Source organism: Notechis scutatus, chromosome Z (genome assembly GCF_049901735.1).
Source record: "Notechis scutatus isolate UNSWTSFEM ecotype Mainland chromosome Z, rNotScu1.2, whole genome shotgun sequence".
Lineage (NCBI taxonomy): Eukaryota > Metazoa > Chordata > Lepidosauria > Squamata > Elapidae > Notechis > Notechis scutatus.
In genome coordinates, this window is record NC_142025.1 from 100,776,666 (window position 1) to 100,848,754 (window position 72,089).

General features: G+C 39.7%; 1 protein-coding gene and 1 pseudogene across 1 annotated transcript; one reads left to right on the forward strand and one right to left on the reverse strand.

Annotated features, from left to right (window-relative positions):
- Window positions 1-480: 480 nt before the first annotated feature.
- DLX3 (distal-less homeobox 3) lies at window positions 481-12,709 on the reverse strand. Its single transcript, XM_026669525.2, has 3 exons — window positions 12,187-12,709; window positions 9,612-9,802; window positions 481-1,743 (listed from the first exon to the last, which is right to left on the reverse strand). Exons 1-3 carry the CDS (start codon window positions 12,515-12,517, stop codon window positions 1,396-1,398), a joined length of 870 nt encoding a protein of 289 aa, XP_026525310.1. The 5' UTR covers window positions 12,518-12,709; the 3' UTR covers window positions 481-1,395.
- Window positions 12,710-37,024: 24,315 nt separating this feature from the next.
- Window positions 37,025-37,405, forward strand: LOC148129028 (cAMP-responsive element-binding protein-like 2 pseudogene; annotated as a pseudogene).
- Window positions 37,406-72,089: the final 34,684 nt, after the last annotated feature.

Below are 72,089 nucleotides of genomic sequence, written 5' to 3' on the forward strand. Positions count from 1 at the left end.
GCCATATTCATCTTACACCTGTTTTAGTTGTTACTAACTTAACAAGTGCAGTAATTCACTTAACAAGTGTGGGAAGAAAGGTCTTAAAATGAGGCAAAACTCACTTAAAAACTGTCACTTTGCTATATTTTAGGCTCTGGTTTAGCATGTTAAATGAAGCCAGGAATTCTGGTTTGTTAACCATGAGTTGTGATTTAATGTTAAGTAAATCAGGCTACTAGAGTTTATTTTTAAAAAATTGTCAAAAACCCTTGGTTTAACAGTATGTGCTGAGAATTATAAAGGAGATCAGTTTGTTTTTTTGTTCCCTTGTGTATTGGAATTCTTCATTTATTTTTATGGTGTGAAATATCTACCTAAAAACTCAAGACAAGACTATTAACCGGAGGTAGTATAGAACTGAGAACACTTTTTTCTTTTCCATCACCAGATGAAAAACCAGTACAAAAGTTTACTTTTTCTTTTTTTTTTTTCTTTTTTAATCGGCAATAAAGAGTGCATTCAGTATAAATTCAGAATAAACATGGGTAAGGTCAGTATTGTTTTTTTCCGGGTTCCCACAGCCTTTTTCTGTGCTAGCCAGTAGCACTACTGTATACTGACCACTTTGATACAACATCTACCTGACTATGAAGTGAATTTAATCCTAAAGAGATTACAAAATCTATCACATTAATAGTTGTTGACGTCTATCTCTCCCTTTCATTGTGTAGAACATTGCTATAATTTTCAGTAGGACAGTATTTCCCAGATGGTGTGTAAAATGAGGAAGAGTTGGATAGCTTACATTGTTCCCATTCCCAACTGCATGGCTAAGTAACAGTTCAAGGCTATTCCTGTCTTAGGCATCAATAACTGATTGTTATTTGCAGCCAATCAGAAGACAATCTTTCAGAAGACACATGAAGTTGATACCTCTCAAAACCACTCTGCTTGGGGAGGTCACCAACAAATAGAACAAAGCAAAACCAAAATACATAAAAGGAAAAAAGGATATTTTCCCCTCCTTTTCTCCTTTTCCATGCAGCTCTTCTTTAACCATGCTGAGAGCCACCCAGATGATAGTGGAGATTGGGAACAATTAACCCAGAGAGAAATCATCCAAGAAGTGGGTAACAGAGTTCTCTTGATGAAATCAATTTGATTGAAACACAACATGGGCTGCAAGTAGTTTCTCTCCCTTTCACATTTCTTTAAACCCCCTCCCCCAAGGGTCTCCCCTAATGTCTTAGCCCTGTTGCAATTCACTTGTTCCTGAGATGAGATGGAATGTGTACATGTCCTGTGAAACATATCAAAGGGTTTTAACTTGTTGCCTTCTGTTTGATTCTCTCTCTCTGTCTCCCTCATTCCATTTTTCCTGCTCCACTGGTTTCATTGAGGAGGGAAAGGAGGTTAATAAACTGCTCCAGGATTGGGAGGAGGCCCTGGAGATGGGTGATGCATAGAGCCAGAAGTGGGCGGAGGTCCCTGTTGTTGTAAGTGAGGCCCGTTCAGATTTTGATGCTGGAACCAAGAATTATGATCTTCCAGGTAGCTTGGGGTAGAGTTATAAGAGAGTGGCTGGGGGATTTGGCTCCTGCTGGCTGGGTTATTATGAGTATTACTGTCCCAGAGGGCAGGAGATGGTGGAGAATTACAAGCCATGGAGTCACTGTTATTTGGGCTGTGTTCCAAGGGGACCTCTCCATTTTTGTACAATTTCTTAAACTTTGATCTACGATTCTGGAACCAAATTTTCACCTGCAAGAAAAAGAGAACATTATTTAATTTGCAGAATAGGCTGTGGTCTATTCTATTCTATTCTATTCTATTCTAAGCCAGTCCTTTCCCCACCAAAAATAGAGCTCCGCATTTCCTCCATCAACACAAGGAAAAGTATTATTTGTCCAGTTCAAGGAGAGGTCTGTGGCTCAGTGGATTCAAGACTTTTCATGCAACAGATAATGGGCTCAAATCCTGGCATTTTCAGATATTTTCTTGGAAAGGCTGGATTAGATAGTTCAAAGATCTGATATGGATTCACATATTGTATTAAACCATGAACTACAACTATGCCTGACTGTAGAGAGGCAAGGCAACATTTTGTTTTGTTTAGTTTTGGCTTAGCATAAACAGTGAATCTAATTACTATTCCTCAATCTAACTCTAAAATGCAGAAAGTTTGTGAGAGTAAATCACAGGGGTAATAGCAATCTCTGCTTTAAACTCTTTCTAGGAATGTGTAGAAGAAAATAAGCATATCCCCCTTTCCTTTTGAAAAGTGGGACTACAAGTCAGTTTCTAAAAATGGTCTATCAATCATTGTATTAATAGAAGCAGGGAACTGTGGCTCATTGCAAAAAATGTCAGGTGACAAAAGCTTGCTCAAAAGGTTTTACAAGTCTTTCAAGGATGCTAAACATTGGGATTGGGAAGACTGTCATGATGAAATTTAGGGCAGGGCTGGAATACTGGCCTAGCTGGCTGGAAATCTTTCCAATACTACTGTAGAGTTGTGTGACTCCATCTACATCCCACTCTAGAGAAAGAGTATCAGTAAAACAAAAGAAAGTGGGTGGCAGGTAGGAAGAAAGAATAAAGGATCAAACATAGTAGAGACAGAAACTCTTCCTAATCAAAACAAGGAAGCAGGAAGACTTGGGGACATCTGTTTTGTTTAATTGAGAAACATCCATTTTTCTTCTGTGGGCAGGAGAAATCTCTCTGCTGTTAGTAATCAATGGAAGAGCCATGGTGGCACAGTGCTATGAATGTAGTATTGCAGGCTAATTCTGCTGACTGCCGACTGCCAGCAATTCAGCAGTTTGATTCTCACTGGTTCAAGGTTGACTTAGCCTTGAGGTTGGTAAAATGAGGACCCAGACTGTTGGGCACAATATCCTGATTCCGTAAAACAGCCCAGAGAGGGTTGCAAAGCACTGTGAAGCAGTATATAAGTCTAAGTGCTATTGCTATTGTTTTGGAATTGGCATTTTTTTATTCTGAGCAATCAATTAAAATGCAGCTATCTTGACTGGCTAATAATTCTTTAACCTGCAATAGGATAGGATTGTGAACTCACAAGAACAGACCATATGATTTAATCTGAAATAATCCAAAATCATTACAAATTGTTGATAACAGAGGAACAATCTCCAGTGTCATACTTTTTATATGTCTGGACTTCAACTATCAAAACCCCAAACAAAAGGGAAAAGGTGTTTCTGGACCTTTTTAATTCTAGTAAAGTGCATCAAATCTATTTCTGCTCAAGGTGGAAAAGTACAATGTGTCAGAATATTTTTTAGTAAAGGAACTGCAATTAATAGATGATTCTTCCATTAGTATTCCATTTTAGAGGGTGATAAAATATACAAAGGCAGCAACTATGGTGAACATATGCAAGTATGTATGAATGTCAGATAGTAAAAAAAGAAAAGAAAAAACAGAAGGGAAAATGCTAAAGAAGAAGTGGAAGGACAACTGATAAGACTCAAGGATATCATTCAAATCTACAAGATTAAAGAAAGAGCTCCCCCTCATGTCCAAAGAAAACTACATTCTCGGTATTTCTTTCATTTTCTAAAATCTGACCTTAGAAAAATTCCTACCAAACTAGGATGGAAGTGATGAGACTTCCATAGTATATAGTGATGTATTTTAATTAAGACACATCAGAAATTCGAAGCCTGTGCATCTTGGTGATACTTTCCAAAAAACACCACCGTGTATGAAGGTGTGAAGTATTTGTTGCTAGCAAAAAGCTCTGACCAGTGAAGTTTGGGGAATTCTTCGGTGCCTTTCCAAAAGTCAGCTGGACTTTCTTAGTTTATTCACTTCTCATCCAGAACTGAAGAAGCTTCTTGGATGAGAAGCAAACCATTTTCAAGGAATAAACCAAAAAAGTCCAGTTATACCAAAGTGAAAGATTATATCTCATTTGTTATAGATGGCTGTAAGTATATTCTAATACCTCGGGAATTATGGGTTGGGTTATGAAATTCACACTAGACAATGTATTTAGGCAAATAGTAGATACCATACATTTAATGCAACATTGTGTAAAATGATTCAAGCAAGCTAAGCGTGGAAAAAAATGCAATTTGTCTCTGGTGGTCACCCAGGGAAGGGAGGAAATTCTTGCTTTGACAATCATATGGCTACCTCATACTCAACATGAACAAAACCCATCCTGTATGGGAAAAACTTCAGATGATTCAGACATATGAGCAAAGCATCAGGCCACCTCCTACCACCACCACCCTTGAAAAAAAAAGTCTAACGAAAAAAACTTGGGTCAGTGACCATGGTGACCCTAGGGGAAAATTCCTTCCTGACTGTCATGGGGCAGTCTGTGTTTGTAGGAACAAAAACTCATCTGTACACCCCGAGAGCATTTTGTTGGGTGCAATTTTCGATGTGTCAGGTTGCCACCACTATGCTATGCTCTTGACCTATCAGAATCCGGAAGCACGCCAACTTGCTCCCTTAATTTAGATCAAAGCAATTAAGCAGCCTTGTTTTCCTCAGGGTGCTTGGCTGGCTCCGCATTCCAGTCCAGCTTCTTTACCAGCCCCTCGTGACCTGCTTAAGGAGGGAAGGCTTGTGGGAGAGGATGACACACAAGATAGCTTCATGTCTGAATGTGGGAGCTGAAACAGAGGAAGCTAACTTGGTTGGGTGTGTGTGTGTGTGTGTATCACCAATCACACATGATGTTTTGGAATATCGCATTGAGCAGTGTGAGTGAGCATTTGGCAAAAGGCCAGAATATTTTAATAGGAGTCCAAAGAGTATAGTTTTCCTCACATTTATTAAGTTGTAACATCTCTACAGAATTGAAGCTCGGTTTGCTTAAAATCTAAGCTTATGATAAAAGATACCTTTCTACTTTGGGAACCATCCTAATATGCCCCTTTTTCTGAATTATGATTGAGAAAAGAAAAAGTCATTCTCATAGCCTAAGTATGTTATGGCCTTTGAATTAATCTGCAAATGTCAGCCACTGCCAAATTAAACTATACGAGCAAGAACTAAGGAAAAATATTTTTATATTTATATTTTGGGAAGCTTCTGCAGGAGAGAAGATTCCTTCAGTTTATACAAGGATTATTCAGGAGGTTTTGTTTTTTTCTTTTTGGGGACATACCTACCAATTTATCAATACCCTATATTAAAATGATACCTTGAGAATTTCTTATGTTGTTCTATGATTCCAACCAATCCTGATGTTGACCATGGTGGCTACTACTAATGAGAAAAAGTCAAATGAGTAGCCCAAAAACCTTGATCTCTGATCTAGAAGGAACTTTCCAAGATTTAAAATAAAATTGTTCTCACTGTTAGGAAGTTTCAAACAGATAATCAGAGTTGGAAGGGACCTTGTAGGTCATCTAGTCCAGGGATCCCCAACCTTTTCGACGCCGCGGCCCGGTTCCGGCGTCAGCTGGGCGCCGCGGCCCGGTTCCGGCGTCAGCTGGGCGCCGCCATCTTTTTGACGAAAAATCACTTTCGGTGACGTCACGGAAGTGATTTTTCATCAAAATGGCGGCGCTCAGCGCTCGGTGAGCTTTTTCGGGTAGAAATGGCTTTCCCGGAAAAGCTCACCGGAAGCGCTGGCGCCGCCATCTTTTTGATTTGAAAAATTGCTTTTTTACCAAAAAGATGGCGGCGCCCAGCAACCAGCGGCCCGGTAAGGCTTGTTCCGCGGCCCGGTACCGGTCCGCGGACCGGCGGTTGGGGACCCCTGATCTAGTCCAACCCCCTGCCCAAGCAGGAGACCCTACACCATTTCTGAAAAATGGCAGTCCAATCTCTTCTTGAAAGTCTCAAGTGACCTTATCTCCTAATCCTCTAAATTTGTGTTCTTTAACTTGGCAACTTTTAAGATGTGTAGACTTTGCTGGTTAGGGGGTTCTGCTTTGCTGGAGACCATGCTGGCTGGGGAATCCTGGGAGCTGAAGTTGAAGTCTACACATCTGAAAGTTGCCAAGATTGAGAAACACTGGCTCAACAGAAGAGTGCTTTGGACATTTCTAAAATGATGGAAATATATTGTGGGTACATACCCCAAAGGGGAAGTTGCAATCTTAAAGTTTGAAAAACATTGATTTAAAGGAAGGCTATGGTCCTCTTCATACTTACTTGGGAACAAGGTCACTAAACATAGGGAATGAGATCCAGATCAGATCATGTTTAGAGTAGATCCCATTGCAATAAATGGAACTCCAATAAGCTGTGATTAAACCTAAGTCTTATTCCTTTCAAAAGGTCTGTTGGCCATGACTATGTCCAGATCCAGCTAATGATTATATCAATCCAATAATGCAGTGCAAAGTACATTATCTAAAATAATTTCAAACAAACATATCCAGAACTCAGAATGGGCCAAAAATCTAATATTTTACTTTGAGGATCTTTGCTAGATAACTATTGAACTAAAGAAACACATATTACTCATATGGATTTTTTATAGAAATGTGTTAAATATTTAAAACCTAAGATGACCATTTAGTTCAAGTTATCTGAGAAGAATCCGCAAAAAATGAATGGTGAAAAAGGCATCCTTGTTATAGGTGATACTTTTCATATAATTTTGTAGATTCTAAGATTGAAGAATCTAGTAAGGATAGATCAGATTAGGTTTTTTTTAAAAAACAAATTTTTAAAATTGTATTATAACTTTTACATTATTGTTTTATGGCATTCTGATTAAAAGTTAAGCCCTGACAATAAAAAGTATATTTTACCCTGATTTCATCCCTGTCTAAGAAGTTACTTTTTGGCAATCCAGCCTTGTTTATTAGTTTTCTTTTTCTTTTATGTAAACATATCTAGGCTGCATTGATCTGGATGACTACTAGATGGCAGTAAGCTTTCTTGTATCTCTTTGCTGCCCTCTCATGGTTGCCTGAATTTTTGGAGGCAAGATATGATATGTCTCTAGCCTCATATATATTTATTCATTTATTAAAGGGAATTTTCAGATCCATTTAGTTTTAGCCTTTTTACTAAACTCCTAAACTTGCACTCCTATTTCACTCTAGGGCCATACAACCTCACATACAGCATCAAGGGCTACTGGTGAAAATATAAGAGTTTGTTTGGGGATAGTGTATGCTGTTGTTCCTTTTGTTCTTCCCGTTTTCTTTTGGCTTCATTTTGAATTAGTCGACTGAACATTAGGATAAATGAAAGGAAACATTTTGATAAAAGGATAGTAGCCTAATGTTGAATCCAAAACCTTCCCAACAAATCTAAGCTGTCTAGTCTGCCTTAGATATTTGATGGGTTGTCTAAATCTTTGTTTCCCATTGCTATCTTTAGATAAACCATTAATTTTCTCTGGATTACAAATTGGCTATATAGCCAAGACAAATAGCTTGAGCTCTTACAACACGTCAAGCTAAAATAAAATTGACAATGTAGTCATGTAAACTTAATCAGTACAAACCATTTATAGTTCAGTGTATCCTTGAATAAAGCCAATGGGAACAGTGAAAGATGCATCTTGCTTTATTACTCCACTGGATGTTGCAAGAAGGTATTTATGTATTTTAAAAACATTTATAATTATAGTGAAAACTTGGGTGCCTAGTGGCTACGTTTATGCATAGTGCTTCGGTATTCAATTAATCCATTTTCTGAGTTCTCACAATATACTAACATATAAATTAACCAAATGAATACACAGCTAAGTCACCAATTGAAACTTTTTTTAAAAAAAAAAAAATCCCACCCTCAGGTTAAAGGCAGCGTTTGCTTCCATGTATATATTACCTCATTGCTTTAGCTCTTATCAAACAAAATGAAGAACTTTAGAAATATTTTCAGTCTAACAGATCTTATCCATGGTTGTTTGGAAATACATCCCACTAACTTTGAGTAGCTAGGCTCCAAGGTAAGTGTACTAAAACTGCAGACTCATGTATCCATTCATGATTTCCCAGAACTCTTCTGCATCTTAATTGGTCCCAAATCATTTTGCAAAAGATTGTAACTTTGCTCTGAGGCAATAAAAAAAAAAAGATGAAATACCACTCAAATCAGTAAATTTAATTCATGGTGTAATAGCTCTATGGCTTCTATTTTTATTTTAAAAAAAAGAAGGCGGGGGCAATGTCTGTACCAATAAGACCTGCTAGAGAAACTAGAAACTGAAGTCCAGAAGATCTGGGGGGTTCCTGAGCTGAGAAAAGGGAGATTTGAACAAGAATCTTTTTTGAACAAGAATCCCTTTTCTCAGCTTGACCTGCACTTTGGTGAGTTGTTTCCCAGGCAGAGAGGAGGCAGTGAAGAAGAACGTGTCTTCTCACCATTCACAGCTAAGCAAGGAGATGGAAATTCAGCAAGTGGAGCTTGCATAGAAATGAGGACTTCCTAAAATTCCCTCTTCAGCACAGCTCTGAAAAGTGAAGTCATCTTTTTCTGCATCTTAACTGTCTTTCAACCATAGTTCCTACTTTGCAAAATGTGAGTTTGAGACCCCTTTTCAGAGGACTTGTTTTTTTTTTTAAAGAAACGTGTATCTATAGTAAATAAAAACATAGTACATGGAATATTGTTCCTTCTGTCAAATGGCAACTAGCAACCTTTAGACTCAGCAAGGCCCACAATAACCAGTTGGCCCACTGATGTTCGTCTAAAGACTAACAATGAATTCTTTTTCCACTCAAGCCAACTTCCTTCTTGGAGTCATCAATTCTCTTGGCCTAAGCTCAGTTAGCTTCAGGAGGAAAAAAGGGGGAACCTGCCAAAACACATACTGGAGGTTGCCTTGCCCCACCCACATGTTTCCTGCAGCAATGCTCCTCCGCCTCTCTGGCTAGTCAGCATACCATTCTGGATCTTTGGGTCTCATCCAGATACAAGTAGGCTACAGGACTAAAAGGACAGAGAAAAATGACTTCACTCCTTCCCATCTTTGTTCTGTCCCAGCTTGCTTACTGTGGTTCTATTATTACATTTTGTGTCGATGGCATCTCATGCTTTCTCTAATTAGAACTGTCATCATATGACAACAGAGGAACTCACCACCTCATTTCTGTGATCCTCTTCATCCTAAGTCAATACTGTGTTTAGGCAGAATCCACACATTTTTAACTTCTCAGCATGCAAAAAGCTATCTACCATAAATGGTTAACAGTCCTGAAAAACAGTAGACTCTCTTGTTTTTTTAACCCATATGTACACACATATAAAGTGACCTATTTAAAGAAGTGAGAAAACAAATATGGAAAAATCATTTACAAAATATAATGAAAAGAGAAGAATGGATAGATTGGAGGAATTTTAATAACTAGACACTAGTGAACTGATTTTAATTCAACCAATCTGTAAACCCCAAATGATTATGAAATAATTTTTTAAAAATAACAAGGTTAGACAGAGCATTAATTGTCAACCTTGGAGGTTTTTTTTTTATTTAATTTGATCTTTTCCTTTTTCAAAACACACTGTGGATTTTTACTAATTTTCAAGGTCTAAAGTATTGCATTTTGAAATTTTGTTGGCATTGCAATGATGTACATTTCTTTACCCTCACGTTCAAAGGTGAAAGGCTAAACAAAACTGCACACATACTTTTTCTGTCTTGTGATCAGCCTTCCTTCCAGTTTCTAAAGTTTTACCTGTGTCTGTGTTAGTCCAAGTTGTGCAGCCAACTCTGCCCTCTCTGGCAATGCCAGGTACTGTGCCTTTTGGAATCGCCTTTGCAAAGCTGCCAGCTGGTAGCTAGAGTAAATTGTGCGAGGCTTTCGGATTTTTTTGGGTTTTCCATTGACCATTCGCACTTCAGGTTCAGGTTCTTCCTTCACTGAAGCTGCAAAAGTGAGACAAAAGAAATACTCTAGGAGAGAGAATCCAAATAGCAGAAGAAAGTATTGTAGTGACACTGAAAAAGAAAGTACTGCTGGTTTCTAAACCTTTGATAAAATATGTATTCCAGCTGTAGAATCCATGCTTTGTTCCAGCAGAGGAATACTAATTCTCAGCCACTAATCTGCTGGATAGGTCAAGGATAATTTGATTTATATGACAAAAGAACAAACCCTATATTAAAAATAATTTACTATAATTCTCCTGGAATTGTAACTTTTGCTCTTTTCAAGGAGACATCTATTATTTCTATCAATTACCAGCAATCTCAGGCAAGACAATCTGTCCTTCCAATAATTTCAAGAACTTGCTGTTTACCTCCCTATTATCTTTTTCTACACACTTATTAAGTAAAACAAGATGCTGAAATGCAGCCAGCATCTGCCTCTGCATTATCACTTTAACCTGCACATTCCTAGCTATTACTTCTCTCTTCTATCGAAAGTCAGACCAAGGATGAAAGAGGGTCTTAAAGGACTATGCAAAGGATTCTGCAGGAGGTGTGCTGAGCAAATACATTAAAACTAAGCCTCCCTCCTCTCAGTGGAATTTACTCATGTGTAACTCTTATCAAAGAGCAGCTGTTTCGTAGTTTGTATGGAGCTAGTTTGAATCATATCATTGCTTGCTTGTTGGTGTAAGTCAGAATAAACTAAAGTTCAGAGGTTCTACTATTCAATTTACTGAACAATTAGGACAAGGTGGAATTCCATTTTTAAAAAAAGGATTTCTGAAAATTGATTAAACTTTTTATTCTTTCCTTCTTTTGCTCAATGTCTCTCCCGCCCCCACCCCTGCTTTTTATTATTTTTCCTCCAATTCATTTTTCTTTTAGGCTGTCCTTTCTCTCCCTACCCTTTTTTTTGTTCTTTTTTTTTTTTAAAGGACCAAGTCAGAGTTCAATTGCAGGATACAGCCTACTGCTTTGCTCTGTCTTAAGCTTTCTATCTCAGAAATGGACTTCTCCATGCTTCCGTTTTGACCTAGCTTTATTTTTTTTTTAACAATTTATTTTCTGTCTCACTGGATGTATTTGATGTGGTTTTTTTTTTCCCTCTTTGGCAGGAAGCATTGTCCAGTTACATTGGAACCACACAACCCCGTATTCCCTTCCTGAAATATTTGTGGGGAATGGGGGCGTAAGTTATAGGCCTCAGATGGTTGTAGCCAAAATCTACATGCTAGTTCTCTTTAAAGATAGAATTCTATCATTTTCATCTTTACACCATTATTTTCGCAGTTGTGTATTTTGTCTTTACGTTTCCAATTTTTATGTTACTCCTTTCCCAGTTTTTTAATTCATAAAAATAAACAGATGTCCTTACAGGTACCAAATTGTGGGTGTTGATATCAAGATTTTAACCAGCAAAATAACAAGTTTTATACACATCACAGGTCTGTGTGGGAGAGAAACAAGCTACTAAAAAAATTAGCACATTTGGTAAAATACTGTTTTAGAAAAAATGTGGGGTTTTTGTTTTTTTTTAAGGAGAAGGGGAAACTGGATTATTTTTTTGTCTCAGGAAAAAAAGTTTCAGGCTTAGCATTATTTTTTCTTTAAGAAAAAAAATTCAACCCCTCCCCTTAAACAAAAGATGGAATTTAAGGTATTGTTGCAACAATAGCATTTGCACTTTGTAAATTAAAGAGTAGCCATGAACTAGCACACAAAACTGGAAAAAAATGTGCACCCAGGAAAAAAAAATAGTTAAAGGGAAAGGGGGAGAAAGGCTGTTTGAGCACCGATCTTGAACCACAAGGGATCAATCAGTCCTCTGAAGAACTGAGAATCTCCACTCTGGAAGGGGGGAAAAAGATGTGGAGCCCCAAACTTCCTATTGCTGAATTTCATAACTCCACAAATTCAAGTTTCCAATTGTAAAAGTATTTTTTTTTTTTTTTTTGGTGGCAGAATCTGAATGGGGGAAGAAAAAAAAAGGAGGAAAAATGATTTCAGTTGTGCCTTAATTGCCTTTTACAAGTGAGTGGTGGATTGTGCCTATGTTTTATATATAAAGCACAAAACTCTGAAGGAAGAATAGAATCCCATCCAAGAATGTAATGGTTAGTGGCAGAAAAGTTTGTGTGTCTCAAATGTAAGAGGGACTCAGTTAAATTCATTTCTTTCCACTAGGACAATACTTTCTGGCAAGGCAATATCTCTCTCACATATACTCATTCACATATTCGTACCCCATTGTTTGAAATATCTCCAACAGAGTTGGAAGAACATTCCAATAGATTCCAAGCTATTTAATCTCCCTGAACCCCAAAACAGAGTTATCCACTCAAACTCACATACTCTGGACTTTTCAAAACTTTCGTTACCTGTTTCTTGACTGGGTAGCTGCTGATCCCGGAAAGGTCCATATTGTCTATATGAAGTGCTGTAAGCATAGTCAGATTTAGGGGAGTAGGTCCCCGTCGCCCCCATCCCATTGAAGTTAAATTGGGGGTGGTATGCATAGGGATTCATAGGCTGAGTATAAGGCTGGCTGGGGTAATATTCATGCTGAGTGTGTGGGGTGCTGTAATATCCCACGTCGGTGATGGACGATTCAGGAAGCGTAGGGGAATCTTTGGTGCCCGCATGGCAACTGATTGAGCTGGAAATGTCAGTCAAAATGCTGCTAATCTTCTTATCAAAGGGTCCACTCATGATGAGAAAAGCTCGCGAACGGAAGGTCCACGGCTTGACGCAGAAAACCAAAGAACTAACTAACTGGAGCAAATCTTTTCCACCTTCACGTCCTGTTGAGTAGTCTTACTCAGCCATGGTTCCAGGAATAGTATCAGTTGCTGCTTCGGCCGCCGCTGCTCTAACGATTGCCGTCCTCTAGAGAAAATGTGTAAGAAATCCAACCGCGCAAGCTTGCTTAAACCCTCTAATTAAGAGAAGGGTGGATGCTACATTCCGATTGGCTCCAGAAATATTGCCTTCAAGGCAAAACATGCTCTTCCCCTCCCTCGCTCTGTCTCTTTCTATCTCTCTATACTTTAAAAAAAGTATGGATTAGAAAATAACTACGCTCCCACCACTACCCTTGTAAGCACCTCTTTCTCCTTCTCCTGAGAACTCGGAACTGCTTGAGGGAGCCAGATGCCAGAAGTGGGGGGTTTTCTTCATCTCCCCTCTTTATTTGGGGAAAAGGATTTAACAGGATGGCTGGGGGAAGTATATATTGAAACGGGGAAAGAAATGGGGAAATTAACTCGTGGGTGTGCTGAGAAGCATATTTTGTTCATCCACTTTAAGGTGCATTTCAGATTTAGGAACTGATAAATATATTTTATTTGTGGGGGACCTGCTTCCAGAAAACCTGTCTGGGGTTTCTAAAATCACACAAACACACGCACAAATAGGGCATTATTTCTTTTTAAAAAACAAGTAAAATAGCCGTTCTTTTGCATCTCCTTAACACTTGATTATGCAACAATTATTCATTTGGGAAGCACTGTATAAATCTTCATTAGCCCCCACCCCAACAAAAGCAAATAGATTTTTAAAAAGTTAAAATTATATTTCACTACATTCTGTTAAGAGCAATGGAATACAATTTAATTATTTGCTGGGTTCTAGAGGACTTCCGTCATAATAAACTTTTAAAATTGGATCTTGAGAAACATGTTTCCCCATTTCTTAATCATCTCCTTAGATCAGGGGTCACAAACACAATTTACCTGGGGGCCGCTGGAGGCAGAGTCTGGGTGAGGCTGGGCCGCATAATATTATACTTTATATTATACTTTATATTTATATTATACACTAATATTATACTTTCATATCACGGTGGGGGCCACAGGATATCGTCCTGCGGGCCGCAATTGGCCCACGGGCCGCGAGAATGAGACCTCTGCCTTAGATAGACCACAGTGTATTAGACAACTAAGAAAATCAAGATATAACACACTCAGGAAATTCTTGGCTAAGTTTGGATCTGATCTTCATGTTGTTGTGAGGATTGCATCACCTTAGTGTGGAAATGGAAAGATGATAGATAGATAGATAGATAGATAGATAGATAGATAGATAGATAGATAGATAGATAGATAGATAGATAGATAGATAGATAGATAGATGATAGATAGATAATTTGGGCTATATGAGCAACTTTTCATTTGTATTGTATATGTATTTCATATAGTTTTGGATAGAGTGACAAACAGCCCAGGAAAGTCTCTTCCAAACTCAAAATATAATAAAAGTCTGGATTTGAAGATTGTTCATATTCAACTTTTAAGACTAAGTATATTTTTTTAATTGGAGTTTTTTTTCAAATAGGCTTTATATATTTTCAAGAGGACATGCGGGGTCTCACAACTGCATTTCACTACAATGGCATGCAAGAGTTGAGGCGTTCTTGGCTTTGTGAAACACTATTCCAAAAGCTGGGCACCCCACAGACTTATGTTTTTCTAGGCATAGAGACATGAAATCTAAGAGAAAAGCCTAACCCCAAACCTCCAGGCTTAACATGGATTGATAACCACATTTGTTTAGCAAATCAGTAACCATTTGCAGAACTGATCTCAGTGCTATTGGAAATTTCTTTTCAATGCAAAGAGCAGCTTCTAGGGAAGGATCCCTGCAAAAGGTAATGGGCAACCCTTTAATTCTTTATTGCTCTGTCCTTGAAGATATCTTTGAAATTAGCCTGTGTAATTTCTCTTTAAAGAAACAAATACATGAGAATCTTGAAACTCACCTGAAAACGTATAAACACCTTTCCAATTAAAGAAATATTAAGTACACCTGCTTCTTCAAGGACAAATCACACAGGCATAACACCTGTGGCTTTTTATTTGCTTGTTCTTGGGAGCACATATCCTGTATAATGTATTATTACTTTTGAAGGGGAACGATATGCAGAAGATTACAAAGACCCTTCATGTGGTATATGGTCATCCCCTTTTGTGTGAGTTACAACTTTCAGCTTTCTAAGCTCCCCAAGATATTTAAACATGCAAAAATGCAGAAGATAGCATTGACATTTGCTTACTATGTATTTACGAAAAGTTTAGAAATTTATAGTTGGGCTGCTAAATGTAGAAATTGGAGCACAAGGTTGTTTTTGTAGCAATATTTCTGGGATGTAGGCAGTTTGTGACTACAGATGATCACAGTAAGACAGTTGCTAAGAAATTGAAGAGAAGTTTGTGTGGGTGGCTACCTTTGGCAAGCTGGTGGGTGTGTACATGTGTGTGAGCAGGCATGTAAATATGTACCAAGGCAAAAGATTCACCAATAAATAACCTGACTGAGATATGTATATAGTATATATAGGCCTGAACACAAGGGGGAGGGTTTGCACAAACACATTTATGTGCACATATGTTCATGTTTAGAGATAGAAAGGACATAAAATATGCCAGATCTGATATATATGTATCAAATGTGAATGTATATCAAATTTTTAATGAATACGTAATACATTCAAAAATGAATGCTTATTTCAACAAAGATAATTTTTGAGATCATCCCATTTGGTCTAGTTATCACATTCTATATTGGCATTGTTCAAAGGACTGGATAGTCTTCTTTAAGGTACAACCTCATGGCACCTCCTGAATATAGCAGCTATTAAGTGGACCAGTCCCAGAGCAACACAGTATGTTTATAATTCAATACTGTAGAATACTGTTTTGTAGACAAAAGAGTTCAAATACATAAAATAGGTAGTCCTTGACTTACAACTACAACTCAGCCCCAAACTTCCATTGCTAAGCAAGACAGTTTTACCTCATTTTACGACCTTTCTTGCCTCAGTTATTAAGTGATTTACTGCAGTTATAGTAAATGGTGGGTACAAGAATCTGCCTTTCCCCATTGGCTTTGTTTGCCAGAAGGTGATCCCATGATACTGTCACCATCATAGGTGCATGCCAGTTGCCAAGCACCCAAGTTTTAATCACGTGACATGGTGATGTTGAAATGGTCGTAAGCATGAAAAATTGTCATAACACATTTTTAGTGCTGTTGTAATTTTGAACTGTCACTAAATGAATGGTTGTAAGTCAAGTTTATTTGTACATTTTCTTGTACCTCCAAGTAACACTGGAAAAATTGTTTTTTCCCTAAAATCCTGCAAAAAAATTGATTAGCTAGAAATCTAGAATCACAATAGAAGAATATATATATAATTAGGTTGAACTGTGGAGTATTAATGACATTACCTAGATGGGTAATGAAACATCTGCAAGCAAGCCAGCCATGCTGCAAGCATCAAGGACTCCAGGATTTAGAATTAGTTGAGCTAATAGTTTGACCCATTATAATGCAGCTTCCTTTTTTCATACGTTTTAAATTTTGCATTATACCATAATAAAATTTGTAGTTTCCTAAAAAAAAAGTTTTATTTGTCGCATTTATACCTACCTTTTTTTTCTTGAGAGAGAGAGAAAAGCAATGGACAGGGAAAATTTTATTCATCCTGTTTTATCCATATCAGACCTTATTTTTCAGATGTGGTTGATAACACTTGCCATCAAATCAACCTAAGATGGAGAGTGGTGCATTTTTTCATGGCTCATTTCCCTTTCTTGCAAACAAAATGGCAGTTTAAGAAAGGAAGTGTGGAGCTTCCAGTGGGAGAAAGTGGAAAAGTCATCAAAGAAGAAACAGTATTAGGGGCTGCTAACTTTCTGCTTTATCTACTTAACAGGGTTGGAAGAAGAATGAAACAGAAAAAGTGATTGGGGTAACCCTCAACTTACAACCAGATGTGAGCCCAAAAATTCTATTGCTAAGCAAGACAGTTTAAGTGAGTTTTGCTCCATTTTATAACCTTTCATGCTACGGTTGCTAAGTTAACCATTGCAGCTGTTAAGTTAGTAAGATGAGTGAATCTGGCTTTTCCATCAATTTTTGCTTGTCAGAATGTCACAAAATGTGATCATATGACTCTATCGTAAATACCATGCCAGTTGCCAAGCATCTGAATTTTGATCACATGACTATGGAGGTACTGCAATGGTCATAAGTCCCTTTTTCAGTGCTGTTGTAACTTCAAATGAATGTAAGTCAAGGACTAGCTTTAATTGTTATAACTATAATACATAAAAGTATGGTAAATGTAGGATAACATTTGGACTCTCAAATTTAGCCCTTCAGCATGTGTAAAATAGATTTTGCTAATTACCAAAAAACAAATCTCAAATGAGTAGAGATTCCAGAGCAGGAGTTATAAAATCCAGAAAGGCATTGAAATCTAAGAATGTCCTATTTGAGGCTCTTTGTTCTTGGCTTGAGCTGGTATCTTACAAAGAGATTTTCAAAGAAAAGCACGAAACACATGGAATTTATACAAGGATTGCACATTGCCTGGGCCAGTGGCTCCTCATTCCTAATGCAATCAAAATTGAACCAAGTTACAAATATTATAATCTACAGTGGAGAACTAATGTTATATATTTTTTAAAATAAAGAACAGTACAATACCCTTTCTAGGTACATCCTTTCTCGATACAATTTGTCGATTTGATTTACTTTCTTAGCAAGTTCTGTGTTCATTTAAAAGCTGCTCTCAAAAACAGTGCAGCCTGTGAAATCTAACCTACCAATTTATTTAATCCAGGATCACTCATGAAATCCTCAGTTTGTCGCCATCGTATTTGGATCCCAATATCTGGAGATCCACATTTGGAATTGCAGTTTTGGAGTGAAAGACAGGTTTTTTTTCATTCTAGCTGACAAAACTTATCATTAAGCAGGGGTTTACTCCAAAAATAATGAACAAAATAGAACAAAAATAAACAAAGGCCTTTATTTCAATGTGCTTGCATTTTTGGATTTCCTAATAATAATTTCCCATAGAAAATTTTTGGGCCCAAGTATCAAGAGCCCATCATCAGAACATGTTTCTGCCAAGCATCAGGATAAATATCATATTTTGAACTAAATTTACCTTCTAAGGATATCCCACCCAATTGGATCATTTAGACCTTGGATTTAGTCAGGTAACTATACTACTTTTCCATGTACCTAAAGCCAAGCCTCCAAAAACATTCTACTGCCTGGGGGAAAAAACCCATCTTTTGTCCTAAAATCAGAGATACAATTTGACCAAATAATCTTAATGTCTGAAACAAAAAAAATATTATGAGCCACTTCAAGAAGAAACCTTCAAATTTCTAGGTTCTATCATATCACAAGACTTAAAATGGACACCTAACATCAAAACGTCATCAAAAAAGCACAACAAAGAATGTTCTTTCTGCGCCAACTCAGAAAGCTCAAACTTCCCAAGGAGCTGCTGATCAAGTTCTACAGAGGAATTACTGAGTCTATCATCTACACTTCTATAACTGTCTGGGTTGGTTCTGCAACCCAACAAGAAGACATAGACTTCAGAGGATAATTAGGACTGCAGAAAAAACAATTACTACCAACCTGCCTTCAATCAAGGGCCTATATACTGCATGAATCAAAAAGAGGGCTGTGAAAATATTTACAGACCCCTCACATCCCGGACATAAATTGTTTCAACTCCTACCCTCAAAACAATGCTATAGGCCACTGCACACCAGAACAACTACACACAAGGACAGTTTCTTCCTAAATGCCATCACTCTGCTAAACAAGTAATTCCCTCAACACTGTCCAAATATTTACAACGTCTGCATTACTATTACTATTAATCTTCTCATCACTCCTTATCACCCATACCCTCCGACTTGTGACTGTATGACTGTAACTTTGTCACCTGTATCCTTACGATTTATATTGACTGTTTCCTAGTATGATTTGATTGCTTATTTGTACCCTATCACTATTATTAAGTGTTCTACCTTATGATTCTTGATGAATGTATCTTTTCTTTTTATGTACATTGAGAGCATATGCACCAAGACAAATTCCTTTTGTGTCTAATCACATTTGGCCAATAAAGAATTCTATTCTATTCTATTCTATTCTATTCTATTCTATTCTATTCTATTCTATTCTATTCTATTCTATTCTATTCTATTCTATTCCATTCCATCCCATCCCATCCCATCCCATCCTATCCTATCCTATTCCCAGGAGTAAAAATATATTTCTCCTAAACTGATTATCAACTGTTTGTTGGCATTTTGCAATCTGTAAAATCAGCTGCCTAAAGGAAATGGCTCAATTATAATGTAATTGTAGGACCAGCTCTAATGCCAGCATCTCATGTTTAACCTTTCTTGAGAATTTTTAAAAATACTTGTCACTTTAACAATAATCCATAGACAATTCCCCATCTAGACTCAAAACTGAAAGCATGCAAGTATTTTTGAGGCATAAATGTTCTCAAGCCATACATGTATAGGTACTAGGTATGAATGATGCATATATATTAGAAGGGCACATTAGAGAATGATTTTAAATGAATAGATTATATGATTGCATGACAATTCATTTTATATTAAGGAAGATCTTGTTTTCCTACAAGATCCTGGTCATACAGGTCACGGAATAATTTGTTGAAAGGAAAATGAAGTGTTTACTGACCCCCTTTAATTAAATTGAACATAATAAAAATCTAGCAATATTTGTTTAGATTGTTTTTTTCTCCTTACGTGATATTTTAAAAAACCTGATGTCACCGAACCCCTCCCCTTTCAGAAAATAGTAAAATATTTATTACTGCTATCTTGGTAGCTTTATCCTAATGTGAAGTGAAATAAAGATTAAACATAAAAGCATATTATATACAAGATATCTTTATATTAGGTGACATGCACACTATTTTTATGGTATCTTCAAGTCTATGTAACATTTTAAGAAACCATTAAACAAAGTATGATGAACGTTTGCCATCTGCTGGGCAATACCTGGTATTAAAATATTATTCATTGTCAGTAAAGCTGGTTTGTTCTGGTGCCCTCCATAGGCTGAAACTTGGGAATTCTGGGAGTTAAAGTCCATCCATCTTAAGAATCCCAAAGTTGAGAAACACTGCCCCAGAGCCAGGCAAGCAAAGGCACAGAATACTGAAAACTGCTCCATTCTAAATGCACCTTTTCCTGGTCATATGACCTAGGGAAGGGTTGCTGCTCCTGATACTTAAAAAGTTGCAACTGTATATCATTGTCACATGAATTTACTTCAGTCCTTCTTTTTCTTTTACTATTTAAGTGCCTTTTTAAAAATTCCATCTGAGCTTCGTCTTAACAGCAGCAGACCCTGCTTATCTTCTAGCTCCCAAGGTTCTTCTATTTTTCTCTCTCATGCTATGCCATACCACCTTCAGGCTATTTTCTCCCAGGTAATTTATAGCATCATCCAAATATCTTTGGGCCAAGATAAGAATAATGGGGAGAAGCTTTATATTGCTGTAGCAATGGCTAGGCGATAGTAGAAAAACTACTGCCTTGCAATGTATTGAAATGTAACTTCTGCCATGCCCAGACAAGCCAGTATAGTTGGATGGGTGATGGAAGTTGAAGTTCGAAACATCTGGTGGGTGCCAGATTGCTGGATTCTACCTAGGATACACCAGACATTTCTTCATTCCAGTATGCCTTCTCTTATGTTTGGTGAAACACTACCCTCTAGTGGCTTTGCCAATGGAACTGCACTCTTTTATTGCTTTACTGTACAATTGAGGAATTGTACTGTGTGTTTGACATTAACCGAGGTTTATTTTATTTTATTTGTTTGTCAAACATGTACAAGATAACAAGTATAAATATGAACATATTCAAGAACAAATAGAGTAAATACAGATAAAGGGGGACAGTAAGACAGGGACGGTAGCAGAGGTGGTATTCAGCAGGTTCTGTCCAGTTCTGGAGAACAATAGTGGAAATTTTAAGTAGATTGAACTGGCAAATACCACCTCTGACTGGAGATTTTAAAGTATCCTTCCCCTGCCATGCTCACGTAGCCACGCCCACAGAACTGGTAGTAAAAAAAATTGAATCCCACCACTGGTGGACTTATGCATGCCCCCTTTATGGACCTCTTAGGAATGGTGTAAAGTCCATGGTAGACAGTTTGAAACTGTGAAGGGTTGAGGCTGCAACAACGGAGTCAGGTAGGGCATTCCAGGCATTGACCACTCAGTTGCTGAGGTATTTTCTGCAATCGAGTGTGAAGCGGTTTACCAGGTTGTTTGCCTGTGTATTATTGTGATTGAGGCTGAATAAGTAAGTCGTTGACAGGCAAGATGTTATAGCAGACAATTTTGTGAACTATGCTTAGATTGGACAACAGGCAGTGCAGTTCTAGGTTGTCCAGGCCCAAAATTTCAAGCCTGGAAGCATAAAGAATTCTATTGTGAGTGGAGGAGTGGAGAACTTTTCTCGAGAAATACCTCTGAACCCACTCAATTGTGTTAATGTCCAATATACAGTGTGGGTTCCAGGCAGACAATCTGTATTTGAGAATTGGTCTGGCAAAGGTTTTGAATGCCCTAGTTAACAATTCAATGTTGCTGGAGAAGAAGCTTTGCAAAATAAGATTAACAACTCTTAAAGCCTTTTTGGCAATGCTGTTACAGGGAGCTCTGTGGCTTAGATCATTTGAGATAAGCACTCCTACGTCCTTGACAGAGTGAGGGCCATCTATGAGATTGTTTCCACCTAACTTGTATTTTAGTGTTCTGATTATTATTTTTTTGACAATGTGTAGGACAGAGCATTTGTTAGTTGAAATTTGGAGTTTCCAATTGGGCGACCATTCTGACACATAGTCAAGTTGCTTTATCTAGACAAGAATCTTACTCTCAGCAAATGGCAGCCTCTTTGATCAGCGTTTCTCAGTTTGGGAAACTAAGATATGTGGCGCCATTTCGGGAATTCCAAAAGGCAAAAGGATATGATGCTGGAAGATGAGCCCCTCAGGTCAGAAGGTGTCCAATAGGCTACTGGGGAAGAGCAGAGGGCTAGTACTAATAGTGCCAGAAAGAATGAAGCGACTGGGCCAAAGCCAAAAGGATGGTCAGCTGTGGATGTATCTGGTGCAGAAGTAGTATTCAGAGGTTCTGACCAGTTCTGGAGAACCAGTAGTGGAAATTTTGAGTAGTTCTGAGAACTGGCAAATACCACCTCTGACTGGAGATTTTACAGTATCCTTCTCCACCCACCAAGCCACACCCACAGAACCAGCAGTAAAAAATTTTGAATCCCACCACTGATCTGGTGGTGAAAGGAAAGTCCAATGCTGTAAAGTTCTATATTCCACAGACTTTACCTTCTGAGGGTCCATTTCTATGACCTCACTAGATATTCTATATCCCAAATAATCCAATTGAGTACAGTGAAACTCACACTTGGATAATTTTACACATAACTGAGCCTCTAAAAGTTTCTCCAGGACTTATCTCACTAGTCTGACATGCTTGTCCATATTATCAGAATAGATTAGGATATTGTTCAGATATACCAATACACCCTGGTATAAATGTTCATGCAAAATTCCGTTAACGAGTTGCATAAAGACTGCTGGAGTCCCTTGTAGCCCAAAGGGCATGACTCGGAATTGATAGCTTCCAAGCGGACAGTTAAAGATCATCTTCTATTCATCTCCAGCACAAATACATACCTGATAGTACGCTTCCTGCAAATGCAGCCTCGTGAATACATGCCCCTTTGCTAATGTGGCTATCCCTTGATGAGAGGCAAGGGATATAGTGGTTTGGCGCACACAGTGTTGAGACCCCTGAAATTAATGCAAAGCCTCAAACCATTGTCTTTTTTCTCTCTTAAGAGAAATAGAGCCGCTATATGAGCATACCCTGGTTTGATGAATCCCCTCGCTAGGTTTTTATCGATGTACCTGCACATTTCACCCATCTCTTTAGGAGTCATAGAGTACTCCTGAGGTTTAGGTAGTTTCATACCCAGAAGTAGCTCAATCATACAGTCAGCAGGGCGATGAGGTGGTAATTAATCACTCCCAATCTCATTGAATACATCAGCTAAATCATTATATTCTCGAGGATACTTGAGGTTCTCAGAGTTAGCCACCAAGGTATTTATTGCAGCGGGTGTTTTGGCATCCGGCATGTTTTCCTCTGGTGGATCGTGGCCCACTACCAATCATATCTTCCTAAAACTGCCCTCCCATCGAATAGTTGGACACCACTTGTCAAGCCAGGACAATCCCAAGATCACCGCCTCTGTCATACGCTCCATCACCACAAATGAGATTCTCTCCCAATGGTGTCCCATATCCATCCTTACCGATTCCGTCCGATGTATGGCAGGGGCACCATCCAAGACAGACCCATCCACCTGTTCAAACCATATCATCTTGGCTAACTGGATTATCCATAGCCCCAACATGTCCACCAACTCCTGTGTCACCAGACAACGTGTACATCCAGAATCGATTAGTGCACCAAGCTGTACCCTCTGATTTGTTCTCAAGTTAGTAACAGTAATCGGTATGACAAAAGGGTGAATTGGTCTGTTTATCATTGGGTCATGCACACGACCTTCATCAGCCTCATACTCTGAGTGAGACGGCTTCTTAGGAGTGGGTGACTTCTCATCAGGGGATCGCTCTGGTTCAGCATTGGCCTCCATTTGGACCACCCCCCTGGAATGTTCTGGGCTTTGTCTGGGACGATCGCTGGTTCTGGTACTTCCTCTATTTGGTAACTTTTGTGGTATTTTGGAAGCACTTAGAGGAAGTATCGGGCACTCAGCAGCTCTGTGCCCAAGTTGGTTGCAGCAGAAACAGGTAGGGGCCCCTCTTTCCCATTGGGGCTGAGGCCTTGATGTAATGTTTGCTCTGTGGCCTTGTAGTCCCCTCTGAGCTCTGGGCACTACCTCACCCCACACCTTCAGCCTGAGCAACCCCAAATCTAATTCAATGGCCGCCTGGTACCAATCCTGTATTCTAGGCAGAAATCCTCGATATAAACAGGCTTGGCATAAATCTTGGTCCAATCCTTCCCTCAATGGATAAATGATCAACCATTCAGGCCAATTGTGAAGCCTATCAGCGGCTCTTCTGAACTCTTTCACTGACCGATCCTGTTGTTTCACTGATAACAAATCATCTTCAGCTTGTTGGACTCAGGAACTATCCTTGAAATGTGATCTCAGGGCCTCTAGGAATAAACCAACATCGGCTAGTTCTGCTGATTGTTCCCTATGCAAATCTGCGGCCCAGTCCATGGCCTCTCCCTCTAATACCCCTGTGGTAGCAACTACCATGGCCCAATGGGAGGGGTAGAATCTACCACACAAAACAATGATCACCTGGTCCATAAAGAGCACCACCTTATCAGCAGCCCCATCAAACGCTTGTAACTGAGGAGGACCCCATCTGTTTTGTTGTGGTCCCCAAAATTCTGACCCCTGGAATCCCTGGGTACCACCCCGTGACCTACTGGGGTCCTGTGGTCATCCACAAAGTCTGCTCCACTCCAGTCTGAAGGTACCGCATCCGACTGTCGTCTCCCAGGCAATCCCATATGGCCATGGCTAGGGATCACTACAGGCCCCATTGTCTCCAGGAAATGTCCAGTCTGGGGTCCATGAGGATCTTGACCCCTATTCGGATCTGATCCCATTGGGCTAGAACTCTTCAAAGGTCCATGGGTCACTCCCAATGATCCAGACACCCCTCTATAGCCAGTCCAATCCTTCATATACCAGCCGGGTTGCTCTTGCAGGGATACTTCACCGAATTGAGTCATTAAAATGTCAAGAGTAGTACTTCCTGGAACTGTCCAGCCACTATTGTCCATATTCAGCCATCTACGCACCCACCAGTGCTCAGTTGTGCCAGGGCTGTGGACATTCCTCTGTGTTTTCCAATTATCCACTCTACCTTCTGCCTGCTCTATGGGTTCGCTAAACCTCACCGACTTGCCTGCCTTGCCTGACAGGGCAGACCACTGACTGCAGCATTGGGATCTCCATCTCTGCCTCTGGGCTCACTCCCTCAATCACCTCCACAGCCTCCTCCACAACTGCTGGTACATAATCTGGGTCTGTCCTGTCTGCCATACTTCAATGCAGTTACCCAGCACCAGTCACAAAGAAACAGAAAAGACTAGGCAGAGCTAAGCTTCTCTCAGCCGGTCCTATGAGTCTTGAAGATTTGCCTCAACAAAGTGAATACAGATATCAATTTCACTTCACTGAATTCAATGATAGTTTATTCCTTGAACAGCAAACAGCAAACACTTTCCTCCAACAAGAACGGCAAACTCTGGGTAAGGTTAGCGCTGGGAGCTTCCGCTTTCTAACCCCGTTTATGTTGTAGCAGCCACAATCCCACCTACACAAAGCTGAGCTCCTGGCACTCCTAACATAATTACCGTATTTGCCGGCGTATAAGACGACTTTTTTGCCCCGAAAAACATGCCTCCAAGTGGGGGGGTCGTCTTATACGCCGGTATATCCACTGCCGGCTTTGGATGCTTGTTGGACGCAGCGAAGGCGCCTCTGGCTTCCCGGATCCCCTGCGCCGCTTCCGCTTCATCCCGCCGCCTCGCTCCGCCCGAGGCTGCAGCCTTCCTGCTCTTCCCACGGCCCCTGGCACTCCGCCCTGCCGCTGCAGCCCCGGGGATTTCTGGAGGCGTTGCTGGTGGTGGTGGGGGTCGCCTTATACGCCGGGTCGTCTTATACGCCGGCAAATACGGTAACCTTCATTGCTGTAATCCTACCCTCGCGTCATCCTAATCTCCTGTTTCCTCTCTCTCCAACCGGCTCTGTGTAACTGATCCCCCATCATGTGCCCCCTTCACTATCCTCCCTGCGTGTGCTGGTAACTCCCCGATCTGCTCCCAGGTATCTGTCCTTTCCCTCAGCTGATTTCCAGGCTTCACAAACAAACAGCTCCACTTTGCGGCATCTGTTGCATCAGATGTGGAGCTTGACTTCGTACAATCAGTCAGGAGTGGCTCGTCGATTGGGAACTGCTAACGGGTCGAATTGCCTTCTCAACTGAGCCCCGGTGAAATGGCAGACTCTGAGGTAAGCGACGCTGCACTCAGAGTCCAACACCTGGAATGTAAGATCCATGAATGAGGCAAGCTAGTGGTCAAATGAGAGATGACAAGAATGAACATTGACATCTTAGGAATCAGCTAACTAAAATGGACAGGAATGGGTGAATTTAATTCAGATGACCATCAGGTATACTACTGCAGGCAAGAATCCCGCAGAAGTAATGGAGTAGCCTTCATAGTCAATAAAAAGCTAGGAAAAGCAATACTGGGGTACAATCCCCAAAATGACAGAATGATCTCAGTTTGAATCCAAGGCAAACCATTCAACATCACAGTAGTCCCAGTCTATGCCACAACCACTGGTGCTGAAGAGGATGAAATTGACCGGTTCTATGAAGTCCTACAGCACCTTATAGAATTAACACCAAAAAATGATGTCCTTATCATCATGGAGGATTGGAATGTTAAAATAGGAAGCCAAAAGATAACCGGAATAACAGGCTTAGAGTACAAAATGAAGCAGGGCCCAGGCTGATAGAATTTTGTCAAGAGAATATGATGGTCATAGCAAACATTGTTTTCCAAGAACCCAGAGACGACTCTACACATGGACATCACCAGATGGTCAACACAGAAATCAGATTGACTATGTGCTCTGCAGCAAAAGATGGAGAAGCTCTATACAGTCAGTAAAAACAAGACCAGGAGCTGACTGTGGCTCAGATCATGAGTTTCTCGTTGCAAAATTTAGGCTTAAGTTGAAGAAAGTAGGGAAAAGCACTAGGCCACTCAGGTATGAACTAAATCATATCCCTGATTAATATACAGTAGAGGTGACAAATAGATGTAAGGAATTAGATCTGATAGACAGAGTGCCAGAAGAACTATGGATGAAGTTTCACAACATTGTACAAGAGGTAGCAACTAAAACCATCCCACAGAAAGCAAAATGGCTGGCTGAGGAAGCTTTGCAAATAGCTGAGGAAAAAAGGGAAGCGAAAGGCAAGGGAGAAAGAGAAAGATACACCTAATTGAATGCAGAATTCCAGAGAATAGCCAGAAGAGATAAAAGTGCTTTCTTAAATGAACAGTGCAAAGAAATAGAAGAAAACAATAGAATAGGGAGGACCAGAGATCTCTTCAAGAAAATTGGAGATATAAAGGGAACATTTCATGCAATGGTGGGCATGATAAAGGACCAAAATGGCAGGGACATAACAGAGGCAGAAGAGATTAAGAAAAATGACAAAATTACACAGAAGAACTATACAAGAATGAGCTTAACATCCCTGATAACCACAATCAGGTGGCCACTGACATCCTAGAATCTGAAGTCAAATGGGCCTTAGGAAATCTGAGCAACAATAAAGCTAATGGAGGTGACAGTATTCAAGCTGAGCTATTCAAAATCTTAAAAGACAATGCAGTAAAAGTGCTACACTCAATTTGCCAGGAAATTTGGAAAACTCAACAGCGGCCACAGGATTGGAAAAAGTCAGTTTACATTCCAATTCCAAAAAAGGGCAATGCCAAAGAATGTTCAAACTACCACACCATTGCACTCATTTCACATGCTAGTAAAGTTATGCTCAAAATCATACAAGCTAGGCTCCAGCAGTGATGTTGAATGGTTTGCCTTGGATTCGAACAGAGATCATTCTGTTACTTTGGGGATTGTATCCCAGTATTCTCAGCTACTCCATTTCTCCTGAGGGATTCTTGCCCGCAGTAGTATACCTGATGGCCATCTGAATTAAATTCACCCATTCCTGTCCATTTTAGTTTGCTGATTCCTAAGATGTCAATGTTCAGTCTTGTCATCTCTTGTTTAACCACATCCAGCTTGCTTTGATTCATGGATCTTACATTCCAGGTTCCTATGGAGCAGTGATCCCCAACCTTTTTTATGCTGCCCGGTATCCCCAACCTTTTTATGGCGCGCCCGGTACCGGCATCAGCTGGGCACGCCATCTTGTTTTGATGAAAAAGTGCTTCCGGTGAGCTCACTGGAAGCACTTTTCATCAAAACAAGATGGCGGCGCCAGCGCTTCGGTGAGCTTTTCCGGTAGAAAGCTCACCGGAGCGCTAGGCGCCGCCATCTGTTTTGATGAAAAGTGCTTCCGGTGAGCTTTCACCCGGAAAAGCTCACCGGAAGCACTTTTTCATCAAAACAAGATGGCGGCGCATACAAACCAGCTGGCCGGTAGGACTTGTTCCACGGACCGGTGCCGGTCCACGGACCGGTGGTTGGGGACCCCTGCTATGGAGTATAGATCTTTACAGCATTGGACTTTCCTTTCACCCCCAGATACATCCACAGCTGAGCGTCCTTTCGGCTTTGACCAGTCACTTCATTCTTTCTGGCACTACTAGTACTAACCCTCTGCTCTTCCCCAGTAGCATATTGGATAACTTCCAACCTGAGGGGCTCATTTTCCAGTGTCATATCTTTTTGCCTTTTGGTACTGTGCATGAAGTTTTCATGGCAAAGATACTGGAGTGGGTTGCTATTTCCTTCTCCATCCTTTATTGCAAGCAACCTGGAGACAAAACGTAAACTGTTCATTGCACAGTTTAGGTAAAGACAACTCTATACAATTCAATTGCAAGAATTTATAATACCATTAATCCCCCCCAAACTTTTCAGAATCAAAACTTGAAAAGGCAGGAAGAAGAAAATCTATGCATAATTATTGCTTGAACTGCTTCTACAGGCAAAAACTGTTTTAAAACTTTTCAGCTAGACTATTCCAATCCATGGAGTCTCTATCAAACATTATCTTAAATATATTTTCTATTTTATTTATACTGTGCCATATAAAGGAACAAATGAAACTTCCTTGTAAAGTTTAAAACTAGTGAAGCTACAACTCCTCCTTTGTTTCATGATCACCAATGAGACTATTCCACTCCCTTCCTTTTCCAAGGGCCTGCATTAGAGCCAACACTTGACTCTTGCTGCAAGACAAAGGGTGAGATTAATGGTAAAAACTGGAATGCAAAGCAGATAAGCAACTGCAATTAAGCAAAGGATTCCTTTTCAAAGTCTGCCTACATCTCCCTAAGAGGAGTAAACATACTTTTCTAACAATAATAGCTATAGGAAAAGATACTTGCAAAATTCACTTAAAATTCAGATGTTATTCTGATAAAGGCCTTAAAGTCTAGCCAATTACCATAGTCACTTTTAGGTTAAAGTTCAAAGCAAGCCTATCCTCATCCCTCCAAGTTTAGTAGTTTAAACCAATTCCTTTAGGATTCCTATTCTGCTATTTCCAGGGAACTAAAAACCCCAGAGCCATCAATATAACATAGGTATTCCTGAAGTCTTATATGATATCTGTGCACAGGGATGCACTCAGCTTCTACGTCTATATTATTTTTTTGCATGCTTTTGTTTATCCAATAAATGGCTAATTTAATATACAATTTAATCCCCTGGGATTATAGCCCACTCTTGGCCAGGTGAACTTTGATCATTCCTTTCACAATTTTTGCAAAACTACATCACTTTGTTTATGTTATGGTTGTGGTTATAGCTATCAAGTGTTGCCATATTTATAAATAATTTACTTTTCTTTTCTTTTTTTCAAGCAAATTTTATTAATTTCAAAGACAAACAAATCATCATCAACCATTACATATTTGAACCTTTTTCCATTATAAATTTTACAAGTCAGATAAAACCCCATTTTATACAATACAATTCTACCTTAAGCCATTTCCATATGAGCATAAAAATACCTCTTATCCAATTTCTCTTTACTTCTCTTTACTCTTATTCAATTTCACTATTATTATTTCATCTATTTCTTTCTGACTTGATTACCATTATTCTCATTTTGTATTTCTACAAGGTTTTATTAATACTCTCAAAAACATAAACACACAACAAACAAACATATAAAAAATCTTTTAGGAAAGTAACTTGGCCCCAGGTACCTCTCTTTATATGGGCTTCAATTATATTCATGCTCATCTTACATATCATTACCTATTTTGTTTACCATTCTATATCTTCTATATAAACTTCTCCACACATTTCACTCTTCATAATTCTATCTTATTTAATCCATCTTAATTTAAATCATTATATTTGTATCTTTTGCCCATTCTTTATTATCCCTCTATCTCATTCCTTATAAAAAAAAAAAAGAATTTCTCCTGAAATCACTAATCAGAGTATGATGCCTTTCTATCCTCCCCCTAAATTAATTAGATTAACATTTAAAATAACACCTAATACCCAATCTGATTCTGCTTGGTACATTCTATCTACTAGTTTTTTTTCTTTTAATAAAAACAGAGTAATAAATCCAAAATGATTAAATACATAGTTAAATAATAAATCTAAATATTAAATCTTATAACATTCCCATTGCCTTTCCCTTTAATATTTTATTACATTTTAAAATCAATCATTGTTAAACATTTCAACATTTTAATTTCTTATTAACTCTTAAGCCATTCTAATTTTCTATTTCTAATACAGATGTTACAATACCATCTTATGTACCTTGCAAAATCTTTTCTAAGGAAATTGTACTTTACCCTTTGTCCCTAAAAAAATTCCTCTTTTCCCATCTAATTTCAAAACTTTGTGGCTTTTCTCCGCTTTTCCCCTTTCTTTCTTCCCCCACCAAATCTTCCTACCCCCCCTTCTTCTAGCCTCTGCCTTGCTGGCATCCCTTCTCTGTTGTGTTCCCTTTTTCTTTTGTTTACTATCATTATATTTATTTTGCATTTTATTTTTCTCTTTCTTAAATGTTTTTTTAGATCTTAAGTCCTTCATTTTCCTCGCTTTCTTCCTTCCTTCTTTCTTAGTTAAATTTTGGAATTCATTAAAGATGGTGTCTTCATCTTCTTCTTCTTGTTGTTCTTCTGCCTCCATCTGTTGTATTGTTTGTTGATAGTTAACCAGTGCCATTTCTAAAAATAGGAAGGCTTTTTCCATACCATCTTTACCGGCTGCTTTTGTTTGCTCATATTCTTCCCTCAGTTCCTCAAAAGAAAAAGCCATTATAGATCTTTTCTTTTCTTTTCTTTTTTCCCTCTTTCTTCTTACACCAACCAGGATATTTCAAAAAAAAAGTAAAACAATCCCAAAATCCACAATCCTCAATCAATCCAAGCCAAGACAAAATTCTCCCTTTCTCTTCCAGGGGTAGTATCAGACAAAAGAAAAAAGAAAGTCCAAATCTGTATTTTGAAGCCTTATTGGAGTTCTATTTCTGTCTTTAAATCCTTAAGGCATCTCCTCCAACAAAATCAAACCAGATGAATATATTTTTTGTCCTCTCCCTTCCGACTTATCCCATAAAGCTAGTTTTACCTGAAAAAAACAGGTTTCTCAATGTCCACTTATTAATTCCATCGGGAAGGAGAGTAAACTTTCCTTTCAGCACCACCAAACTGCCACTTTTTTCCTCTTCTAGAAGGTATCATTCAGAAAGTCATAATTTTCAGGAGTTTTGTTAAATATGTCTTAGAGTCCTGGGAACCAAGAAAAACTTTCTCTTTTCAAAAACTTTCTCCACTTCCTCCTGCGCATTCTTACCCGGCTGCCAGCTTCTTTGTGGCGGCCATTGCGGACCGCTGCACCGTCTTGGGAAAAGGGGGTTCTGCCGGCCGGGGAGGGGGTCTGCAACACCCCAAACCCCTCTCCAGATCCCCCTATCTTCATCTGCCCCTGCAGGGCAGCCTAGCTCCGGACCCGTCCAGATCGGAGCACCAAAAGCGGCTAGCGCAGCAGGGATCGCGCAGCTTCGCGAATCCCTGCCGCTCGCGAAGCCGACAAACCGGAAGTCAATAATTTACTTTTCTTAAATTCTCAGTAAACCAATCAAGTTCAGATACATGCCAGATTTTAATAATTTTCCGGTTTAATATTTGAGGCACTGGCCCCAAAATACTTACACTGGGACAACCAGGGATATGAGTTATAGTCACTATCATCTTGCCTAGCAGATTTTTTTCCCTCAGAACCAGGGCATTGCCACTAAATATCATTTTTGTTACCCATTATGCTTTAACCAATTGTCAGGCAGTAATCAGGTGCCCAAGCAAATGGTTATTTTGGATCCAGAAACAATAAGGACACCAGTGAATAAAAGGATTCTAAGCTGTATTATTCGCTCAAACAAACAAATTGGAGAGCACAGATATCAAGCAAGATGACAGCCAAATCTCTTACAGGTTACCAGGAGCTCCTTAATAATGATAGCAGAGATATCCCATGGTCAGCCAGTTTCTCCATATCTAATGTCAGGTTCCGTGGCAGAAGCTCCCTGACAAAAACAATCCTATAGGGTTTTTTAAAAATCAAAATTGGCACCATTACTTCATGGCCCTGCTATAGTTAGGAGATTGCAAGATCTGACTTATGGTTTTGGAATGGAAATAAAAAAATCTGAGACTTTCCAGCGGGCAAAATCTTATGAGAAGATGTGAAAGTTTTCTGTGAAGATTCTTTCTCCTTCACAAGCAAAAGTGAGAAACAAACAGGCTAGCTCAGAATGAGACGTAAGTTTCTAGGCTTTTGTTAATGCAAAGTTGACATCAAAATATGTCTCTAACTCCTTGCAATAATAATAATGGCTTTCCTGCATTGCCACTATACTAGGTAGCATCATCACTGCTAGTGACTCTTTGCTCTCTGTTCGGCTAGTCTAAAGAAAAGAAGAATTAGGGTTGACATGATAGCAGTATTCCAGTATTTGAGAGGTTGCCACAAAGAGGAGGGGGTCAACTTATTTACCAAAGCATCTGTAGGCAGGACAAGAAACAATGGATGGAAGCTAATCAAGGAGAGAAGCAACCTGGAATTAAGGAGAAATTTTCTAACAGTGAGGACAATTAACAAGTGGAACAGCTTGCCTTCAGAAATCATGGGCGCTCCATCACTGGATGTTTTTAAGAGACTACTAGATAATCATTTATCTGAAATGGTATACATTCTCCTACTTATTGTACTTATTTTCCTGCTTATTGTACCCTATGACTATTATTAAGTGTTGTAGCTTATGATTCTTGACTCTTGATGAATGTATCTTTTATTTTATGTACACTGAGAGTATTTGCACCAAGACAAATTCCTTGTGTGTCCAATCAAACTTAGCCAATAAAGAATTCTATTCTATTCTATTCTATTCTATTCTATTCTATTCTATTCTATTCTATTCTATTCTATTCTATTCTATTCTGCTCTATTCTGCTCTATTCTGCTCTATTCTATTCTATTCTATTCTATTCTATTCCATTCCATTCCATTCCATTCCATTCCATTCTATTCTCTATTCCATTCCATTCCATTCCATTCCATTCCATATATAATAGCTTGCCCTTCCAGTGTTGGTGGGAATATGGTATTCTCCTGGGTAGTTCCTGGATTAAGTTATTGTTTTCTGTTTGTCTGGTGTTAATTCCTTATCAGGGTATTGGCTGCCAGACACTATGTATTCTGGTCTTTTTGTTTCATTCTTAGCATTTTTATTGTCTTTCTAAAATGTTACCATATGGGAAGATGCTGGGGTAAAGTAATTCATCTGCCATGTTCTCTGTCCTGTTACCGGTAGTTACTTTTGTTCCTAGACATGGCCATACCACCTTATTTTATGATGGTTTTTATTGTTATTATTATTTAGACTAAACAGATTAATCTAATTCTCAGTGACTATTTGAAAGAAAGTTCATAAATATCTGAGTATTGGTGATATAACAGGGGAAAGAAGAAATTGTGTTCCAATATGGGACAAATGAGTTCCAAGAAAGCTCCGACACAGCTATGGGTTGGAAAATGACAGAATGGCAGTAAAGTGTCACTGATTTCCTATTAAGTAATTATTATGACTGCCTGATAGTCTCACAAGATGAATTAGTGTTGGACAGGGGTGGGATTCTACAGGTTTGCACCTATTCGCTAGAACCAGTTGTTAACAATTCTAAGCAGTTCGGAGAACCGGTTGTTAGAAGAAATTACTGACCTAATCCTGTAAGGAAGGCAGGAAGGAAACATTCTGGTGTTGCTTACAGAAACTGCCTCTCCGTTAACCCTTTTTACATTCTTGGCAGGACTAGACTTCCTGTGTCAGGAACTTCTCTGGAGTTTTTTCCCCCTCCTTTGCTGGTACTTTGCTTGTGTGGAGTGACCATTCAAAGTTACAATGGCACTGAAAAAAGTGACTTATAACCATTTTTCACACTTAAGACTATTGCAGCATCCCCACAGTCATGAGAGGCCAGGCGAGGAGATGCGTGCCTCGATGTGAGTAATATTGAGTTGGCCACACCCAGCCAATAACATGACCACCAAGCCATGCCCACCAACTAAGCCATGCCCACAGAACCGGTTGTTAAAATTGAATCCCACCCCTGGTGTTAGACGGAGAGAGAGTGGGGGGGGGAGGGAGGGAGGGAGGGGGAGGGGGAGAGAGAGAGAGAGAGAGAGAGAAGAAGAAGAAGAAGAAGAAGAAGAAGAAGAAGAAGAAGAAGAAGAAGAAGAAGAAGAAGAAGAAGAAGAAGAAATAATAATAATAATAATAATAATAATAATAATAATAATAATAATAATAATAATAATAATAATAATAATAATAATAATAATAATTCGGGATTTTTATTTTTTGTAATTTTTTTTAGTACCTTTTACTGAAAATCAATTTAAAATACCCTTCTCTTCCAACTGCTTGATGTTGTCTTCTAAGAAGAATTTATGGACAGGCTGGTGGCTTGGACTGTGAGAAGAGTTAAGAGAAATCTCCTTTCTTTCAATAGAACCAGTGCTGTGTTATTTAGTAATCTTGTATGCATTTCCATGGAGGTAAGCTTCTCTGAACTGAATGGGCGTTAGTTAAAATGCAGTAAATATTTAAAGATTGTATTCTTTTCCTTAGGATTATTTCTCATGGCTGGGCTAATGGTTAAGTTCAAAAGTTGTCCTTGATGTTTAGTTTGTTTCTTCCTTCCTACATTACTTGTTTGATTCATTCATTGTTCAAAGATGCCCTGCCTTGCTGTCTTCCTGAAACTTATTTGTAAATAACCTTTTAGTGCTACCTGTTCCTTGTCTGAGACTTCCTTTTTTTCCAGATACAAATTTCTTAAGTTCAGAGGATAAATGAGGAAATATGTGTGTGTATGAGAGAAATTCCTTTTTATCAGAAGCAGAAATGTGGATACCCTGCAGGGAAAATAAGCATATAAAAGTTTCATTTGACTTCAGTACAGAAGTATTAGGTGAAATTCTTTTGCTGCATCACACACAGGCAGATAAAACAAACCAAATATAGTAGAAGAATAACAGGTCTAGTTTGTTGTGGACAAATAAACCAGGATTAAAAATTATATTCAATGGGGTTGGTTAACTGTGCTTCCACTTTTTAATTAATTTTAATGTTGAATTTTAATTACATTTGCCTCTTACTTAAATTTTATATACAATTTTAATGCCTTTAGTATTTTATCTGTACATTGATCGGAGTCCTTTTCTAAGTGAGTTTCTAAATGATAGATAGATAGATAGATAGATAGATAGATAGATAGATAGATAGATAGATAGATAGATAGATAGAAAGAAAGAAGAAAGAAAGAAAGAAAGAAAGAAAGAAAGAAAGAAAGAAAGAAAGAAAGAAAGAAAGAAAGAAAGAAAGAAAGAAATGTTGATGATTTAGAAATACTGCCTTGTGTGGTTACACTAAAATGTATCCTAATGTAATGCTAGGCTGTTTCTCCTTGATATCATAGGTGGAAATGCGATCTTTGCAATTTTGGTGACATGCAGACAACAACACACATGATTACCTGCCCTTTGTGTTCCCATCAGGATACATTTGAGGACTGCATGATAGCAGGACAGAATACAATTAATGTTGCTAGTATCTGGGTAAGATCTGTTTAATTTGTACATAGTTTAATCTTGTATCTTATATTTTAAATTTATGTCATATACTATGCCTTATTTTAATTGCAATGCTTCTGATACAAATAAACAAACTGATGTCATGATAAACTACTTCTGCCTATTTGCCTTTCCCATTCCAGCAAATAAGAAAAATACAGTGGAATCTATTGTGGTTTTATAAACCAGGATTTCTCAACTGGAGAGCTACCTTCTGTTTCAGAAGGGGTGCCCCATGGAAACCATGTTTAAGACAGAAATGGCCAATCTATAAACCTAGATGCAGTCTCTGGACTCTAAGAGCCCCTCCCCTACCTTTTCCTGCCATTCTGAGGCAGGAAATTTATAGAAACTGTCACGTAGGCCTTAATTCAAGGTCAGCTTTAGTTCAAATAAAACAACAAAGAAAGATAATTATCTCACCCTTCCGAGCCCTCAAGAATCCCAAAATGGGGGGAACAACTTTTTTGAAGTTGCTCACATTGCAAAATATAACCTTGCCCCTTTTCATCATTGTGAGGAGTGCCCTCAGCCATGGTTAAAAATATGTGTTAAAAAATGGTTTAAAAATGGCAGCCACACCTGACTGAAGCTCCAACCACTTTTTTTTTTATGTGCATCATCATGTGCAAACTACATAAAAAATGGGTGGAGGTTTTGTCCTGGTCTCCGTCCTGACTTTTTTAACCATAACTTTCAGACAATCCTAAAAGTATGGCCACATGGTATAATGGAAATATTAAAATGGGAGAAGGAGAATCAAATTAATAGAATGAAACCTTTCATACAAGCAATTTTATCCTAATTTTTGAGCAATACAGTATGACAACCACCAGGAGGCAGAAATAAACAATACAGTGCAATTTTAAATATATTACATCCCTATATACAGTATTTGTTCAGAAAAGTTCAACTTTCATAGAACATACTGAAATGCATTCTGGAGAATATAGCACAATGCTATGAGATTCTACCCAGATTTTGTGGGCTCTTCCAAACTCTTTCTGGTGGCTATTATAGCATAGGGCACACAGCACTGTGGACAAAGCGGATTTCCAAGACTGACATATTTTTGCTCCATTAAAAGTCTGAAATTCAGAGGGCGACAATGTTAGTTTATTTTGCATAGGAAACTTAGAATGCTCATATGAAGATAAGAGATGTTCAACTTTCGTGCCAGAACTAAGAAACTAGAGATGACACTTTAACAATATGGGTGGGAGAGGTAGCTAAACTGTATTTTATCCAAGCTGACCTATCGTCTCTGATCCACACTGAGGAAACCCTGATGAAGCAGCTGGTGACCTGCCATGGAGGGACTGCATGGATCTCTTCGGTGCCTGGTTCCGGATTAGCAGATAGTGGTGAAGTGGGAGGTCCTCCCAGCGGTCTAATGGACAAGAGCAAAATAGCTGGTCACAAAGTGAAGAAACCAGGCAAATAGGGCTGTAAAGCAGCTAAAATAATTTGAAAGCCAAACAAGAGAGAAGCTGGCAGAGCACAAGGGAATGCAGAATGAGGAAAAAAATGAGGTACCAATATCTGGAAGAGCTGGTTTCAAGCTGAGAAAAAGCCATCTGTGCTCTTAGAGAAGAACCTGAAATGTACAAGCAGTGGTGCAAGCCAATGGACCAAGGAAAAATCTCATTTGAAATTAAAGGCCTTCTGAGCAGAGAACAACAAAATAAACCTTAGCAGAATGTAGGCTAAAGCCATAAAGAGTGATGCCAGCAGCCACAGTTCCTGGTAAAGGTCAGTGCAAGCAGACTGAAGCCCATATTTTTTTAAAAAAAGAAACCAAGATGATTTTTTTTTAAAAAAAAAACAGTAATCCATGGACATAATGTGAAGTTGCAAATTCTTGGTCATATCAACAGTTCAATAGCATCAACTATTCAGCTGTAGTCAGTGGTAGGATTCTAATTTTTTTACTACTGGTTCCGTGGGCATGGTGTGGTTTGGTGGGCATGGCAGGGGAAGGATACTGTAAAATCCCCATTCCCTCCCCACTCCTGGGAGAAGGTTACTACAAAATCTCATTCCCTCCCCACTCTACTAATCTGCTTTCCAGTTCTGTTCTCCTGTGCAGGGCAACAAAAGAAGACCCAACCAATCAGCTGGGACTCAGGAGGCAGAGAATAGATGGGGGCGGGTGGTATTTGCCGGTGGTATTTGCTGGTTCTCCAAACTACTCAAAATTTCCACTACTGCTTCTGCAGAATTGGTCAGAATCTGCTGAGTACCACCTCTGGCTGTGGTGGAGTTGAAGTTTGAGCTGACTTTCAAAGTTTTCAAGAAAGTCTAACAGCCTTTTAATTTCTATCCCAGCAGAGTTTGGGTGCGCTAAAGACTGGTGGTGGGTTTTAGAAATCTTCAACCTGCCAAATGATTTAACAGTTTAATATTCTCCCAAAAGCTTAATTTGGAATCAACATTATAAATAATAAAAACCAGGTGGCTTCCTTCTACCTGTTCCTTTCTTGATTGAACAGCTGCTTTATTTTCAACAGAAGCAGCTGCAGGCATGTAGCCACTTTAAAAGATGTTTTGTTTGCTCCACAAAGGGGTTGTATATTACCAAAATGTGATCTCCAAAAAAAAGATTTCATCACTACCCATTTAGAAGGGAAATATGATAAGTGGGCTCTAGGTAGGACTGAGAATTATCCAAATAATAGCAGTCGAGAATGAACACAACAGAAGTAGATTTTGTCTAAGGCTGATGCGCCTATTTATAAGCACTGAGTTGGATCTTACTTGATTATCATGTATAGAGGATAGTTGTTGAAACTAATGAGAGGTAATGAAGCAATTGACTTAAGAGCCATTGATCTGAATACTTATACTTGCAGCCAACATGCAGCTGATAATTACAAAATTGAAACCAATAATGTGGTTTGTTTTAGTGCTGGCAAAGATAGAGGTGTGGCAGTGTAGATGATCTGGAGAAGAGCTTTAAGGGACTCCTTTGATTAAGCCCCATTCTGCTATCAGTTTCTCTGGAATGGGCAAGCAAAGAGTATGAGTTTGCTCAGTGCATAAAGAGAGCATTCCTCCGTGCACTGCAGGTCAGGATGTTCCCTCCCTGCTTGTAGGGCAGGTGGGGAAAATGCTGTAGCGGATCCTTGTTTTTCCCCAAAGGGCGAGTTTCAAGGCAGTTAAACCACAGGCACTCTTGTTGATGTTCCAGGTAGGTAGCTGAGGGGAAGAAGAATACACTGTCAGGGAGGGGCATTGTAAGGCGGGGAGGAATGAGATAATAAAGACCCAAACAAAAGCAGTACCAGAAAATAAGAGAGCCCAGGCAAAACCAGCATTGTTGCACAAAAAGCTGTTTGACAAATGGAAAAAGGGGCATATAATTAAAATAGCAAATAGTCCAAATTTATAAGAATAGAGCCAAGAAGAATGAATTAAAAATGAAATGAATGAAGACTGGCAACAAATACTAAAAATAAAAAAAAGATTATTTCAATATGTAAGCAACAAGAAGGTCAAGGAAATGTTAGGTATATTATGGGAGAAGATAGCAAAAGGTGACAGGAGCAGGGGGAAAGCAAAACCATTTAATTTTTTATTTGCATCTATCTTTATGCCAACCCATCAAAATTAGCACAGTGGGAGATAGAACAGGTATGCAAGTCAAAATAGGTAAGAAAATACCCATTCACAAAATACCCATTCACCGTGGATAAATTCAAATCATTGGGACCAGGTGGTTTACATCCTAGAGTTTGAAGGAGCTGGCGGATGATGATCTTGGAACCACTAAATGAAACCTTTCAGAGTTCCTGGTATATGGAACTGTCAGATAATTGGAAAAGAGCTAATGTGGTTCCAATCCTTTAAAGGGGGAAAAATGGGTCCAGGAAATACAGAACAATCAGCTTGACATAAATACCTGAAAAAAATAATGGAAAAGATATCCAAGCAGCAGATTTGTTAGCACCCAGAAAGAAAACAAGATGATTACTAGAAACTAGCATGAGTTTGTTTAAAGCAGGTCATGCCAAACAAATTATTATCTTTTTGATAAAGTGAGTAAACTAGTGGATCAAGGAAGTATTGTGGATATAGTATACTTAGACATCAGTAAGACATTCAATAAAGTAAACCACAGTCTATTTCTTGGTAAGACAGAATAATGTGGGATAAACTAGACCACTACCATATGGATTTGCAATTGGCTGGCCAATGGCACTCAGTGTATAATCCTCAATGGAACTATGGAACTATATCTATATGAAGGGCAGCATGCAGTGGGTAACCTCAAAGTTTTGTCTTGGGCCTACTCTTCAACATCTTCATAAATGATCTAGCTGAGCGGACTGAAGGGACATTCATCAAATTTGCAGACGACACCAAGTTGGGGGAAATTGCTAATAGTTTGGAAGATAGACTTAAGATTCAGAAGGATCTTGGCAGACCTGGGCATTGGGCCCTACCCAACAAGATGGTAATTCAGTGGTGAGAAAAGTAAGGTTCAGGAAAAATGAAATGCACAGGGTACAAAAACTGCCTGTGAGAGGAATCTAGTAGACCACTGCTTAAGTGTGAGTCATCAGGTCTAAGGCTGTATTAACAGAGGAGTAGCATCAAGATCACAAATGAGACCACTATACTGCACAAGTGAAGCCACATTGAGAATATTGTATCATTATGACACAAAAAAAGATACTGAGAGAGCAGAAAAGAACAGCAAAGATGATAAAGGGTCTGGAGGCTAAATCATATGCTGAATAGTGTGAAGGGAACCAGGTATATTTAGCCTAACAAAGAGAAGGCTTACAAGTGACATGATAGTCATCTTCCAAAATTTAGTATTTTATAACCACTACAACTATATCACTCCACAATCCCACTTGGTTTATTCTAGGAAGTTCAGCTATAGATTATAGTAGTTTACTACATTATCTGGCATGGTGGCACCTACTGTGAGCCCTTCAAGGTAGATCACAATAGGAAACCAGCATTATAAGTGCTAATAATACTATTATTATAAGTTGCAGCAACAGAACCTTACGGAACTTACAGACTTACCAGGTAATCCACCCAAGAAACACAATCAGATAAATTAATTCCATTGTAGTGCAAGGCTATATTAGTAGAATCTTGCAAGTCTGAAAGTATAAATCTCCAGCTTGACTTTTACAGCCTGAGAACTTGGAGGGGGGGGGAAGGTTCCTTCTGAGCCTCTTGCTCTGTCCTCCACTCAGTGGTGGACTGTGCTGTCTTTTATCTGACAGTTCCCTAGGTAGCAGCTCTTTGCTTCATGTCCCAAGGTCTTGCCCACATAGTGTACAAAATCTGAATGTGAGAATTAGAGTTTTGTTCAAGTCACTTTCTCAAATTACTTATCTGCCTTAGACTCAGATTTTCTTTATCTGATTGTTGTCTTGGTTGCAACTGTTCCTCCTGTTCATCAAGGTCACTCCTACTTCCCATTACACTAAGTGAACTTTGCTGAGCTTAAGATTCTGGTGATCTACCATTCATGTTAATTAAGGCTTGAATGGTAGATCACCAGGATATCCTAGGAAGGCATCAAAAAGAATCCTGGATGAAGACAATGCCAAACTATTTCTCTCGTGCTGACAAGAATAATACACAAATGTGTTTTTTAGCTACGAAGTCACCAGAATGTAATGCTACATTAAAAGGGTGGAAATCTGCTTGGGAAGTTACCCATTTCCTAACAGACACTTACCAAAAAGGAAATGATCAGTTCTGTAATCATATCACATTGGGGCAAAAGCAAACAGACCACATTATGACCTAGCAAAGAGCATGACTCCATTCTTTGAACTAAGGGAAGAGAGTACGTGAGCTAAAGTGACAATACTCTTGTTCAGATCCCCCTGGCAAAATATACTTGACTCACCTTTCTTCCCCACCACAGGTACCTGCTCATTCATGTAAAACATCCAGTGATGAATATTTAAATATGAGCCTGCAGTGCTCAGAGCCAGAAGTATTGGTACCACGTTATAAAACATTGGTAAGACTGCATCTGGATTACTGCATCCAGGTTTGGTCATCACATTACAGAAAAACATGTTGAGATTTTGGAAAAAAAGTACAGAGAAGAGAACTAAAATGATCAAAGGCCAGGAAACTAAAACATATAGAATTCTTTATTGGCCAAGTGTGATTGGACACACAAGGAATTTGTCTTGGTGCAAATGCTTTCAATGTACATAAAAGAAAAGATACATTCATCAAGAGTCAAGAATTACCAGGTACAATACTTAATAATAATCATAGGGTACAATAAGCAATCAAATCATACTAGGAAACAGTCAATATAAATTGTAAGGATACAAGCAACAAAGTTACAGTCATACAGTCACAAGTAGGAGGGGAAGGGTGATAAGGAGTGATGAGAAGAATAATAGAAACAGTAATGCAGACTTTGTAAATAGTTGGACAGTGTTGAGGGAATTACATGTTTAGCAGAGTGATGGCGTTTGGGAAGAAACTGTCCTTGTGTCTAGTTGTTCTGATGTGCACTGCTCTATAGCGTCGTGTTGAGGGTAGGAGTGGTAACGGTTTATGTTCAGGATGTGAGGGGTCTGTAAATATTTTCACAGGCCTCTTTTTGACTCGTGTAGTATAAAGGTCCGTGTAGTATAAAGGTCCTCGATTGAAGGCAGGTTGGTCGTAATTGTTTTTTCTGCAGTCCTAATTACTCTCTGGAATCTGTGTCTGTCTTATTGGGTTGCAGAAACAAACCAGACAGTTATAGAGGTGCAGATGAAAAATGGTTGCAAGATTTGGGTTTGGCTAATCTAGAGAAAAGAAAGACCAGGGTTGACATGATAGCAGTATTCCAGTATTTGAGGGGGGTCAACTTAGTTTCAAAGCACCAGAAGGCAGTAAAAGAAACAATGGGTGGAAGATCTCCCTTCCCCCTCTATTGTATTCAATTTTAGAATCAAATTAAAGGGACACAGAGAGAGGGTTCCTGTGGTTTTTCCATGTTCAGAGGTAGCTGGGTGGGAAAGCTGAGAATCTATAACACCAATACGTGAACCTGTAGCCCTCCAGAGACTGCTAGTAGTACAACTCCTAGCAACTGTCATTGTTGCCCACATGGCTGAGGCTGCTAGGAGTTTTAATTCAACAGCCTCTGAGAAGCCCAGATTCCCCTCCCTTGTAGTAGAATTCCTAAGAATAAACACAAACTAACCTCAGTCTAGTTTTTCTTTTTTCTTTTTCAAATGGTGCTACCTTGGTGGGCAGTAGTAGGCTGATCTTCTTCCATTACCAGCCCTGTTCCTTGCACTAGGTGGTATCATGGGGGCGGGTGAGGGTCTCCATATCTTTGCTGTGGGCTCTTCTGGCTTTTGAATCAGCTGTCACATTCCTGGAATTCCAGCTGTGCTGGTGAGGGAAATCTGGAGAATGTTTGATTTCGAGAATGCTGCCTCCATCCCTATTCTTCACATTCACACCTAATGTTTAACCAGAGTTGAAGTAAAGCAGAAATATTGTTGGTTAGTCATATCCTTTCTTCTGGTTGATCAAAACTACTGCAGTTGTAAACCAGAATAACTGATTGAAAGCTGAGTCTAGGTGAAACATTTCCAAGATTTGTCTTATCACTAAACTAAGAACTTCCAACCAAGCCTAATTAAAATCTGGCAGATATTAATCTAACCTCCAATTTGTTTGCAGCTGTAACTATGGCACATTCAGCAACGCAAGAGAGAAATGTTTAGTGGTGGATTTTTATTTTTTATTTTTTGCTGAAAGCATTTTTGTTACTGATGGAGATGTAGTATTAGTGTGACAATAGAATAAGTATTATTTAGGGGCCCTAAGTTGGATCTTAGCACTGTACCTGGATTTTCCCTTGGCAAGCCCCAATGTTTCTTTGCTTTATTCCCCAAGTCTTTATCCATCGAGAAGGGAAGCAAAATCGTTTCAGAAGTATTGGGAACTTCATCAGGGGTTGGATGGAGTGGCTTTCAGGTGTCATAATAGAAAAATGAATTTTTAATGTGGATGTGGAGAGAGTATTCTATAACGACAGGACATTTGTACAGTGTTAATAATGACTTAAGATTTGAATAATATACCTGCTTCAGCACAATTGTGTTGTTTCTCCACAGCAGTTAATATTTTATTAATTCAGCCTTCCTCAACTTGGCCTCGAGGTACAGGTAGTCCTCAACTTATTTGGCAACCTTTGATCCTCGCACTTACAACCATCAAAGCATCCCTACAGTCCTTACATGATTAAACTCAGGCACTTGAGAACCAGGATGTCTTTACAATAGTTACAACTTTCTGGGGTCATGTAATCACCATTTGCAACCTTCCCAGCTAGCTTAACAACCTCATGGTTCACTTAATTGCAGTGGTTCGTTTAACAACCATGGCAAAAATGGTAAGCTCTCACATAACAAACATCTTGCTTAACAATTGAAATTTTAGTCCAATTGTACTTGTAAACTGAGAGCTACCTATATGTTGAAGTCCTACCAATGGTGGTATTCTACCGCTTTGGCCTGGTTCTGGCGAGCCGGGAGCAGTGATGAGCAGCGGAGACCAAACTGGTTCTCTCAGCTGCTCTGCTGTTGGGCCCACCCGCCCGCCCAGGGTCCCATACTCACTTTTATCCTCTGAATTTGAAGCACAGAAGAGTGTTGCGTGGCAGCTGCTGCTGAAGCGACCGGAGGATCATGCAGGCTTGCAGGAGGCAAGTTAAAACACCTCTGCGCCTGTGCAAATGCCTCTGCGCCTGCACAAAGTGTGTGCACACAGACAAAGCACGCCCACCAAGCCACACCCACCGAACCGGTGGTAAACATATTTGAATCTCACCACTGAGTCCTACTCCCATCACCTCCAGCAATCCCTAACCCGAGAACAGCTGTCTGGGGGAGCTACTATAAATATACAGTATAAACTACCAACTCTGTTTACATAAGTTTATTTCTTCAAAGAGGAAAATAAAGGAATTCATTTCTCTAGCAGCCATGGGTGACATTATACATATCGAAGTCTCACGCACAAGGGGCAAATTATATAATAAATAATTATATAATGTACGAATTATTATATATCATGGAATACAGTACATAATTTCATGTCATTTGCCCGATGACATCCTGATAATATGTGACATCTCTTCCCTCTTCCCAAGGATGCCTGGACCCATGGCTGTTATAAGGTAACTCATAAGTCTGAGTCCTTAACCAGCAAAAAAGACACTATTCATTTACAAGGGGAAAGATATGGTGGGACATCGAGATTTACAAAAGTTCAATCACTAGAGAAGGAAAGTACACACCATTGGGTTCAGAGTGCTGACGGATGGAAGGAAGAGGATGCAATGGGGTATGGTATCATGCAAAAGGGTCAGGACCATGGTGTGAGAACCATGCATGATATCTTTTCAAATTTTACTTCATACTACAGAAATGAAAGTGTCTTTTCTACTCTTGTATATAGGAGGAGTGTCAAACTCACATTGTCACGGCGATGTCACATGATGTATTGGGACTTTTTTCCCTTTCACTAAACTGGGTGTGAGCATGGCCAGCACATGATACATCCGGCCCATAGGCTGGGAGTTTGATAACCCTGATATTTGAACTCTTCCCTGCACTGATCTCTGAACTAACCCTTTTAATATTAATAATGAGAATCCAAACTTTACCGAGATTTGTAAATATAATGTTCAACTTTTGTTCCTTCAGGGGTTGCAATCCTGCCCAATCCAGAATATAATTGTACACATTCACTGAGCCAGAGATTAACTGGGAAATATGGTTGCTGTGAGGGTGTCAGGCTCAAGCCTGTATAGACAGACTGAAATCCAATTGAGTTCAATCTTTTATTTCCTTACACTTAATGGACAGAATCTTGCCAGACAAAAGATATAACCTTCTAAATTACTAAATATATCCTGGAAGATTCAAGAGTGTAGCTTCCTTGAACCTCTCCCCCCCGCCCACCATATATGCAGTCTCTTAATCTAAGCCTATCTATGACTTGCCAAAACTCTCCCTGTTGCTCCTCCAGGTGCACATTGCATCAGGAGAAGACCATGAATTCCTAAACTTTACTGAAATCTGGTTGCAGTGGTACAAATGAAGAAGGCTCCAACAGAAAGAAGGATCACTGTTCCTTTAAAAAAAAAATAGAAGGTCAAAAATACCCCTAACTTTTAGAGTAACTGGGGTGTGTGTGTGGAAGCTTAAACATCATTGTTTACAGACCCAACACACAATTTTTCCATTCCAAATGTCAACAGTTCCAAAGAAAACCATCCCAAATAGCAACATATCCAATTTAGATACTGTAAATATAACATATATAAATGTAAAAGATAAAATAAATATTAAATGCTAAAAATATATTTCAGTCTTCCTCTGTAAAGTAGAATACAGGCCCAATATTTCTCAACTTTGGCAATTTTAAGATTTGTGGACTTCATCTAGAATTCTGAGAATTCATTCCATGCCTCTTAAGATTGTCAAAGTTGAGAAACACTGCACATCCATCCTGTCTCCATTTCTGACAATGTGTTGTATTTTCTTGATCAACTGAACAGCAACATCCTAAATTCTAGAAATTAGTGAAAACAGGCTTTGTCAGACTTCTTGTATGCCCCTATTAATCAAACCCACTCTTCCATTGTATGTTCACTGAAGCAAAGAGGCAAGTATTTGAGTCATGCTCAGTGGAAAGAAAGTGTGTGGAGAGAGGAACATCAAAATTAGGAGCATGATTTTCATGTTCTTGAAGTTGTTGCTCACATAAAGGGGAAAAAAATTAAGTAAGAAGAAATAACATCGTGATGGAAAATCCTGAATTACTTAAGCCTACCTGTAGCTAAGAACTTGTAATATGCTCTTCTTCATCACATAGGTAGCTTTACATGTATATAAAATTTAAAAGGCTTCTAAAAATGGAGCAGGAGGCAGGATGGATGCCTCCTGCTGACCAAAACAGGGTGGCCCCACACACCCCATTTTTGGCCTGGACAGCCTCCTGGAGCACTTTTCAGGCCAAAACAGGGCACGGTGCCTCATTTTTGGCCTCCCTGGCCTCCAGCAGCACTCTGCCGGCTGAAAATGGGCCACACAGGAGCTTCATAGGGCCTCCGTGGGATCCATTTTTGCCCAGCAGAGTGCTGCAGGAGCCCCCCCCCCCCACAACCCTGTGACCCATTTTGGCCGGGAGATTCATCACAGGCTGGTCTTTTGATATTTCCAGGTTGGCCCTGCAGGTCAGATTTAAGCACCTCGTGGGCTTGAGTTTGACACTCCTGAAATAGAGGGTGGGAAGTATCCAAAAAATGTACCCATAATCAGTCTTTTATTTGCCAAAAATGGAAATTTTCATGCAGTTAAAAGCGAAAGTATAGGGAAGAGGTATTGTGCCTAGTTCTGGTCACCACAATACAAAATTGATGTTAGGTGACTGGAAAGTTTGCAGAGAAGAGCAACAAAGATCATAAAGGCTTTGGAGGCTAAATTGTGTTTGGACAGTTGAGGAAGTTAGGTATATCTAGCCTACGGAAGAGAAGGATTAGGCGGAAACAATAATTGTTCTCCAAAGCACTAGAGGGCAGGATAAGAAGTAATGATAGCTTCTTATAACAGAATAATAGAATTGGAAGGGACCTTGGAGGTCTTCTAGTCCAACCCCCTGCTCAAACAGGAAACCCTGTACCATTCCAGACAAGTAGCTATCCAGTTTCTTCTTAAAAGCCTCCAACAACCACAGCATCTGAAAGCAAGCCATTCTACTGGTTAATTTCTCCTTAATTCTAGGTTGCTTCTCTGCTTGATTAGTTTCTACCCATTGTTTATTGTGTTGCCTTCTGGTGCTTTGGAAATAGGTTGGTCCCCTCAAATGTTGGAATACTGCTGTCGTGTCATTCTCAGAAAGAAAGAAAGAGACATAGAAATAAGGAGAAATGTTCTGATCGTGAGAACAATTAATCAATGGAGTGCTTCATCACTGGATGTTTCCAAGAAGGGGCTGGTCAATTATTTGACTAGGATGATATAAGGTTCCTGCCTTCAGCAGAAGGTGGACTAGAAGATTTCCAGAATCCCTTCTAGACCTATGAATTCTATATCCTTCTGATTCTGTAAGCTTCTTGCATGCAGATGGTACTAGGATTTTTCATATGATTCAGTGAAACTATCCTCATGCACACGCACCTTGGTGAAAGATGGATCTAGGGAGGAGGTCTCCAAACTTGGCAACTTTAAGTTGCCACCCCTGGTCTAGAGACACAAATATATCATATTAATGCAAAATATCTATTTTCTTACCAAATGAAGGTGGAGATTATTTCTACTAGAGATATGAAAACAATAAAACTTGGGTCCCTTGAGAAAAAGAGGCATACATTTGATCTTGAAAACAGAAAGCCATAGTTTTGGAATTACTTATACACTGGGGGAGCGGGGGGGTTACACAGACTCTTACTTGCCTGCACAGAGATGTTTTGACTTGCCCATTTCCTCCCCTTTGCACATGAACTAAAATTCTCCAAATTTTATTATCATTCCTTTCCTCTCCCAGGCCGGTAACATCTCTGTCCTCCGGGCATGGTTTTTTTCAGGATGGGGCTTGCCTTCATCTCCTTTGCCCCAGTTATGTCTGCAAAGGGAGAAAGCAGGATATAATCACTTTGGGGGAGGTAGTACTCATAGAGGAGAGCAGGAGGAGATGTCATTTGTTTGTGCGAAGCAAGAGAAGAGAGTTAAGTGCTACTGCTGACACATGCTGCTTTTTTAGATTGCCCTAAGCAAGATGTGCAGAAAAGTAGTTATCTCCCCTCCCCCAGGAAAGCAAATAAATCTTTGGACTTCTCCTGAGCCAGGACTGAGCCCCTCAACTTGTTGAGTCAGGAATCTGGAATGTGTCAGGGTGAGTGGCAAGAAAAAATCTCAAAGTATGCACAAAATGCCTTTTTCTACCAGCAATGAACAGTAGCCAGATTCTTTGTATCTAGGACTGAGAAAAGGAGACTGGCAGATTGACGAACAGATCTTCCAGGTTGTCTTCAGCTTGTACAATAATCATTTTTGAAACTAACTCCTTTAACCTTTGACACAAAACATATATTCTTTTGGCAGCAAAGTGTGTGCACGTATCTGAACTCTTCAGCTCCAGCAGTGCTACCTGTCATTATTTCACAGAAGTTATTAGGCACCCTCCTGATTACAGTACTTAAAATCTAGAATTGTATCATCATAGATTTTAAAAGGGCCTCATCTAGTCCAGGCTATTACCGATGCAAAAAAAAAAAAAAAAAAAAAGATTAGGGCACCTTCATCAATACTTTAAGCCTTCTAACAAATTCTATTGTTAAGAAAAGGTATTGACAGCTTGGGGCCATCAAGAAGATTTGTCTAACTTTACTAGAAATCTATTTTATTATAATTGACTGGTTTTATATTTTGGAGCAAAAAAAAAAAAAAAAAAACCCACTCTATTATATATGCCACAACCTTTGAAGATGGCCATTCTATTGCTTTTAATCAACTTACCTTTTTCTCAGCTGCTAATGGTTCGTCTCACCTTTACCCTCTAGTGTTTGTAAAATGCTTCCTGGACATTCACCTAATGCATTTCAAATATAGATATGGAGCTATATACCTATATGATCTTACTGGGAGATAATTATGGAAGGTATAATTCCTGCACATGTGGACATCATTAAATTGGGGAGGGCTGATCCAGAATATTAAAAGATTTAATATCTAAGTGGATTCTTGCCCTCCCCCCCCCCACTTAAGTTCTAATACTTTCATGGTATTGTTGAATGATCTCCATGCCTTCCTCAATTATCTTTCCCTTTTTATGATCCTAAATTCATATTTCATTGGGTATAGATGCTTGACTGAGAAGTTATGTCCCACATGACAAACTATTATTATGCTCTGTGACCAGAGCTTAGAAAAGGAAGAAAAGAATCCACTAGTTATCATTGTTGGGCAAGTAATGGAGCATCAGTACTACAGCATACAATACCTACAAGCTGAATGGCCCCTTGATGCTCTAGAACAGGGGTCCCCAACCACCGGGCCGCGGACCAGTACCGGGCCGTGGAGCACTCTCTACCGGGCCGCAAAGAATTTTTTTTTTAAAAAAATGGCGGCTTTCTTCACCTTCGGTGAATGCTGCTGGGATCTGGGATCAAGGACACAAATGAAAGAAGGGGAGGGAGGAAGCAACCGAAGCCTGTCCTTCTCTCTGGGTCAGCTCTCTCAGTCGCCTCTCTCGCTCCTCCACCAGCCCAGGAAGAAACTGCTTCAAAGAAGCGGGGGCTTTCCTGTCGCCGAAGCGCCCGTTTCTCCCCACCCCCACCCCGTCCGCCCGCCCGCCCACTCGCCCGCTCACCCGCCCGCCCGCGCGCTCCGTTCTGCCTGCCTGCCTGCCTTCGTTAATGGTTGAATCGGAACAGCTTCGGCTGAGTAAAAGAGGCGAATAGTTATTATTCTCAGCCGAAGCTGCTCCCAAACAACCAGAAACTAAGGCAGGCAGGCAGGCAGGCAGAACGGGACACTGTGGATTGAAGCACGCGCGCGCGGGCGGGGTGGGGTGAAACGGGCGCTTCGGAATAGCTGCGGCGACAGGAAAAGCCCCCCCTCCTTCTCTCCCCCCCCCCGGTCCTTGCAAAAATTTTCTGCTTGAAACCGGTCCCTGGTACAAAAAAGGTTGGGGACCACTGCTCTAGAACATTCATAAAACATTGCTCTGAATTATTGTGGGAAATTTTTTAATGTAGTTCACAGGCATCTGCTGCAGTCACAAAAGGCAGATGAAAGGCTGCATGCTGAAGTCAATGAGGGCCCAAAGAAAGCATTTTACAGTGGGACCTGAAACCTAGAACAAAGGTACCATTTTGCATAATACAGAGTAGGGAATGAGCTAGCAATTCATCTGAAGTGAACTGCGGGCAATTAATCTGAATTGTGCCTCATTATATAAATTCCTACCCAGGGCATAGAGTTCAGCAAGAAGGGATGAAGTCAAATTTTCTCCCAAGGAGCCTAGAAACCATCTTCACCTTAATGAAGGGATTTACCCAAAAGCTACTGGCTTTAATGACGTTCAAAGGTCCTGATGTTTAGTAGAATATTGAATGGAAACACTGTGTTTTGGATATTTTGCTGAATAATTTGCAACTCAAATCTAAACCACATCTTTTACTACCTGAACAAGGGATATGAGTAGTCCATGTGTATGCCAAAACCATAGATATCACCTAGAATTTTCTCAAATGGTAAATCGAAGATACCAGTCTATTATAATGCGGTCATACAGGAAGTCCTCAACTTACAACAGTTCGTTTGGTGACCAAAGTTACAGCAGCACTGGAAAAGGTGACTAATGACCATTTTTCACATTTACAACCATTACAGCATCCCATGGTCATGTGATCAAAATTCAGATGCTTGGCAACTTACTCATATTTATAATGATTGCAATGCCCCAGGTATGACCTTCTGATAAGCAAAGTCAATTGTGAAGCCAGAATCACTTAACAACTATGTTAGTTGTTATTAACTTAACAACTGCAGTAATCACTTAACAACTGTGGCAAGAAAGGTAATAAAATGTGACATAACCATTTAACAACAGTCTCACTTAGGAACAGAAATTTTGGGCTCCATTGTGGTTGTAAGTTGAGGACTATGTGCATTCATATTTGAGAAACAGTCCTGCTAAAGACATTGGCTTTCTCTATTGGGATTTAGAGATTGTTTGTCCCCATCTATTCTGATGCTCTGTTTTTGTTAACAATCCTAGACACTGTATATTTCAAAATCATGTATAGTTTTGGGTTGCAGAATTTTGCTCTTCCAGTTTCTTTTTCTGGTTCTCCACTAAGACTCCACAGTTACTGCTATTGAGCCTGGTTTCACCCAGTCTATATGTGTACCTCTGGTTTTTCTTGCCTAAGTGTAGGACTTTACTTTTCTCTACATTGAATTTCATTTTTAGATATGGCCCAGTGTTCTATTCCCTCATCTAAGTCGTTAATGAAGATATTGAAGAGTACTGGGCCTAAGACGGAACCTTGTGGCACCCCACGGCTTACTTCCCTCCATGTAGACTTCGACCCATTAAGGACTACTCGTTGAGTACGGTTTTTTTATTATCTTTTCCAGTATCTTCCTGGGTATTGATGTTAGGCTGATTGGTCTGTAGTTTCCTGGGTCTGTTTTTTTTCCCTTTTTTGAAGATGGGAACCACATCAGCTCTTTTCCTTTGTTCCTTTGTTCGTGTTTATGTTCCTACCTATGCTTGTTATCTTGTACATGTTTGAGAAACAAACAAAATCAAAAAATAAAATAAACCTATTCTCCAAAGCACCTGTAGGCAGACCAAGAAGCAATGGATGGAAACCTATCAAGGAGGGGACCAATCTAGAATTAAGGAGAAATTTCCTGACAGTTAGAACAATTAATTAGTGGAACAGCTTGCCTTCAGAAGTTGTGGGTGCTCCATCATTGGTGGATTTTAAGAAGAGATTGGGCAACCACTTGCCTGTAGTGGTATAGGTCTCTTGCTTGAGCAGGGGGGGTTGGACTAGAAGACCTCCAAGGTCCCTTCCAACTCTGTTATTCTGTTAAAATAATATCTGGCTTCCCATCTGCTAGAATTCTTTCCCCACTGCTGTTGCTCTTTGAAAAAAAATCATACAAAGATATGTATAGTTGAGAAAGTGACCTGGCAGTTCATCCATGTCAACTTTAGCTAAAAGACTTATTTTGCTTAAAATACTGGTTTAGTCTATCAAAAGACATCTTTCCCTAGTTTGCAAGGGGAGAAATGTTATTTTAAGAGCTTGTTGTTGACAAGAACATACAGCTCTTTATTTCCAGAGTTCTGGATCTCGAGTACTACTATTCTATAACCAAACAACAAAACAGTAGGGGACTCCCTCCCTCTCCCTCCCAAATATCTCAAAGAGGATTAAGTGTGCCTTGGAATGCTGACTGTTGGGAGGAAAATGAAAGAATCCATAGGAGGAAGGCAATGGAATGCTGTCGAGGATTCTGAATAGCTGTTCTCCACATTGCAAAATTATTTTGCAAGTTCTGCTTGCAATTAACAACCTTATACTTTCCCCGTTTGAAGATAGTTTTTGTTGCTATCTATCCTTTCAATAACTTCCCGCTTCACAAGGCTAGGAAACACTGCATTGAGTGGTCTGTCTACAACTATAGGGATGACTGAGAATGTCCACAGACATTTTAGCCAGATACTGCATTTAGAAATGTTTGTGTCCCATGGATTAAATTAAGTATCCTGGATTTAGAGATAAGTAATCTGTGGCCTTTGCAGCCTTCAGCATGTCCCTCCCCGACTTGTTAATACACCCATGATGTGGTACAACTTATGGTGACCATAATTGATTAATACAGCTTAAGTAATTAGAATACTGTAAACTGACTACAGTTGGAAGCTTTAAAGCTCACGATTTCTGCCCTAAGATCCTTCCTAAGCATAGGATTGGCATGCTCTAGCTATACTCGGGGTACCTCTGAGTACCAGACTATCCATAGGCATTCCCCTGAGCAACCACAAGCCTCCTCCTTTCAACTCTTGTTCACTTGTATAGTTGCTTTTGATCTAATGGGCATCATTTCATCAAAGTGTATAGTAACTACTTTTTCCAATTTTGTCAGCTTCTTTTACAATTGCCTTTTGTTGTCACCAAGCTTCGCGGCCTTCTTTAATAACTCTTGTTTATTCATTGTTTTATTTATTTATTTTATTTATTTATTTGATTTGCCAATTGTTTACAAGATAATAAGTATAAGTGTATACATAGTTGTGAATACATGAAATGGGTACATATAAGAAAAATAAAAGAAGAATAAGAGAAACAATAGGACAGGGACGGTAGGCACGTTGGTGCGCTTATGCACGCCCCCTACAGACCTCTTAGGAAAGGGGTGAGGTCAATAGTAGACAGTCTAAGGTTAAAGTTTTTGGGGTTTGGGGAAGAAACTACAGAGTCGGGTAGAGTATTCCAGACATTGACCATTCTATTGTTGAAGTCGTATTTCCTGCAATCAAGTTTGGTGCGGTTAACTTTGAGTTTGTATCTATTGTGTGCTCTTGTGTTGTTATGGTGTCTAAACATAAAAACTTTACTTTCATTCTTAGTACTTCTACATGTTTATCTAGTATTTCTTGAATTATTCTTGAAATCCAAGCTATTCTCAACCATATTCTGTAGCACCACAATTTAAAGACTTGTATTTTGTTCAAGCCCTTTGACAATCCATCTTTCAGATCCACAACCATGGTCTCAGCAACATATAACTTTGTTGTCAGTCTGATGTGTCTGTTCTTTAATATTTGATCAAGATCTGTCATAGTCTTTCTTTCAAGTAGTAGGTGATGGTTCACATAGCCAGGAAGCTTTTCCTAGCGTCTACCCTGAATATTCTTCCTTGTAGCTTTAACTTGCTGTTTTTGGTACAGCTGGGGCACCAAGAAATATATTCATCTCCTCTCCTCTATAACAATCCTGTAGACATTCGCTTCTACAGGCTAAACTTAACTAGACTCTTCAATTGTTGCTTCAAAGATTTGGTTTCCACATCTTCAGCTCAATGTTCATGGTTGTAATCACTTAGTGAATGTATGAGTCTTTAATTTCTTCTCTGCTTATTCACCTTGAGCAACTGTTTAACTGTTGATATAACCTTTTTTAAAATATTGAGCAGTAGGCTGGCCTTTGCATTCTCTTTTTTTCCCCACCTTCAATAAGAGAGTGCTTTGAGTATTTTCCATCAGCCCATCTGAAGTTTTGCGTGCTTGTTTCAGTAATTTTGTTTCCAGTTTTATTTCTTAACTATTTTGCATATGCATTAAATAATCTATCATTTAACATACAAATTAAATAAGAACACAGCATGCAACTTTGAAATAACCCTTTTCCAATGTTGAACCATTTAATTTCTCGGTGTTCTGATTCAATGTATACATTCTTGCAAGGCAGATGTGTGTGGTGCCCCCCCCCTTCACCAATGTTGTTAAAAGTTATTGACATTTTTGTGCTCTTTATAGGCAAAAACATTGTATAATGGAATCAAGCAAAAACAGATTTTTGATCATATGTGCATTTATTTAATGGTTTAAGCATTAAACACTGCCTTTTTCAAGTATTTGAATACAGATTTATCTTTTCCAGTCTTCTGTCCAATTCCATCTTGCACATACCATTTTACTTACATAATCTTTGCAATAGTTTAAACAATTCTGCTGGTATTTCATTTAGCTTTGGATTTAGTACCATAATATTTTAGGGCCCATTTAATTTCACTTTCTGAATGTCTAGTTATAATTCATAACATCTTTATGTGTATCAGTGATATGGGAATTTTTAAAAAACAGTTCACCCATATCTTTGTACCATTTTCCTTTGTAGTTTCTTTATTCAATAGATTTTTGTTTTCTCTGTCTTTTACTTTACAATTTTTACATCTCTTTTTTTTAAATTATGTAATTTTCTTAAATAAATCTTTTTTAAAAATTGGTTGTATTGCTCTGTTTGTTGGGGTTTTTAATTGCCTTTTGTTTTCTGCATATCTTCACAGTTGTTTTCAACATATCAGCAAAAAACAATTTCATCTTTAACTTTTTTCACTTTGGGATGCTTTGTTTGTTTCAGTGTTATAGTTTCAGTCAAGAGGACTTCAGGAGCTCTTATCAGATCTAATCCTCTAAATCCAGCCTTGTCCATCACTGCACAGTCCTACAGAATAATATTAAGGCCTCTTAATATTAAGGTTCTTTTGTCTAATATTTCATTTTCTTGAGTTGTAATTTTAAAAAGGGGTTTGTGATTTGAACTTCACTTAATATCAATATTGGTTTTGTCGACTGACTCATGCTTCTTTATTTTTGCTTAAAAATCATACATGAAATTAAATTTCAGTTTGGTCCATCAAGTGATATCTATATCTGGAGTGGTCTTTCAGATTACTGGAAGATATTATTTGATATAATTACTGAATTTTTTTAGCAGACTTTTTCTTCCTACTTCCTTTCATACAATGAAGTTATTTCCCCCCACCTCAATATTCCAAGTGCAGTTTGATTTCCATTTTTAGCATACCAGTATGTGTATATGTGTATGTGTGTGTGTATAAATATGTGTATGTGTGTATGTATGTGTGTGTGTATACACACAAACACACACACACACACACACATAATTATTTATAACATTATCAATGATTTTAAATATTTTAAAACAGTGTATTGTCCAGGCACTTCATTTTACCAAAAAGAAAAACAACATGTCTACTTGTAATGATAATAATAATTGCATAATAATTATAACAATGATTATAGTTACAAATTTATTTGTAGTTATATTGATTAAACTAGCATGCTTATAGTCATAAATAATATTCATCTTATTACATGCAAACAGCAATAATCTTTCTTCTTTGAACTTCTATCTCTCATATCTAACCACTGATAAAACCTATCCCATGTTGAATAATGCTCTCCCTTATCTTTTATTTTTTAATGTCAGTCTATCCATCTCTATGCAGTCCAATATTTTCTGAATTATATTTTCATCTGGTGGGATGTTCTCATTTTTCCAATATCGTACAAATACAATTATCACTGCTGTCAATACATGAAGCATTAAATATACAGACCCTTTATCATAGCTTTCTGATATTATACCTAATAGAAATATTTCTGCCTTTAAATCTATATGCTGTTTAATCATCTTTTCCAACCATACGTGTATTTTTGTCCAGTATTTTCTTGCCTTCATGCATGTCCATCACATATGACAATAGGTACCTGGTGTCTGGTTACATTTCCAACATTTGGCAGACATGTTTCTAAACATCTTTGCTAGTCTTGCTGGTGGCAGATGCCACCTAATGCCTCTTTTGAAGTTGTATGAACAATATGCTGCAAATCACTGTAAAAAAGTATCTATGTGCAATTTTTTTGCAACAGTGGTCAAAGCAAAGTCTTGGATCCTTGTTATTTTTTATTAGCTTGCTTAATATTTGAGCTGAGATCATCCTATGATTTTGATGAAATTATATTGAAACATAGAGTTGGACATCTTTTTATCCATAATGATGTCTATTTCATTTCTTCTTTGATATTTTTTTGCCCACAGTAGATCTGGTACTCCACTAATGTGATGTGACTCATTCTAGTCTATTTCAATTTACTGATTTCCAATTTGACAATGTTCAGTCTTGACCTTTCTGCTCTAATGTCAAGTTTGCCTTTGTTCATGGTTTTGACAGTCAATCACCAGAGGACTGCAGTGAAATAGCAGATAGGCTTTTTAAATGCTCCATAGAAAAATGGTCTGCATTTTCTTCCATATACGAGAGGAAAAGTTTGCTTTCAACAAATTATCTCGGACAAAAAAGCATATAGATTTGAAACCAGAGATATTTTTATTGGGAATTTTACCTGAAATATATAGTAAAGAACTGAAATATCTGATTATAAATGTATTAACAGCGGCTAGGATTGTATTTGCTAAAAATTGGAAAAATGAGAAAACAAATTATTTCAAAGAAGAAGAGAATTTTGGATCTATTCTCAAGGGCAGATGTCATTTCCCTGCATTTGTTTTGTTGTGAAATGGCCAAGAGGTTGTGTGTGTCTTTCACCACATGAACCGCCCCCACTCCCAGTGTTCTATATCTTGCCTGGCTTCCTATTCCTGAGCTCATCCCCAAGTATTATTAGAGAACTTTTCCACTGAGCTTTTCCTGTAGTGATACTATCAATATTGACATGGGGAAAAATTTGCCCTTGAGAAATTGCTGGGGAATTTATTTTCTTGTTGATTTATATTCTGTTTTCCCAGGAGTTCAAGCTGGAATGAAAAACATATTCTTCTCTGATGTTCCTTCATGACAACAACCCTACAAAGTGGGTGGGCTGAGAGAGAAATAACCCAATATCCCATTGTCGAGAAAGTAACCCTGTGCTGTCCAGCCAGTGTATGAGAATTGGATAGTTAGGTAGCAATTGTGAGCTGTCTCCTTAAGGGAATGCATCATGGTAAATGTAGTTAAGGTATCCATGTCACGTGACCACATCTGTAATCTTGATTGGTCACTAAATTGACTCTCGATGGGTTGGGGGAGTTTTCCCCACTCTTGGCTGAACTCACGGACTCGTGGTAACTGTTCTACTTCTATCGCTATGATATGAAGGAAAAAGGATAGCAGATAATCATCTTTTTACCTACAAGACAGATATGCAAAGGATTGGTCATTAAAGAAGAACTTCGTCACAAATGTGAGTTATGAGGATACCTGATGAACAATAAAAGTACTTTGTTATGGACATCTTGTTGAGTTTATCTATCTGCATCTATACAGAAGACAAATCTACCACTGTACAAAATACATCCAGATGCCGAGCCACCACGGCAGATATCTCATAGCCATCCTTCGAACAGGGAACCTCACTGTACCACAGAAGCACACAGTGCCCCTCGGCAGACAGCTAAACTGCAACCAAAACCGAGGATGAGTGTCAACTGCATAGCACTGTGCGCCGACTCACCGTGCCCTCGTTCGTGTCTTCCCATCTGTTTAGCCAAAGTGTACCCTGAAGGATGCCCTGAAGATGCCGTGAAAATGTATGTGCTGATTGACACTGAAAGCACCTGCACCATGGCCAGACCCACATTCTTTGACCTCTTTGAAGTGCAACAGGACAAACTTCACTTCACTGTATCAATGTGCCATGGACCAAGAAGCACGGTGGGGAGGAGGGCTACTGGACTCTGCATAGAGTCATTGGATGGAAGTTCCCAGTTCCCACTACTGCCCATATTTGAATGCAATGGGGTACCGAAAGACCTCAGTCAGATCGCAACACCTGAGGTCATAAGTAGCACCTTAGTAGGTCATAAATCACCAATAGCACCTGGATGATCACTTCCCCACTCTAGATCCAGAGGCTGAGATCCTACTCTTGCTGGGAAATAATGCCCCACGTGCCTTTCTCTTCTCTGAGTCAATCAGTGGCCCTGTAGATGGCCCAGTGGCCATCAAATCTCCACTAGGATGTGGGATCATAGGAGTAGTCTGTATCAATTGCCTACAGGCCCCAACCCAGTCAACTAGCTACCTTCGTTCTCAAGAATAGCAGACCATCTCACCTGACACCATGCCAAAAACACTTCACACTTTCGACAGTCAAACCTGTCTTGGGAGAGGCACTATTTCAGACTACCAGAGAAGACAACAACTTAGCTCTGTCCATTGAGGACAAAAGATTCCTTCAGCTCATGGACAAGGAGTTTCAACAGGACGCAACCAGTAGTTGGGTTGCGCCACTACCCTTTCACACTCCCAGACAATGCTTGCCAAACAACCAGAAATATGCGCTCTCCCGCCTCTTCAGTCTGAGACGGATCATGACCCAGAACCCAGAGATGAAAGCTCATGTGGTGGAGTTCTTGGACAAAATGATACAGAACGGACATGCTGAGCTGGCCCCACGCTTGGAAACTGATGAAGAATGTTGGTACCTGCCGTTCTTTGGAGTGTAGCATCCACAGAAACCAGGCCAAATATGTGTAGTCTTCGATGCCAGTGCACAGTTTCAAGGCCACTCTCTGAACAAGGCCCTTCTGACAGGACCTGACCTCACGAACAGTCTCCTTGGGGTGCTCATCCGCTTTAGAAAAGAAGCCATAGCAGTTATGGCCAACATACAACAGATGTTCTATTCCTTCCTTGTACAAGAAGATCACTGTATCTCTGTTTCCTATGGTTCAGTGATGATCAACACAACCAAAAGATCTCAGAATACCAAATGAGGGTGCATGTGTTTGGCAATGGCTCCTCCCCTGCAATTGCGAATTATGGTCTCCAACGTACTGCTCGTGAGGGAGGAGACAAATACGGAGCAGAAGCTCAACACTTTGTAGAACACGACTTCTACGTAGACAATGGCTTGAAATCCATAGCCACCTCTGTGGAGGCCATAGACCTCTTGAAGAATACACAGCAAATGCTGGGGACAGCCAACCTCAAGCTACATAAAATAGCATCCAATAGTGAAGAAGTTCTAAAGGCCTTTAGTCCTGAGGACCATGCCAAGGGATTGCAACACCTCGATTTCACCAGCGACGCCCCCTTCATCCAACACAGTCTCGGCTTGTGTTGGGGCTTGAAGAAAGACCTCTTCACCTTCAAAACCCCAGCCCTAAAGACCAGCTTCACGAGGAGAGGAGTGCTGTCAACAGTTAACAGCCTGTTCAATCCTCTAGGGTTTGCAGCTCCTGTTACCATTCAAGGTAGAATCCTACTGCGCACGCTCTCCCAAAACACCAAAGATTGGGATGAACCGCTCCCACCAGAGCAGAAGCAAGAATGGGAGTCATGGTGCAACTCTCTCTGCTGCCTCCAAGATGTTCACCTGCATTGCACGTATGTTCCCATTTCGCCCTCCACGGCATACAGAAAGGAACTACATGTTTTTTCAGACACCTCAACAAAGGCAGTAGCAGCCGTGGCATACCTCAAAGTCTATGGCGGGGAGAGCCACGTAAATGTTGGATTAATCACGGGAAAGGTGAAACTAGCACCGCAAAAAGGTCATACTGTACTACGGCTGGAACTTTGTGGAGCTGCACTGGCAGCGGAACTATCAGACACGATAACGAAGATGATAGATCTTCCCTTAGAATCCACCATTTTCTATATAGACAGTAGAGTGGTACTGGTTATATCTTCAACGAGAGTAGATGCTTCTACATCTATGTGAGCAACAGAGTTGAGTGGATCAGGAGATCTTCTAAACCAGCGCAGTGAGGGTATGTTCCAACAGATCAGAACCCTGCAGATCATGCAACAAGGTCTATTCCTGCATCCCAGTTATCAACTTCTACCTGGCTCAAAAGCCCCGAGTTCTTGTGGCATACAGACACCTTGGAGCCAGAAAAACCCGATTTGTATGAACTCCTAGATCCAGATAATGATGGCAACATTCGACCCCTAGTCAAGAAGGTAGAACCGGTCGTCCCTCCGGTCGTCTGCCTAGCAATGATGTTTCAATGCGAGAAGATAGGCTCCTTGAAACCTGCTTGCTTTGAACGCTTCTCCCAATGGAAACCTCTCAAACTGGGAATAACTGTGGTCATCCGCACAGTTGTCTGTCTCCTCGATCATCAGAAAGGCTTCAAGTCATACTTCCCAGACCACTGTACTCATGCTGAAGAGACGAATATTGAGAAGTGTGTAACAAGACGCATATCTGTTGGAATATGTATGCCTGAGTGCAGGTAAGGGTTCGAGGTAAGGGTTCTGAGACTGAACCCTTACCTTGATGGCCAAGAGGTACTGCGAGTAGGAGGTCGCCTACACAAAGCAGAAATGGACTCACCCAGCAAGCACCCCATCATCCTTCCGGCTAACCATCATGTGACAAGGCTGTTAGTACAACACCACCACAAACTAATCCATCATCAAGGCCGCCACTTCACCGAAGGTGCCCTCAGAGCGAGTGGACTCTGGATCATAGGCACCAAAAGATGTATTACAACTGTTCTGCAGTTTTGATTCAATTGTTGCAAGCAATGAGGCCAAACTCTACACCAGATGATGGCTGACCTACCACCCGAGTACCTGAGCTCCGACCCACCGTTCACCAATGTAGGCCTTGATGTATTCAGCCCTTGGTCTGTGTATGCCCAATGGACTAGGGCAGTCAAGCTAACAGCAAACAATGGGCAGTACTCTTCACATGCCTCAGCATTCGAGCGGTCCATATTGAAGTCATCGAATCTATGGACGCCTCTTGCTTCATCAATGCCCTGAGAAGGTTTCAAGCCCACAGAGGCCCAGTCAAGATATTCAGATCTGACTGTGGAACGAACTTTGTAGGCGCTTGTAAAGAACTACAGATAGAAGACGGCATTCGCCCTGACTCACCACTCGACGGCTACCTTAAAGCCAACAAATGCACATGGATATTTAATCCTCCCCACGCATCTCACATGGGAGGAACGTGGGAATGCATGATTGGAATAGCTTGTCAGATCCTTAATTCGATGCTGGCAAAAGCACCTAAACTGACACATGAGACTCTATCTACCCTTATGGCAGAAGTCGCGGCCACCATAAATGGTCGACCTTTAGTTCCGGTCTCTTCAGATCCTGAGAATCTGACCATTCTCACTCCAGCTGCCTTGCTAACTCAGAAGATGGGTGATTGGCCCGCGCTGTTAGGGAACTTTGATTCTAAGGACTTGTACAAACAACAATGGAGACAAGCTCAACAGCTTGCCAACACCTTTTGGAACCATTGGAAGCAAGACCACCATAAATGGAAGACCAAAAAACCAAACCTCGAAGAGGAAGACCTTGTCTTGCTGAAAGACAAGGGTGCACATCGCAACATGTGGCCTATGGGACTTGTATCTCAAACTATGCCCAGCTGTGATGGACTTATTCGCAAAGCAAGGTCCTGATGGTGAGGTCACTAGATTCCTCCTGCAACCAGCAGACTTTTACCAAGAAGATCTACACCAGGCCGGTCACTGACCTTGTGCTACTGTGGAGAAGGACCAAACTTGAAGATTGAACCTCAAGCTTTGCATGCTTTGCTTTGCTTGATGCTTTATTAATGTTTACTGTTTCTCTTAGTTATATAGCTAACTGTTTATCTTAGTTATATAGTTATATGCTATTCAGTTAGTATTACTGTCTACTGATTATCTTAGTTTATAGTTAATTTATTTTTTTCTTCTTTTAATAGTGGAATTTACAATTCCAGGCGGGGAGTGTGCTGTCCAGCCAGTGTATGGGAATTGGATAGTTAGATAGCAATTGTGAGCTGTCTCCTTAAGGGAATGCATCATGGTAAATGTAGTTAAGGTATCCTGGGAAATGTAGTCCATGTCACGTGACCACATCTGTAATCCTGATTGGTCATTAAATTGACCCTTGATGGGTTGGGGGAGTTTTCCCCACTCTTGGCTGAACTCGCGGACTCATGGTAACTGTTCTACTTCTATTGCTACAATATGAGGGAAAAAGGATAGCAGATAATCATCTTTTTACCTACAAGACAGATATGGAAAGGATTGGTCATTAAAGAAGAACTTCGTCACAAATGTGAGTTATGAGGATACCTGATGAACAATAAAAGTACTTTGTTATGGATGTCTTGTTGAGTTTATCTATCTGCATCTGTACAGAAGACAAACCTACTACTGTACAGAATACAGAACAAAACCAATATCCTACATGTATCTAGAACTTCAAATACTTTTGAATGGCCTTCCTACTGAAGTGGTGTCAAAGTAGTGATCCCAGAGTCAGTGGGGAGGGGGTAGTTTCCCTTTCAATTTCAACGATACATTCTTTTATTATTTTAATTTTTATGGTTGGACACACAGTCAGCCAAATGTTTAGACTGGATTTAGCACCTTTATTCATCTATCAAATTCTTCCCAAGGATCTGAGATAGGCAGGTGTTGTTATTTGATGGTATTGAAAATATTGTCACAGGATATAAACTCTTCCAAGTAAAGCTGCCTTTTGCAATTGAATGATGATAATGTTGTCAATCCTGATACTATTCAAGTGGTGCTCTAGATGTTTTTGAATTTCACCCAAGGTGCCTATTACTATTGCTGTTATCTTTGTTTTCTTCAAATCTTTAGTCTGTGATATTGTATGGCAAGTTTTGTCTGTTTGAAGACCAGAGCATTTTTTTTCAAACTCAGTAGGTGGATAAGAATTCCAAGCTCCCAAATTTAACAATTAAAGAGAGGAAAGATAGCACCAATAATAATAGGTGCCTTATGTGCCATTCCAAAATACTTGGAGCATCACTTGAATAGTATGCGCCATGATGGTGAGTGGTTAGAGTGCAGTACTGCAGGCTACTTCTTTTAACTGCTAGCTGCCTGCAATTTGGCAGTTCAAATCTCACCAGGCTGAAGGCTGACTCAGCCTTCTATCCTTCTGAGGTCGGTAAAATGAGGATCCAAATTGTTGGGGGCAATATGCCAACTCTGTAAACCACTTACAGAGGGCTGTAAAGCACTGTAAAGCGGTATATAAATCTAAGTGCTATTGCTATTGATAAAATCATCATCATTCAGTTGCAAAAGGCAGCTTTATCTGGAACAGCTTACAACATGTACTAATAAGACCCTTAAACAACAACATCTGCCTATCCCAATTCTTTGGGGAAGACTTTATAGGTGTATAAAATTGCCAAATCCAATTTAAACATCTGGTTGAATATGTGACCAATCATGATAATTGAAATAATCGAAATAGAAATATTAAGGTATGAATAAGCCATGGTGGTCTCAGTGGTTATTGGCACACTGGGTGCCATACAAAAAAATTGCAGATGGTATTTAGAAAAACTACACATTGACAGAATCTCCACCTGTCAATTACAAAGACCATAGTGCTTGGATCTTCACATCTACTATGCTGATACATTCTGACATCTTAGGGTTCTTGAGAAGTACTTGATGCATATGAAGGCCAATACTAGCTAAGGAACTGGCACATAAGTTTTCACATGTGTATATAATCATAATATTAAAGTTAATAATTTCCCCACCCCAATTCTGAGTCCTTATTTTTTACCTTATCAAATTGCCTTCTGTGATGTACTAGTCTACTAGTTCTTTTAGCAATATTTTTTCCCCAAACCCTTCCAAGAGCTTCCCACTCTCAAATTTGAGAGTCTCTGGCAATGTGGCTCCTCAAGACTTCTAAACTGCATAATCACTTATGCTATAGAAGTGAGGGAACAGCTGGACATAACTTGTGTCCTTCTGTGGTTGGGCATTTTTGCATTTATTTTCCTCCCACCAAAGGAAAGGGGAAAGAGCCAGGTTTTTAAAAAATTCCTTTTTATCACAGTAAGTCATTTGAAATCTCATCTCATCTCTTCCTATTGCTGGGCTTGTTGAAGACTACCCTTTCATCTAGGGAAATTGCATAAAGAAAAATTCAGATATATTAGTCCCATAAATATCCTATAAATATACAGACTGGAAGGGATAAGGGATAGTCAACTGAAGCAGCTGTGCTTCTGAACTAGGGTCATAGCATAATCTTTTTCCTATTTTCAATAGCTAAGAAAAACAATTGACACAGGTTATTATCAGTCAAGGTTACCAAGACAGCTACAAGGAAACGGTCCATTTATGGAGAGGCAATGCCTCAGAAGTGAACTGACCTTGTTTATTAAAATCCATTTTGGACTCGACTCTGACCAGGAACAAAAAAGAACTTAAATACTAACTTCCTCTTATTTGTTAAGAGATAACAAATAAATGTAAATAATGTAATCTATTCATGGAACATTCAATACTGCTCAATTATTTTGTTCAACTTTGATTACATATCTGCTCAGTGTAACTTATACAGTAGCATCTAGATGTGCTTTGTGACTCTCAGGTTAATCAATCAGTCAATTAATTTAGAAAATGTATACAGCTGCATCTTTAATACATGTCTTTGGGCAGCGAACAAGACAAAGACAATATAAAAAATAATAACTGATTAAATGATACTGTACATGAAAAACTATTTTAAACATCCCTGAGCCGTCATATAAAAATTCCATAAAAACACATTTCTGGTTGTTCTAAGCTTTCTGCTGATAATGCTTTAGGTTGTTCCGTGTCGTTATTTTCTGATAGAGCAGGAAAAAAGCTGTTTCCAATTTTAAAGAATCTCTTTTTGTTTCTCCTTTGGCTAATAACAATGGCGAATTTCACAATATAATTTTGGCCTAAGGTCGTCAGCATTATAGCAATAACATTTAGACTTATATACCACTTCACAGTGCTTTACAGCCCTCTCTAAGTGGTTTCAGAGTCAGCATAATGCCTCCAACAATCTGGATCCTCATTATGGATCTTTTACTTTCATATTTTCATCTGACAAGAATGGACACAGAAATACATATTTGCAAATGGGGTGAGAAATGTATGTTTGTCTTTGCACCCTTTGTTCAATGTTAAGAGCAAATAAATTTACAATGGGAAAACCTTTCAAGATATTTCTCCCAAATAAGAGTTGAGACCTCCCACATTGCAAAGGAGATGCCCTTTGGTTCATAAGAAGAAAACAAAGATCTTCATCCGGAGAATCTAACAACTCCCCACCTAGCTTCTGCATGTCTGTTTCATTGCACTTCTCTATTGCCAGTAAGCCTCAATTCTAGTGTGATCTCAGATTATCCCTAGTAGAAAAAAATGATGCTATGTCTTAGGTCAGTGATGGAGAATCTTTTAGAGACTGAGTGCCCAAAGTACAACCCCAAAACCCACTTATTTATCGCAAAGTGCCAACACAGCAATTTAACCTGAATACTGAGGTTTTACGACCTAAAATAATGATAAACAAGGCAGCTAATTGTTCCAAGAAAAACATGCTAAATGCACTTTTATGCCCCTTTATTTTTTTTCCTGCTTTTGAAATATTACATTTAGCAACAATAAAAAAGACAAACTTTTGTAATATAATTTCTTGTTTTTTTTCTCTTCATTTTCTTATCATTTTTCTCTGTATATTTTTACTTCTTTTCTCTGTATATTTTTACTTCTTTTCTTCTTAAAATAAAATAGTTTTAATTTCTATTATTGAAAGAAACATTGCTTTCCTCATAACTAAATACCCACCAATTATTTATCTGGAAGAAAACTATATCACCATAAAATGTCCTGTCCAGGGCAGAAGAAGGGACAGTCTGAGCCTAGATATCTTTGATTCCAAGCTAAAAAAAATTAATTTTTTAATTAAATTTTTAAAAAATTTAAAATTTAAAACAAGAAAGTGGAGAAGACAAAACTTACATGGCTTATATCTTGGCTTATATCTTGCAGGAAAAGACAAAGTTAGGCAGTGGTGGGATTCAATTTTTTTTACTACCGGTTCTGTGGGCATGGCTTGGTGGGCATGGCAGGGGAAGGATCTCCAGTCTGAGGTGGTATTTGCCGGTTCTCTGAACTACTCAAAATTTCTGCTACTGGTTCTCCAGAACTGGTGAGAGACTGCTGAATTCCACCTCTGAGGTTAGGGATGCTTTGACCAATAGCTTTTTTTTTTATTCTGCTTCTTTGTCTGATGAATGATTCCAATAAAGAAATATGCTTATTTCCCACCCTACCATACCTTTCTCCCAAGGACTCTGCAAATACTGTGATTGTCTAGGGCTCATGAGTAGTTACCAATTTATACTCTTTGCTTCTCCACTCTATGCTCCGCCACTCCTACTCCCGTAGCTGCTGCTTGTTTAGCAGGGGTGGCCTTGATTATAGCAGGTGGCTTCATTGTTTTTTTTGTCGACCATGATCCATGAGGGAAAGAAAGGCAGAGAAAAGGCCATGCACGGCTGGGCACGCTTGACGGCAGGAGGAGGTGCGGTGTGACAGAACTGTTTTGTTTGCTGCCGATAGAGCCACCGACCGACTGACTGAACTGATCAAAGTTTCAGCCCAATGTAGGGGAGAGTGCAGGGTTAGTTTGGCCAAGTAAATTATCCACCACCACCACCGCACACAAAGTGGATCCTGGGCGTTGCGCTGCAATGTGGAAACAGGAAATGGAGCAGCCAGCATGAGGGAAGGAGGAGGAGCAAGGAGAAGAGAGGGAAAGCGGCCTTCTCCTTACCTCGTACCAACCACTCCGTTGCTCGTTTCGCCATTGCAGCGCCATGCCATGGAGCTTTCCCCACCCACCACCATCGCCCAGATGCCCTCACTTCTCCCAAGCAGGAGGAGCAGCAGAGAGAAGAGAGGGCCATTCCGTTGCTCGTTTCGCCATCGCAATGCCACGCTGCAGAGCTTGCCTCACCCATCATCACCCAGGATCTCACTTTCCCCAATCTTTTCTTTACCTGATTTCCAGCTCCATTGCGTTTCTCTGTCACATTTCTCACCATTGTGTGCAGGGAAACAAAAATTTGTGGGACTAAAAAAAACCACCTTCATTCTATCAATTCCAACTTCGCGAGATCTTTTTCTTTCATGAGAAGTTGGAATTGATTGAGTGAACTTTTTTTTTTTTAGTCCCACAAATTTTTATTTTCCTGCAACTGATGGTGAGAAATGCAACGTAGAAATGGAGCTGGGCTGGGGTGACAACAGTGATGGGATTCAACAATTTTTACTATCAGTTCTGTGGGCGTGGCTTCGCTTGGTGGGCTTGGCTTGGTGGGTGTGGCAGGGGAAGGTTACTGCAAAACCCCATTCCCTCCCCACCCCACTAACCTGCTTTCCAGCTCCATTTTCCTGTGCAGGGCAACAAAAGAAGACCCAGCAAATCGGCTGGGACTCGGGAGGCAGAAAATAGATGGGGGCAGGGCCAGTCAGAGGTTGTATTTGCCGGTTCTCTGAACTACTCAAAATTTCTGCTACTGGTTCTCTAGAACTGGTCAGAACCTGCTGAATACCATGTCTGAGCGACGGTGCGTGTGCCCATAGAGAGGGCTCTGCGTGCCACCTCTGCCACGTGTGCCATAAGCTTGCCCCCAATAAACTAGCAAATAGAGCTCTTGTTTTCTCTTTTCTTCTCTCCTCTCCTTTTCCCATTTTCTTCCCCTTGGCCCTGGTCCTGGCAAGAGATCTGGCATACTACTAACAAAATAATGTTCATATTTTGCTTTGTCATAGAAATGAAGAAATGTATCTGGAAAATTCCTCAATATTATTCCTGAATTCCTCACTCAGTTAAAGAAACCAGAAGGTAGCTGGATACTCCAAGATGAAGAACACTTCATCCCAGAATATCTTACATATCTTCATGCTGGCTAATGGAGGAGGGGGACGAGGAGAAGGAGGGAGAGAGGGAGGGAAGAGGAAGAAATGGGAGAAATTCTGAAAGCAGGAATTTAACCTGAGTAAGAATTAGTAAACCGGGTTTATAATTTCAGAGGCAATAAAGTTTATTTATACTTGGTGGGAATAGGCAAAGTCTGACATCTAGAGTTTGGCAATCTCTCACCCTTTTCAGGTTTAAGCAAATTCATGAAAGAGATAGGAAAAGGGATATCTATAACAAAAAACTTAACAGAGAAAAAATATCTTGAGGTTTAGCAATATAGTAAAACAGCAAATAGTTTGAAAGACTAAGAGGAAATTCCTAACTCTAACTATAGCACTCTATTCTTTACAGTCAATTGGTTGTGGAGTACGAAAGTGTAAGTGCTGTGGAATTCATCCCTCTAAGAGTTTTGAATTGAAATAATTTATTCTGTCCATTCTTTTTGTTCTCTGGTTCATGAGGGTTTTTTTGTTTGTTTAAGACAAAATTGTTCCTAATAAAGATTTCAGGATTCTTTTTTTTTTCTTTCCAAATGGGAGGTGGCACTTATTAGCATTGTGCCAAAGAATCCATCAGTTTTCCTTAATAATAATGCAGTTGCATAATTATAGACATGGGACTTTATATTCAAATGTTCCCACTCCTCTTTTGAATTTTGTGTGTGTGTGTGTGTGTGTGTGTGTGTGTGTGTTTTGTTTAATGCCTTCAAGTCTGCGGGCAATTGCTTGGACAAGTCCCTGCAGTTTTCTTGGCAAGATTTTTGGAAGTGGTTTACCATTGCCTTCTTCCTAGAACTGAGAGACAATGACTTCCTCAAAGTCACCCAGCTAGTTTTGTGCCTGAGGCAGGACTAGAACTCACAGTATCTTGGTTTCTAAGCTGCTGGTTTAACCACTACAGTAAACAGATTCTCTCCCTTGAAAACAGTGACTATTATTTCATTGCTCTCAAAAGATGGCTCCTTCTGCCTTTTCTGAACAGGTTACTTGGCATTTAGTCTATCAAAACTGATTATGCCACTAATGGTAAAACAGTGACTACTTTAAGCTACAAACTGGTGAAAGAAAATATTACATCGTGGGATGTCATTGCTATCCAATATGACTTTCTATTCTTGAATTCCTCAACATTCCATCATCCAGACACAGTGAGATGAACCCCAGCTGCCCTTCTCCCCCAACCAATGATGAAGAAGAGTGAACTTAGCAGCACTGGAGACCTATGACTTCCTGCCTCTTATAAGCCTTTAGACAGGAAAAACCAAATGTGCAGGTCAGTGGTGAGATTCAATTTTTTTTACTAATGGTTCTGTGGGAGTGGCTTGGTGGGTGTGGCTTGGTGGGTGTGGTAAAATCCCCATTCTCTCCCCACTCCAGGGGGAAGGATACTGCAAAATCCCATTCCTTCCCCACCCCACTAACCTGCTTTCCAGTTCCGTTCTCCTGTGCAGGGCAACAAAAGAAGACCCAGCCAATCAGCTGGGACTCGGGAGGCAGAGAATAGATGGGGGTGGAGCCAGTCAGAAGTGGTATTTGCCGGTTCTCCGAACTACTCAAAATTTCTACTACTGGTTCTCCAAAACTGGTCAGAACCTGCTGAATAACACCTCTGGCACAGGTACAGAATAGGCAATATCTGACTCAACAATAGGGCCTGTGAGAGGGATCTGTTGTAGGTGTCCTGTTGGACCACTGCTTCAGTATGAGTCAACAATGTGCTGCAGCTACCAAATAAGCCACTGTAGTCCCTAGGCTGTACCAAACAGAGGCATAGCATCAAGATTACAAGAAGTAATAGTATTGTTCTATACTACACTATTGAGGCCAGTTCTGTCCAGTTCTGGTCACCACAATACAAAAAAGATTTTGAGACACAAGAAAGAGTGCATAGAAGAGCACAGGGAAGAGGGGAGTCATCTATTTTCTAGAGCATCTGAGGGCAAGTCAAGAAGCAATTTGTGGAAGCTCGTCGGAGGAAGATGCAACCTGGAAGTAGGGAGGAATTTCCTGACAGTGAGAACAATTGATCTATAGAACAGCTTGCTTCTTGGAGTCATGGGTGCTCCATCACTAGAAATTTTGAAGAAAAGATTGGACAACCATTTCTCCAGGATAGTATATAAGGACTCCTGCCCTGGCACAGGTCAGACTAGAACAGTGGTCGCCAACCAGTGGGCCGGGGACCAGTGGTGGTCCGTGAGAAAATTTTGGTGGTCCGCAGAGAAATGTCACCCTCACAAAGACTCATTTCTGGCAGAGTTTGGGGGAGAGAAAGAAAGACTTCTGCTGCTTTCCTTGCATGAAGCCGCCAGTCTGTCAGTCTCTCTCTCTCTCCCTCCCTCCCTCCCTCTCTCTCTCTCTCTCTCTCTCTTTCCAGTATCCTGTGATCTCAAATAAAGAATGATCGATCGGTAGGAAAACAGGGTAGGGAATTTTCCTGCAGACTTTTTTGGGGATTTTCCCAGAGTCTCTGCTGCTTTCCGCAGAGACCCTGGGAAAACGCCAGCGAGCCACCATCAGTCAAAATTCATATTAGTGGTCCGCGGGATTTAAAATTATGAGTTTGGTGGTCCCTGATGGCCAAAAGGTTGGTGACCCCTGGACTAGAAGACCTCCAAAGTCCCTCCCAGCTCTACGATTCTATAATTCTAAAAGTGAGTCCATATCAAGCGTATCAAATCCTCCACACTGTGTTACCTAAACACCAAGCCTCACTACTCTTATTTCTTTTGTATTTTTACAGTAGAAATACCCTTCTGTTTTCCTGTTGTGTTTCCTGGTTTGCTGGCAAAGGCAGCTTGCTTGGCTTCAGATCTGCTGCTTAATGCTCAGTGAAGCCATTAGATTCATAGAGTGGCTGAGCTCAGTTGACTGAGCTCTGCTGTTATCAGCTCGGCTGGGCTCTCAAGCCATTTTTCTAAATTAGTATTGCTGAAATTAAAATTGAGGCTCCCCAGAAGCAGATGAGAAGGAGCCAAGACTAGGGTGAGCTGCAAATTGCTTATAGAGCCAGATTAGGGCACTTCTCAGGCATTTCAATATGAATAAGTGTAGTCAGAAACAAAAAAGCAAGACCTCCCTTTTTTTTAAAAAAAAACAGATGGCAATTTCTTTGGGTCCTGTAGAGAGAGTGGCTCCTTTGAAAACATGATTCAGCATCTGAAATGATTCTATGAACGGATACTTTTAATCCAAGATAGTAAAACTCATCAATCTAAAATTCAGGGCAGGATTTGAGGTTTTTCCCTTGCATTCCTGCTCAGTTGGATCCAATGGGCAAACAATGTACCCCACATTTGCCTGGATATTTAGATACAGTGAGACAAAAGTAATAATGGCAGGGAGAACTCTTGCCCAGTTGATGGAGACAATAAGAAGTAATATTTTGAAGAGGTGTGACTGGTGCTACCATTTTTATTTAATTTTTGTACTTTCAAGTTCGTATTGACTCTGGCACTGTCTGATGATACTGCCTGCAATTTTCCTGGCAATATTTCAGAATTGGTTTGCCATTGTTTCCTTCCTAGTGTTGGAAGAAATATCCTTCTGGGTTCAGTTCCAAGTGGGGAAAAAGACACTGGAAACATGGAGGCTGTTTGGAAAGATGGTTTAGTGGGTGGACAGGACCACATGG

Coding starts and splice junctions, on each gene's coding strand:
- DLX3 (XM_026669525.2), bottom strand. CDS start 12,517: ATGAGTGGACCCTTTGATAAGAAGATTAGCAGCATTTTGACTGACATT. Junction 9,803..12,186: donor GCTACCCAGTCAAGAAACAG/GTAACGAAAGTT, acceptor TCACTTTTGCAG/CTTCAGTGAAGGAAGAACCT. Junction 1,744..9,611: donor TTGGACTAACACAGACACAG/GTAAAACTTTAG, acceptor TTTTTCTTGCAG/GTGAAAATTTGGTTCCAGAA.